This window comes from Coptis chinensis, chromosome 6, assembly GCF_015680905.1.
Source record: "Coptis chinensis isolate HL-2020 chromosome 6, ASM1568090v1, whole genome shotgun sequence".
In the NCBI taxonomy this organism is placed as follows: Eukaryota; Viridiplantae; Streptophyta; class Magnoliopsida; order Ranunculales; family Ranunculaceae; genus Coptis; species Coptis chinensis.
In genome coordinates, this window is record NC_141461.1 from 67,288,579 (window position 1) to 67,360,667 (window position 72,089).

At 37.9% G+C, this 72,089-nt stretch overlaps 1 protein-coding gene, 3 long non-coding RNA genes and 2 pseudogenes across 8 annotated transcripts; 1 reads left to right on the forward strand and 5 right to left on the reverse strand.

The window, feature by feature from the left end:
• Positions 1–17,250: 17,250 nt before the first annotated feature.
• Positions 17,251–33,071, reverse strand: LOC147494055 (uncharacterized). Of its 2 annotated transcripts, none has more exons than XR_015198984.1 (4): positions 32,965–33,071; positions 20,985–21,092; positions 19,169–19,282; positions 17,251–17,539 (listed from the first exon to the last, which is right to left on the reverse strand). It is a non-coding gene; the product is annotated as an uncharacterized LOC147494055 (long non-coding RNA). The 2 variants fall into 2 exon arrangements; XR_015198985.1 differs by lacking the exon at positions 32,965–33,071 and adding an exon at positions 21,485–21,736.
• Positions 33,072–34,171: 1,100 nt separating this feature from the next.
• On the reverse strand, positions 34,172–36,184 carry LOC147494056 (glycosyl hydrolase 5 family protein-like; annotated as a pseudogene).
• A 3,208-nt stretch (positions 36,185–39,392) lies between these two features.
• LOC147494057 (uncharacterized) lies at positions 39,393–40,016 on the reverse strand. The gene is made up of 3 exons (XR_015197522.1): positions 39,926–40,016; positions 39,564–39,800; positions 39,393–39,494 (listed from the first exon to the last, which is right to left on the reverse strand). It is a non-coding gene; the product is annotated as an uncharacterized LOC147494057 (long non-coding RNA).
• A 249-nt stretch (positions 40,017–40,265) lies between these two features.
• On the reverse strand, positions 40,266–41,246 carry LOC147494058 (indole-3-pyruvate monooxygenase YUCCA2 pseudogene; annotated as a pseudogene).
• A 15,388-nt stretch (positions 41,247–56,634) lies between these two features.
• LOC147494059 (nuclear-pore anchor-like) lies at positions 56,635–61,895 on the forward strand. Of its 4 annotated transcripts, none has more exons than XM_086568564.1 (12): positions 56,635–56,946; positions 57,437–57,636; positions 57,713–57,850; positions 58,148–58,252; positions 58,524–58,652; positions 58,735–58,835; positions 58,994–59,084; positions 59,172–59,361; positions 59,435–59,476; positions 59,570–59,740; positions 61,118–61,245; positions 61,590–61,895. In XM_086568564.1, the coding sequence occupies exons 2-8, from the start codon at positions 57,583–57,585 to the stop codon at positions 59,247–59,249; spliced, it is 696 nt and encodes a 231-aa protein (XP_086424690.1). In that variant the 5' UTR covers positions 56,635–56,946; positions 57,437–57,582; the 3' UTR covers positions 59,250–59,361; positions 59,435–59,476; positions 59,570–59,740; positions 61,118–61,245; positions 61,590–61,895. The 4 variants fall into 4 exon arrangements, with proteins under 4 accessions (XP_086424690.1, XP_086424693.1, XP_086424694.1 ...); XM_086568567.1 differs by having other exon boundaries at positions 56,637–56,946; positions 57,437–57,606; XM_086568568.1 differs by lacking the exon at positions 57,437–57,636 and having other exon boundaries at positions 56,638–56,946.
• A 2,384-nt stretch (positions 61,896–64,279) lies between these two features.
• On the reverse strand, positions 64,280–65,562 carry LOC147494060 (uncharacterized). Its single transcript, XR_015199261.1, has 3 exons — positions 65,429–65,562; positions 65,103–65,182; positions 64,280–64,477 (listed from the first exon to the last, which is right to left on the reverse strand). It is a non-coding gene; the product is annotated as an uncharacterized LOC147494060 (long non-coding RNA).
• Between the last annotated feature and the right edge of the window lie 6,527 nt (positions 65,563–72,089).

Genomic DNA, 72,089 nt, shown 5'->3' on the forward strand with positions numbered 1-72,089 from the left:
AGCGCACTTTGTGAAAGGGATAATTAAATTGAGATTGACATTAAAAAGCACACAATAATCTACTTGAATTGAAACAACTATAACAAAGGAAAGAAAAGTTTTTTTTTTCATTCAGCTTCAAAGTTGAGAGAGCGAAAGGATATTGTGGTCTTTTCCAATCTTTTGACTACTTATAGTATCCTAAATTAATTGGTTTCCTAAAAATTAGGTATATATATATAGCTATTTTGTGTTTATGCAACAATGAAGAAAGAGTCATTCAAGCCCACTAACAACACATATTAATCTAGACTTCTAAGCTCAGCCATTTGTTTGCATTGAAGATGTTGAATCTTTAAACTAAAGAATAATAAATAATAATTTACAGGATGAGAAGGTCGGAATGCAATGATCTTGCTTCGAAGAACTTCAATGCAAACTGGCATTATATTAATACCATTTTCCTTCAGTGTAATACTATTTCCTAACTATTGTAATTCGTTTACAACCTGCAATCAACAATATATAGCACCCCTGTGATTTACAACAATTAATCAAGGAAATTATGCTTGAATGGTTTCTAAAAACTTGCAATCAATAATTTCTACAAATTATTTGTTACGTTAGCATAGGATGATGATGAGTTTTCCCCTCAACTCATTCAATTCCTTACCTTCCTGAGATTCATGCTTAGTATGTGGTTCCCCTATAGGCCACCACTTTGGTGTTTAGGTTCAAGGCTTAGGTAGTGATGTGGTCCAACATAGCGCATTGGTCTCCAGCCAGAAATTATAACCAAATATTGTTTAAAATAGAAACCTAAGTCTTTTAGATATCTCAACTTCTGGGCAAAGGAAGACGGCTATATGGACAGAGTACAACATGCATGGTCTACTCCGGTGGTAGGTGAAGTTGTGATATTGAGGAGTATCCTCAAAAGATTAGAAGTGAGGTTCACCATAAATTGTTTAGAGTTAGATGATTGGGAGTTTTAGAAGAAAGGAAGATAGTTTCTTTTTAGGACTTGTTTAGTTTCTAGTTGAATGAAGAACAATAAAAGTTAAGTTGTTTTGAAGATTAAAATGAAACAAACATTGAAAGGAATGATTGAAATGAGAGATTGAAATGAAGAACAACAAAAAGAAGATTGATTGATTGAAAGATAAAAGAAAATAACAAGATTGAAAATGAAGAACAATAAAGTCAATGACTTTAATTGAAAAACAAGAAAATAAATCCTACATGACACTAGAACAAGTCTAGGTGCATTCTCTCTCCCTAACTTTTAGTTTATATACCCCTACTTTATGCCTTTTACTGATTTACCCTTCTTCATTATATTTGAGAAACCTCACACTTCACTTTATGTTTTTGCTTTTGCTTTTGCTTTTTGATTTCTTCTTGAGGAAGATAGGTTTTGGAGAATGCCATATTTTGAGATAAGGACCTCCATCTATGGTATTCCGAGTTGAGGGCTTTGACCTTTGACTTTGACTTTTTCAACACTTTTTCATAGCAGCTTCTGGTCTTCATAATAAGCGTAATTAAGGCTCCTTTTGGTGCTAAGATGCAGCTTTTATGATAAGTGGTCTGAAATTCTCTGTAACCTGAAAAATACAATAAAAACTATGAGTTGTCTTTTCATTAAATGTAAGAAGGGCTATAATGCAGTAATATAAGGGTAATAAAACTCACATTTGGGAGCTGATCACCACCCCCAAATAGTATCTTGCTTGTCCTCAAGCAAGGATGAGAGAAAAAACTAATATCACAAATGAGTGATTTATTACAAGTTATACTAATCTTATTTCGCAAAGTGCGATTGTATTGACCATATGCAATAAGGCCTTAAACTATTAGAAATTCCCTAATGGACGAGTTTTAAGCCTCATGAGAGTTTTTCAGTGAAAGTACTCACAAACTTCTTCTATTTAGTACAAAGGGTCTTGTTTCCTTATTTATTCTCAGAAGTCCATACATCTCATTAGCGGGGAATAAGGACAAACTCCTTTGAATTTAGAATAAGATATGTACAGTAACTTAATAATTTAAAGATAAATGTGCAAAACATGAGCAATGAAATGCAAAAGCAGAGTTAATTCCGTGACTTTTGGATAGCGTCCTTAAGGTGGGTTCTCACAGGGGTGTGTTGCAATCACAACTCTCTGATAGATTCACTCAAGGTTCATTCTCTCAAGTGCAGTGGGCACTTATATTCCTCGCATACTCAAATGACGTCCAAAGAAATAAGGGTCGATTGATCATGCTTACCACTTACTATCACACCATCCTATTCCTAATTGAGCTAGAGGTTTTTTATTAGGAGTTACGGGGCTAGGATAATGGTTTAGAAAGAAAAAGGAAGGGAAAAACAAAATTTGATAAGTTGAGAAACTGGGTTTTCAAGATACTTGTAACCAGAGAAGAACCCCATTTTGTTCTTTGCTTTTGAATTTTGATACATTTGTTTAGCCCTTTAGATTTGTGACTCCATATAATTTTGAATTTTTGGGAGTTCTAACTTTACTTTTGTTTCTTTTTTATTTTGTTTTTAATATCGTCTTTTTTTTATTTTGAACTTTTGGGAGATTCGATTTTTGACTCCTTCGATTTTTTTAGAGTTTTGGTTTTTGATGGGTCTTTCTTTTCTTTTCTTTTCAAAGCAATGAATTGATCTGTTTTTGTACAAGGTCTTCTCTTCTCTTTTTCTGATATCCATCCAGTTCTCAACTTATCAGCTAGGTAAGCTTTTTATTGTGTGTTGTAACAGGTTATGAATTTTTAGTGAAGAATAAAAAGGCTTTTAGAAAAGGTTGAAGGCTCAAGAGGGGTAACTAGAGGAAAACTATATTTTTGGGTTTTTAACGTTTATTTGGCTATATCGATTCAAAAAAAGCCTAAATTCTCTTTTAGAATATGGCGTGGTGATTAAGCAAGTGGACATGTAGCCTTTCTATCCAGACATCCTTTGTGTCATCACTCAATAATCATTCAGATGAGGCTTTTGGCTAGATTCTCACAGGATATGGAACTTAATTGTTCTAACCTTGGTCTCGGAAACTCACTGCTATATACAAACAAATGTTGATGCATGCCATTCATGAAAATATGCAGAAACTATTGTACATATATTAGTCTAAGTACGAAGAACAAGTCCTTACTCTATTGCTATAATGAGACTTCTATACATTTTAAAAATCCTAGAAAAAGGAAACAAGACTTTTTAATACTAAACAGAAAAATATTTTTGGTCTTTTTCGAAAAAAAATTTAGAAAGGAAGAAATATACTATTATATCTACTATATAGAAAATGCATAGTTTTTGCAAAATGTTATTATACCACCCCCAAATAGAAATATGTTTTGTCCTCAAACTATGAAGAGATAAGGAAAGAGATTACCATAGAAACATGAGCAAAACAGTGCGCATACACCTGTATTATGTTCTTCATGATGAAAATACATCATCCCCAAATAAGTTTGGGGCGTGGGTTGTTTGATATAGAACGATAAATACATGGTTTATTATAATAGGGATTATTATTCTACGATGAAATCTTTTTGGGTTTTTGTATTTTTGAAAATATATAAAATGCAGAAAAGAAAAATGGAAAATTTTGGCATGATGTATCTGTATTACCTTATACTCATATACCAAATTTCACAAGAAAAATAAAACAAACATATATAATATTAAACATATAATTAAACGTCATAATAAAGAAAAATAAACAAAAGATAAAACATAGACTATAAACTATCCATACGGACACTAGGGAGCTGCCTAGTCAGAATCCGTGCATGACTCGACTCGACGTCTAAAAGATCCTTCTCCTTGATGACGTAAGGTCTTAGCGTATCTATCACTACACGGGAGTGCGTCTTTAATGCTCTGCAATGTTCTAGTGACACTGTGCTGAAAACGTCGTTGCTCCTGCTGGAAGGTCTGCTGCTCCTCTCTGAAGGTCTGCTGTTCTGCGATGATGGTTCCTTGTGTTTGCCTAAGATGGTGGAGGTACGAATGCAGAATCCTCTAGACTCCATATAGGAAGTAAATTCCGTCCATGGGCTGAGTGAACTATCGAGTGGCATCTTTAGTGAAGTGATCCACTTTCTCAGTCGAGCGTGCTTGCTCGGCGGCTTTGGCAGCAGGTGGAAGCCAAAATTTCGGACGCAATGGGCATAGATAGGACCTATGGTAGCGTCCTTGACCTCCACTAGGGCGTCTGTGGCCTCGAACCCCCAGTTTCTGCATGATCCTGGTGACCAACACTGGTAGAGGGACAATTGACTTCTTTGATTTACAGAGTTGCTCCCAAACGAAGGTGACAATGCAAAAGTTGTTCTTCTGCTATTAAAGAATCCATAGAATGTGGAGCATCACCTTACTAATATCAGAAGGCTTGGCTGAGCCTAGCAGGTTGTAGGCTATCCACTGAGATACTGCCAATTGATTCCTTCGCAGCGAACTCTGAAATGCGCAGTGAGACTTGGGGATTTTCATCCCCTTGAGAAGAGTCTCTACCATCATCACATCGATGGTCTTGTTGTCTGGGGACTGTTCCGTTTGAACATAAGCCTTTAAAGGAATCTCTAGAACTCCACTCACCTCCTCCTTGGTGAGCTCAAGTGAGCAACCATCCTTGACAACCGTGATGCGGTCATCCTCCCCTTTAAGCATACAGTTATAAAATGAAAGAGTGAGAGAAGGAGAATAAGTCGCACCTTCCAACAAAACTAAAGCATCTCATCCTCTTTTTCTAATCTCAGCCTAGAAGTGCACTTCAAATAGATCGAAATTGAAGATGGGTTCAAAATTTTGCTCCAGCATGATTTTAAGAACTCGAGCCATTTGGAGTTTGAATTGATAAAATTAGGGTTTTTAGTTAGAATGAGAGTTGAAAATGGAGCAGGCTGTGAAAACATTAGGTGGTGGTGTGTAGGGTTGAGCGGGAGGTCACGAGCTAGAAGGGGGCGGTTGCGAGCTGGTTTAGGTGGCTAGGGTTGGGGATTTTTGTGAGGAAGAAGATGGGATGTGGGCGGTCGCATTGGCTAAATAGATTTATGGCACGTGGCTCACACGTGCCTTTTTAATGAAAATGAAATTTTGGCCCAAGCCCAAATGAAATTAGTAAATTCCAATCTTGTCCTTAGTGTCTTGCCAACTTCAAGAGCAAATTCATGTTTGTTACTCGTCTAATCTTGACCCGTGAGTTACCAAAACGATTAGCATAGAAAATGCCACACAAAAATATAGGGTACACTCACATCCAACGGTGGATGAAAAGCAGATGAAGGAAAGAAACTAAAAGGAACTGTACAGAAATATGTACAAACAACAGAAAGAAAATTTTAATTAATTTTTTTGGGTTTTGAATAAGTTTGACTAAAATTTAAAAAGGTGGGTCATTTTAACTTAGATTCCTAAGACTTAGAAGTTTTTGAAAACTTGTGTCAATCACAACCAGATGGTTGGATTACTCTCTTAGACCGAGCGTAATGCACTGGAGGATAACACGTGTAGACTTTATAAACAGAACTATTATGAGGTTGAAGACCGGGGCAAGTTGGCGTTTGACAATTCAAGTACTAGCCTTCTCTCATAGCTCGTCTTATACGTGCGTATGAACTCTTACCTAAACCAGGAATGATTTTTGGTATATGTGTCCATATCTTAAGCTGCAGTTCTCTAGGAAGTGCTTGCATACGATCATTGACACTGGTCCATCTAGTCTTGCTAGGTGGAGGGTATTTGTTTGCTACATGATAAGTACTCAAAACTGTGTTTTAAACCCCCGTAGAGACATTACATTTGGGTCAATTATGTGTTTAATAAATGTAAATTAATTATATTTTCATGTTTTCCCAGGTTTCGACAGTCAACGATAAAATACACACAAAACCTGCATTTTAGCACATAATACGGTTGAATAAAGCTTGGTCTTGAAATCTTTCATCTCAGCCTTGTAAAGCTCACAGATGCCAAAATAAAGCTCATGGACTCAATCGGCAAGATTTTGCAGAAATTGACGTCCGGGCCCACCAATGGACACAACACATGAACCTATATTGCGGGCCCACGAGAAAAGATGAGTTGTCAATCATGTAGCAAGTCAAGACAAAAGTGCCAAATTATTAGCACCAATTGACACCTTGCATGTGGTTAAATGCATCTTTATCCAAAATAGTGTCAAATAGTATTGAATAGTGTTAAATAGTAATTACTATTCATTAAAGTCAAAAAGTTGAATAGTGATCAAATCTCAGTCGTTAGATCAGATTTCTGAGGTTCGATCACAGCCGTCCATTCAACTATAAATAGAAAGGTCTAGTTTTAGTTTTTCTCATGGAATGGTTAGCATTCCATCAGTAGGAGTAGAGTAGTTTACTGCTTTCCTAGTGTAATAAAGAATTTAATTTTCAGTTTTTAATTAAAATGTTTTTAATTCAGTTTTATTTTATGTTAATTAGAATACCAATTTAGTTTCTGTGATCTTAGAGCAGAAACTCTACCCGAGTGAAGATTATCTCCATTAGGAAGGGTGTTTCGATAATTATAACAATTAGGAACCGAGTAAGTTCACCCAGAGATGGGGTTTTGAAGCGATTCCAGTCGCTAATAACGCTCGTTCAGAGATGAAGAGTCGTTATTAGGGATAAAAAATCGGGACTAACTCTTTTAACGAAGATATGATTCGCTCAAACGGATTTTTCTATCTTCGAAATCAAAGTCTATTTTATTTTATTTCCATAATTTTCTCACCTAAATTCACTTTCACAAATTCACGTGATCATATTAGTTTTGTTTATAAATAACGTTTTGCAATTTTATTGAAATGTGAACGAAATGACAAACCCGACTGCTATTTTACAGAAAGATCACTACAGAAGACATTTTTGAAAGTTTTGAACGTTTTTAGAAAGAGAGAGATTTGATAGGGGGATTTTTTTTTTTAAGAAATGAAGAAAATTTTGTACAAGTTTGAGTCTTTTAACGTTAGATTCTCGAGACAAATAGAGAGGTGGAGGCAAAAAATAGAATTAAACAGATAAAAATATCACTTTGGGTTACTCTATTTGTTTAATTCTCATTTGGAGACGCCTCATTTTTTTAGTTGGTTTTCTAAAGCAAAATATATCTGTAACCATATAGAGGTTTTGACAAGAAGATAAAGTTATACGTGAATCCGGTATCATTTTGGTTACTCCGGGGCGTATTAACTTTCATTTTAAGAAACTGGTACTCAAAAGTTGTGATGAAAAACAAACCATAACAGAAAATCTTACGCAACTTTCGTGTCGGCTCTATGGCGAACCTAATCCGGACAGACAAAGCTTCAGTTGCGCGAGTTAGGGGATTTACTACGCAAGACATGGAATGTCCTGATCCGGGCGAATAGCTCGGTGATATAGGTGACCCTTAGTAAGCAAAGCTGATCTCAAACCGCCCCTAGGTTGCATTATTCTAGGGGTTGGTCTGTGTAAAATCCATTGCCCGTTTTGTTTTTTGGAAAAATCACATAACTATTGATGTATCGAGAATCATCTATTATAAGCACAATGAAAACAAACAATTTTATTAAAGAAAGAAAGAAACATTTGTTTTTGGCTTTTTGGTTTTTATGTTCCTAAATTTCTATGACTAGAAAAATATAAACTATAAAACTACTAAGAAAAATCACTATGACGAAAGTGATCCTCCCAATAGAAGGTGCTTGAAATTAAGTGATTCTAATTGAGAACCTGCATGGGGTTTGGCTTCCCTAGATTGTGCACTTCCTTGTTTTGCAAGAAAGCGAATCTAGTGAAGAGGACTAGCTCTATTGCTAGATAATCTAGTCTCTCCTCTCCTAATCTCTAGTTAGCCCTATTTGGTAGTTATTCCAATGATAGAGAAAGATGTAGCTTGAAACAATTAGAAATCACCCATAGAAGGAAAAAGTTTTCAAAATCAAGGGCTCCATCTGCTAACCATCCCACGATATGACATGCCTATGGAAGACGAGATATGCTAAACAACCATGAAAGACAACTGTAAGACACCTTCACTCAATCCCCATCGCCCTCTGCTTTGTTTCACATCTCTTCTTTATAGAGAAAAGACAACTAAGCGTCAAAGGTGAAGATTGAAAGAAAAATGCTTATGTAAAAACAGAAAACAGGGAAATGAAAATAAAGACAGGAATTGTAAATGACACAAATAGAAAAGCTATTCTAAAAAGAAGTGTAAAATAAAGAAAAGAAAATTTGTATACTTGCTCTATATGGGTACACTACTCAAACGACGAGTAAAAGTGCTAATGTGGAATGTGCAAGATATACTATGGACTCAAGGCTCCGGCACTTACAACCACACCCTCCAAGTGGAGAGGTCCGGTTACCTTATTGATGTATTCCCTTTAAAGCAACAGATGGAATGGGATGGGAGAGGAATACATCAGAAAAGAGGAATTAATCCTCGTAGATAGGATGATTAAAAAAGAGTTTTTAGCGCTCCAGCTTCGATCACATCACTTGTTGCTTCAAAGGCTGTGTTTGTTGGTTTAGGGTTTGGAATAGCTTGACCTGGGAACACACATTTCTGGGTTTTGTTTTGGGCTAACAAATTTAGAGATTGTTGCATAGATGCTCGGATTTGGATTTGTTGTTGCATGACAAATAACATGATTTCGGTGGGTTTATATGTTTTGACATTAATTAATGGTGTAATGAGAACTAGGTCTCTTTGTCTGTTAACAGGTGGGTTTTCGTAGTTCTGATTGATATGGGATGGAACCAATGCTATATTCTGATTATTATAGGTACATTCTCCTTGTCATTGTCTGAATGTATTTGGTGGTTTGTTAAAACTTGGAGGTGGTTGGTTTTGTGGAATGTTAGTTCATACGAAGTTTGGATGTTGTCTCCATGGTACATTTGGTACGTTGAAAGCACATACTTCTTCTGGCTAAAGTGATGATAGGTTTGTGATCAAGGGACATGTGGCATCTATATAATTTAAACTCAGTGATAAACACCCAAAATTGTATGATAAACCCTGTAGAGACACTATGAATTGGTTGATTATGTGTTTAATAAATGTAAATTAATTATATTTTCGTATTTTCACAGGTTCCGACAATTGACGATAAATTTGTAGCCAAACCTATGTTTTAGCATGAATAAGTGTTTGAACATGAAGTCTTCTCTCTTTGCCCATTTAAAGCTAAAAAAGGCCAGACTAAAGCCCGTAGACTCAACACCAACCATTTCCGGTCCAAATGAAGACAGCGGTGTAGAAAAGCCATGAAACTTCCGAAGATCCTAATTCTGGACTCCGAATTCGGCATGGGATTTGTCAAAACGATCAGTGCCGCGAGCTCTACATGAAGATGTGAAGTTGTAAAAGTTAATGTGGGCCATATGAACCCACCACAGGTCAAAGCACGTAGCCCCCATCACTGATGTGGAATCTTCATTATCTTGTTCATAATTAGAGACAAGATGAGTGGAGATAAGAATGATGGAGAAAAAGGCAAGTGGAAGACAAAGTGGAGCACTTATCCATTTGTTTAAGGGAATTGGAGTGGGCACTCCTGTTTGGTAATCATTCCATTCCATGAGATAAATGTAAGAAGCAAAGAAGAATAATCCATTCCATGTTTTAGTTTTAGTTTTTAGAGAGAAAGCATGTAAGTCTTTAATGGAGTCCTCTCCATAGTTATAGAAATAAAAACTTCTTCTTCTTCTTCTCAACCTGATTTTCTTCTTCCTTATTCTTCTTGTTTTTAGTTCATACCTCCAAGGATCATGAGCTAAAACCCTCCCTTGTGGAGGGTTAATGATGCTCATGTGAGGAGAAGCCACATCTATGTTTGAAGTCAAACTTGATCCAGAATTAAAAACTCTAATAGAGTCCCTGACCAAGAAAGTAGATGCTCTTTCCGTACAGGTGAATGATAAAAAACCGTAATAAGTTATGAACATTAACAGTTCCCCATGTTATCTTTGTCAAAGCCTTGACCATGCTGAACTATCTTGCCCATTGCTCTATGAATCCAATCCTTATCAACTGGAAGAAGTTTGTGCCTTCAACATTCCTAACACACTGTGGCGACAACATCCAAATTTTTCCTGGCGTAACAACCAACAACAGCAAGGACCTCTAGGTTTCACCAATCAACCCGTTAGGCCACCTCCAAACTTTAATTCATATCAGCAAGGATATAATCAATAATTCCAACAAGGACAAGCCCAATTTCCGAGTAATTCTACTTCCAATTTCAACTGTGGTCTTGTTCCCGTCAATCAAAATTTCTCACATCAACAACCCATCAACACCTACCGCGATCTCGTTCCTACAGCACCACCTACGCAATCTCCAGTTGATAAACTCAACGACAATTTTCTGACTTACATGAGTCAACAATCTCAAATCCTGACATCAATTCAACAATCACTTCAGATGTTAACCCAAAACAAAACTCATAAAGGAGTGTGTCACACCCCGAATTTCGACAGAATTCGGAAAAACAACCATTTGTTCCCGACTCTTTGATCTTCGAGGTGTGAGGCACTCTCAACTCTCAAAAACCCATAAACAGTTTAAATATGCGGATAATTAAAAACCAATAAAAATTTTAACTTAAACAAAAGTCCTCTTCATTACAAAAATTCACAAAAACTGATTAAGTTATAAATCTCTTTTCAATAATTCTTTATTTAAAATTACAAATGAAAAATACAAATAACATTGTCTCAACTGAAAATCTATATCACCTCAAAGGAAAACAAGCCTATCTTGAAATGCGACGCTAATGCAAACCATAAGCCGCAACCAACCTTCTTCAACACTAAACCTGTCAAGACTTATCAACTATGTTCATTTAATGAACACACCCGATAAGCAAACATGCAAATCGGGTCAACATTATAAAAATGCTGGTGTGAGTAGCTCTAAAATACAACATATATTTATACATATACATACATAATCCATAAGCCAGTTAGTTCCTCCACCGAGGCGCCTTAACTTCCAACAACTAATACAACATTCTTAACTACAATAAGTAAGGCAGGTAGTTCCTCCAATGAGGCGCCTTAACTTCCCACTAACCACACAACAAACCATACGCATAATAAAAAGGCATTTAGTTCCTCCACGAGGCGCCTTAAGTTCTAACTAAACTAATAACCAGCCAAGCATATTCTATACTCACAGCATTTCATGCTCAATTACAGAGTGGGTCGTCTCTGCCCAAGTAATTAGTTTGACCCACACTTCTGCAAAACCATATACAATCATCTATCTAAAGATACATCATTAACCAACACATTACCATAATTATATTAATTAAGGCTTTCTTTCGCGGCCCTAAAATCACGTATCTATGTCTTACCTAGTTTCCGACTACCACAATCGCTTCCCAACGCCAAACATGTACATCCACATGCCTCCCCTTACATAATGAACCACTCCGTGCGTAACTACCCGGCGGGATGCGCGCACCAGGTAACCCTCACACGAAAGCCATTATGTAAGTCTTGTCACTATTCAAAGATAAAATATCATTTCGTCTCGTTCTAGTTTTGCTTAACGGAATAATCAAGCCACCATTCGGCTACACCAGAAGGGCCATTCAGCTTCACTGAAATGCCAGAAGGGCCAATCACATTACTTATGCCAGAAGGGCCATTTAGATTAACTGAAATGCCAGAAGGGCCAATCATATCAAATATGCCCATCACAAGGGCCAAATCACATAAGTTGTGGTAGCTAGGTTCTAGGATTTTCGTTACGAAATTTATTCCAGTGTTATACATTTATATCTCAAAATAATTCCACTAAGCCACAATATTTAGAAATATCTCAATTATATCTCATAACCACTTTCATTCTTTCACGTGTCAATATATTATTGCACTTCGTTACACTCCTGTGGGAAATATCCACAAATACTCTACTACCTCCTAGTAGCATCTCACAGATAAAATAATGGAGCGTTTATACATTTATTTCTCCAAAACTATTGCATTTAATATATATATCCCAACATATTATATAATGTCACAATTGCTTCAAACGTATAGCATACATTTTTATAGCGTTTTAGGAATATTATGTCTCCTAAAGTTTCTATCTCGTCACGTGTCAAAATATACACAATATCAATGTCAAATCTTTCCTAGATAATGACAACCAAATTTATACAAGCTTCGACAATATTTTATTACTACATTTGTCCATAAAAACAAATAGGTGAAAATCTGGAAAAAGTCAACGGTCAACTGTCAATGGTCAACAATCAACGGTCAAAGTCAAAATCAACACGTCATTGTCAAAGTCAAACGGTCGTTTCCATGTTCAACAGTTCAAGGTCATAGCCATGGTTCATGGCTAAGGGCAAAGGTGCATGGTTCATGGGCTCATTGCTAAGGTCATGGTTAAGGTCATGGTTCGGACCCATTAGCCAAGCCCAAACCCAAACATTAGAACCCAAAAGTCTAAATGTTGAAAGACCCATTTGGATCTCTATTAAGTCCTATGGACTGGCCCCAAACAATATTAGAAAATGGCCCAAAAATTTTAAACTGAATTGGCCCAAAACTAAAACAAAACTGGGCCCAAACAAAACAAATGAAACTAGCCCATAGAACTTAAAACTAAAACTGGTCCAAAACTTAATTAAACTGGTCCGGCCCAACAACTAATATCAAAACCGGCCCAAAACTAAAATGAAAATGGCCCAAACCAACTAAAATAGAATTCAGCCCAGCAACCATCTAAGGCCCAAGCCCCAGGCCCAAACCGGTCATCTCCTTCCTCCAGCAGCCTCCACCACCAGCTCGCGAGCCGGCCACCACTCCTCACCTCCTCATCACATCGGTTTGACTCCCCATCAAAAACCAACCAACTTTAACAAAAGCCCAACTCGATTTCCTATATTGCTAACCCTCCCCCTTTGAATGGGATCTAGTTGTCCGCCATTAACAAAACACCCAAGCTTCAACAGCCCTACTGCCAAGCCCCCACTCAACCATCAACAACCCACAACCACCCCATAACCAACATCACAACAATACCTTAAACAATTCAATAGGATTTCGTTCATGGATGGGTAATTCTCTGGCCGCCATTAACTCCCTTACAAGCTCCAACAGCCTACCCAATCATCAAATCAACAATCCACATTCAATACACTATACCCAACACTTCATAACAATAGGAATTTAAAAAACCACAACAAAACAAATAGTTAAAAACTATACAGGACGATTTCTGTCTCCTGGGCTTTATCTGCCATTAACGACCTCTACCAAGCTCCAACAGTTCTATTACGGATTTCAATGATTAAATGAATAACTATACTAACATCTAACCAGTCCCCAGAATTCTGCAGAATGAGAACAAAAACCCGACATAGGAAAAACAGAAACTGAGGGAGAACAAAACTCTGACAGTAAATGTTTTATTCTAAAACTTTAGTTTTTATGAAAAAGAAAACATAACTACTCACCTGTATTAAAACTCAACTCAACGAAACCCTCATCGTCCGAATCGTCGCGCTCCAACGCTCTATAGAAATCCCACTTCTATCTCTGCCTCCATTTTTATTATATTATTTTTTTCTCAGAACCCTATTCTCTAGAAAAATACGAATATATACTTGGGTTTGAAACCCAAGCCCAACACAGACTCGGGTCCAGAAATCAGGCCCACATATTCCAAATCCAATCCAGTGAATTTTAAATAAATAATTAAATTAATTAATTAATTAATTAATACATATTTTAAATACGGGCATTACAGAGTGTTTCCTGGCCAAGTGGTCCCAAACCCTAAACCCAAAAACACAGCCCTCGTAGCTAGCAATCCTCCAAGCCATAGTAATCCAAATCAGGGTGAGGTGAACGCAGTCACCACTCTTCGTTTTGGCAGAACTATTGATAATCAAATCCGTATGCCAGAAGTTCAACCTTTTGAAGCTGAGACAGAACATGTACCTACATCTGCCGAGGAGCCGACAACTGAAGTGACAGACCTCACTAAGTCCCAATCTAAGAAAAAAGACAAAGTACAAGTTGATCCGTTTGAAAAATACAGACCAAAAGCACCATTTCCAGCAAGGTTGGCCAAGAACAAACCATATGAAAATTTTGATGAAATTCGAGAAACCTTCAAGAATTTGACAATCAATCTTCCATTTCTAGATGCTCTCAAACATTTGCCACGACATGCTAAGTTTCTTAAAGATATGTGCACTACCAAAAGACAAACGCATGGTCCTCAACAAGCGTTCCTCACAGAACAATTTCCTTCTATCACCGAATTCAATAGAATAATAAAGTATAAGGACCCTGGCCGACCCACCATTCCATGAACTTTGGGAGATAAGTACACCACTACTGCACTCTTAGACCTAGGAGCAAGTGTTAATTTACTTCCCTACTATTTGTTTAAATAGTTAGGTCACCATGAGCTAAAGCCCACAAACATGACATTGGAGTTAGCTGATCGATCTATCAAGCATCCCAAAGGAATTGTCAAAAACATCATTGTCAAGGTCCAAGACTTTTACTATCCCATTGATTTTGTCATTCTTGACATTGAAGTTGCCTGTGACTCGATTCCTATCATTTTAGGGCATCCCTTCCTTGCCACCGCAAATGGCCTCATCAACTGTTGCGATGGTTCTATGACAATGTCCTTCAGCAATCTCTCTATCGAGGTTAATGTTTTTAAGTTGATGCAACAAATCCCAGATGCTGACGTCGATGCTAAGATCAGCATGGTTGAAGGTCTAGCACACGAGTATTTCACCAACACATTTCCAGATGATGATGTTCACCAATTTCTTTCTTTTGGTGAATCCGATTTTGATGTTGACTCTTACATTCAAGAGGTTAACACGTTACTAAAGTCAATACCACTTTTTGACCCTACTGCTGCGATATTCAATAATATGATACTCTGAGTTATATATAATTTAGTAATATGATACTTTAAGTCACATATTCAATAATATGATACTCTGAGTTATATATACTTTAGTAATATGATACACTATATCACATATTCAATAATATGATACTCTCAGTTACATACTAATCTTTTTTAACCTAGGAATATGAATGAATTTCTTATGCTACTTAGAGTAACATACTATAACAAATGGCATCACATTGCATGTGATATAAATACAATATATGATGTTTCCATTTAGTAGAAACTTCTCTTTTATGATGTTTCCATCAAATCTTAATTACCACTAAGAAAATATTACAAGTTTACAACTTGATATAATGAAGCTCACCTATACAAATTAAAGACAGGAAAGGTGATTTGTGAGAAATTGAAAAACACTTGGAGAGAAACTAAATGGAACTTGTGCCAAAGTACTGGCTACTTAAATGGAAGTTGGACTTTTTCACTAATGTAGTGCATGCTCAATAAACTTCTTCCAATAGTTACTTGCTGAAAGAAGCACCAACTTCGACAATCCGAGATAGCTCAATTTTTTTCATACACACCGACACACTGTGGGTGAAATTTCAATTTCCAACCCATGAAATCCCAACCCATTCGACGGTTTGAAAAAATCTCAGTAATCCGACCCTCATCATCTCGTAGTCTCGTGCTTGTTATGGGAAAATTGTTTTTCAAGTGTCCATCCATAATTCCATTATGGCTTCGGTTATCTAGCATGTATGTAAACCTAGATGTTGATCACGTTTTGATTACCATTAAACATTATATATGCAAATAAAAACCCGTAAATGAATATGGCATTATTTTGTATTGCCTAGCCTGTTTTAAATGAGATCAGTAACTCTTTGATGCTGCCAGGGTTCAATCCCCAGCCCTTTGGTATCATCACCCAAAGGTTTTACCCACTTTGCTAGTTGGCACCTGCAAGTATGTTATGATTTCATTGGTTGGATATGTAACCGCTCATTTTGGAATTCATAAGAATAAAAATAACTTTGGGTGGAATATGTGTTTGTGATCACCTTCTGCAGACATGTAATTGTCTTCCTTTACCGAAATTTCCAAATAGATAATAACATTCTCAAATCGCAGTAACTGACAATCTCATCAATCATTTATAAGTAGGAGACCCGTCCCATAACTATGTCGGCTTGAGCACAACACAATAACATATTGCTAAGAATGAAGAATACGATCAATCGGTTTATACCAATAACATGTTATAATCTTCACAAGTAAAAGTTAACATTTGATCACTTTGTGGTGAGAAATTAAACTTGGATTGGACACTGTGGTTGCCAAAAAGGGGTTGGCTACTTTTTCAGTCAATTATTTAACTACACTCTACATACTCGTGACGAATTATTACATGGCGTTTTACATCTTACTCCATCTCCTAACTCGTCACTCTATCTCATTCAAACCATCTACAACGGACACTTCTCATCAAATAAATGAAGATAATCATTATAGGATCCAGCGCCAAACATTCCACATTTGACACAACGGTCTTCTAGATCTCATGCAACTGTTATAGATATAGTCATCATTGAATTTAAATACATTTCATATATGATACAACACATTATTGTCTTATATTTATGGCAGCACGATCTTAGCTCATAGCTCACTTATAAAAGGAGACCCATAACTACATTAGCTTGATTCCACTCTCCCATAAAGACTGGATATTGTTTTGGCAACAATCTACTTCAACGAGAGCAATATGATGAAGAAAGCACTAAGGAACATAAGAAGATTGAAGATTAGGAAAGATGAGACTGAACCAAGAAGATGGTTGCCTACGTACCCAAGAATCTTTGGAGGATGAATTTGTAATCTTTGTAAATATATGTACTTACATTTTTCATCCCCGAGTGTTTAAGGGATTACTCGGTGAATCTTCAATTAGGCACCTTAATTATAAGAACAGAGGATAATGCTAGTTCATTGATTTCTCGACCTATTCACTTGTTAACTCAGTTTCATGCTGGTTATAATTGGACGAGATTTTTACAAGGAAGGAAGAATCAATGGAAAGTAGAGAGTTCTCATTGAACGAGATAAACCCTAATTAAAAAGTATCTTGACACAAATCATATTAAAACGAATACTACAACATCTCAACACAAATCATTTCTTTCGAAATTTCAACATATCTTTCTTTGTATTTTTAACGTTTTTAAGAATGTGAAACCTGTCATAATGCACTTTCAACCAAATCTAATCATTTTCCAATCAATCCAACAAAAGCAAGGAAACCAAGAGTCTTCCATACATTATGTAAAAGAAGATAACAATGTTCACCTAGAAGACATTATTACATAAAAAAAACTACACTAAAGGCTATACATAAAGTGCAATATGTTCCAATCTTAATGTACACGATACCAAAAATATGGAATATCGAATCACATACCAAAATCTATTCATAAATCATGATTCAAATAGGTACATTTGATTTCTTCTTCATTTAAAGCATATACAAACGCATTCCCCCACACATTTAACTAATTATTATGTGAAATGTGAAGGTAAAAGATCTGCATTAGGTAATTTCATCGTTTCTGTATCATCTTACTCAAGGTAGTCCTGGAATTAACAGATTAAAAAAGAGAGATTAGTGCAATAAAAAGTATAGAAAAACTTCATGCTCCAAAAAATCCAAGTCATTAAACATTCATACTAATATTACACGAATATATGCAAATACCAATTTTAAATGCAAAAGTGTAGCAAATATATGAAAGCTTAAAATTCTTGACGAGCCTAGCTAGCACATTCTTAAAACAATAATAAAATTCAAGTTAATGCAAACACAAGATGAGAAATAAAAGACCAAGCCAGTTATTTCAATAGCGACAAACTCAACCATACTAACATAGTTTTGATTTCAGCAAGCATCATGATCTTGTCGCGGCTTAAATAGTGAAGCACCACAAATGGTCGAGGATGGTAACAAAGAAATACTTGGGAACTAAAATTCAAAATCCATAGCCACCCCCAAACTTCACCACAAATAGTTTTGAACCTCCCATTATATCGAATTCTCAATCAACACAAACAACGACATTATAAGATATGTTTAAATCTTAAAATACCTATCAGAGCATACCTTAATTGGATATAATTTGAAAATAAGGCTTTGGCAACTACAAACACTCTAAGAGACTATACCTAGCTACTAGTCAACAGTAAGGATCTCAAAGAGACTATACCTAGCCTATGATAGCATACCTTAATTGATACAATTTGAAAATAAGGCTTTGGCAAGTACAAACACTCCAAGAGACTATACCTAGCTACCAGTCAACCGTAAGGACTATACCTAGTTTGAATTTCAGCTTATGTCTATAGATATCCATGTACTATTCAAAAGAACTACAAGAGCTTTCCCAAGGATTTGCAAGACAAAAGAAGAAGCATCACCGTCGATACAGTCAACAAGAAATAGTTAGAAGTAAAACTACTATTACTAGTGTACATACAATGACTAAATTCAAAGTAAAGCTACTATTACTAGTTTATATGCAATGACTAAATTCGGTATTGTTAGTTTTGCCAAGGTCTTAGCCAACTCGAAACATGGTTTAACACCTTCAACTATCATTACTCAAAATCTTGTAAAATTTTACACGAAGTAAAACAAGACTTGCATGGTCAAATTTCTAGGAATCACTCAAGTCAGTGAAACTCATAACTACTACAACAATAGCTTATACTTGGAAGTGATTTAGCCTAGTGATATGGGCCTTGACTAAATCCAGATGATCGAGTGGTAAGGTTCTAGATGGGAAGGAAAGAAGTTACAAGACATGGACCCAAATCCACTAAAATATCACACAACCAATGTTTTGCATACCAATTTTACACAACCGATATTGATATACATCTAAATCAATAAATCCATTTATATGTAAGATTAGTGTCTAAAATGAGCAGATAATTAGGAGAAGTGGGCCAACTAGTGTATAAATTATACAACAATCGCCATTCTCCATTACCAATAATTATGGGGTGCTTATATTTTTTTGCTACATTTAACATGCAAGCATACGTGCTTTTGGTATACAACATAACATGCAAGCAGAAGAACAAGTTATGGCCTAAATGATTCCATCTAAAGAGGCTGGGTTTGGGTTCTACCTAAACAAGGTGAAAAATAAATAAATGAATTCAATGTGGACAAACTTGAACTTATAGTAAAACTGTAAAGCATACCTGAGGCGTAAGATCTTTGTATTCACTGTGCAACACAACCAATTGAGAGAGAATGGATCTACGAAGTACATCTTATGAGTTTCCAAGACCAGGAAATCATTATGCATTTACCACCTAATAAAAAAAAACAATGAATCAAAGATTATATTTAGCCACAATACTAATTATAAGTAGTAACACGTGATCACATGCACTCATCTTGAAGATATATGTATGAATGTCAAACCACTTAACATGCACCTGCCTCATCCAATAATGGGGAGCCCAAACTAGTTCACCTAGAGATACATGCTCAAACAATCAAAAACTCATAGTAGCCTACACAAACTTCACAAATACAAACCTACCAATCAAATGTCTAACCTTTGCATTTAGAAACTATTATTGTTGGCTACAATGAGGTTACAAGACTTAAGTATTATACAAGATGTACCTCTAATGAGAGTATTTATCAGGTGCAATAGAAACGGCCAAGTTTACTTTCTACACTCCAACCCCAACAACACCAAGGACATTAATAGAAATAATAACACTCCATATGTGCTAGATTTTTTGTTTTTAACTAATAAAAATCATCCGACGCCAAACAATCCACCACCAAGTAATCAAATTAATACCTAACCCCACTAGTTTACTAAATACCCAATACCACCAATGACTTTCACATTCATTCAAAATTGTGTAGTGTTGTCATATACTATGCCAATTTCCTGACAATAAATCCTAATCCTACCTTTTATAACTGGGGTGTCATTTCTATACGTGTAAGAGAAACAAAAAATAGGGTTTGGTGGTGTTCAACCTTTGGATTCCTTAATAAATCAATATACAATGGAGTTGTTTCTCTACCAATGTACAAAAGAAAAAGGATAAGACAAAAGATTCTTTTTATAAATAGCTAACCAAGACAGAATATCTTGGGTAACATTTCTAGCGCAGGTCTATCCTTTTCAGAGGCATCCAATTAATTAACAATGACAATCAATATACCGTACCTTTTAAACCTTCGATAATGGCTTCCATGTCTTTTGTTGCCAAGGATTTCAATTGTATAAACACACGAAGAAAGTACTTGTGAGTGGTGATACTTCAGGTCCATTGCAATACAACAAATCATGATCGAAATATTTCTTTTTGTAAGCTTTTGAAATAGTGAGAAATATTGAAAAAGTACCACACAACTATCAAAGGCATTATAGACACAACTTAGACCTGGCTATAAGTAAGCCTATAACAATACCACTTATGAAGGAAGGAAATGATTAGCAATAATCTCATGCTCTTGTTATAAGAATCATACAATATTTTAGCCATCCCTTTTGCATTATGTGACAGTATGGGTGCACAATGACTTCCTCACAAGTATGGGATGTGGTTTTGGACGATTCATGATATCCATGGGGATTCTAAAATGAGTCATGTTTGGATTGACAACACAAGTTCCACTATCAACTACTTCCTTTGTGTCATGACCCATGAGATAACCTACATATATTTGCAATGTAGGCAGTGCATAAATTCAGTTATTCAAAAATAAGAATAAAATCTTCAATTGAGTTTTGCCTAGTCAAGGAACATCCCTATAACTCGCTTAAACACCGAGTTATGTGTCCCAGCTTGAGTAATATTATTTGGAGAGCTACTAGAGCACCTAGGCTCAAAAAATTGCTACTGATATCACCAGTTAACAAAGCACACACGAACTTAAGAGGTCTTACAGAAATGGTAGATTCACAAAACAAAACAGTGATCATGCTTAAAATACAATCAACAATAGATTATTGCATTTGATTTGAAAACAATAATTACTTCATACCTTATTAGGCGTAGAGTGTTGGAGTATAACATTAGTGACTCCCGATTGAATCCTCGTATAGTAAGAAATGGCATTCACTTGTGGTTGAATCTCCATGTGTACAAAGACCTATTCCATCAATGCCAAAGACCAGGTACAAATATAAAATGTAGTCAAAACAGGTAACTACAAGTCTAGTACATTACATGAGTTGACAAAGTCACAACAAACAAGTACACAACAACTTAAAAAATGGAAAAAAGAACATCAAAATAGCCAATGAGTAGTCTCAGGAACATACTCAAGTACCAAATTAAGATATATATAGCTCATCATTTTCAGTTGTTGAAAAGAAACAATGTTTCAGGGACACAACATTTGGGTGATCTAGAAGACGCATGGTCTGAAGCTCTCAATTTTTGTATCTCTTGTCTTGTAAAACCTTTTTTATGGCCATTGTGCATGTACAATGTATAGTAAAACAGTTAAAAACATGGAAATATTATGCTGAAGGAACTTACCTGAAAATCTGAAATACGATTCCAACTGATCTGTATCTACCAAATTCATGACCATGGGGATGACATGTCCCATAGACCGAGGTAACTTAAGGCACCAGAGAGTGAGAGCATAGGATACAGGCCGCAACACGTGAGGCAGTAGTGGACGGTTAGCGATCTTGGGGAGGGAGAGGTGAAGATCGTGGAATCGAGAAACGGTTAGCGGTTATGAAGTATAAGAGAAAGGAAAGAGAGAAGATGAAGAGGAAGAAAGAAAGAAAGGAAAGGAAAAGAGAGAGAAGAGAGAGAGAGAGAGTTAGGATTTCAGAGGGGAGAAAATCTGATCATACATTTGGCGCCGTCTGTGGGGATCGCCAGAGTGACCTACGGTTTAGGGACAAGAAGAGAGGGTTATAGGATGGCAACGATAGCTAAAAAAGGGAGAGGGAGACCAAAAAAAGTGAGAGAGGAAATCGATAAGGAAGACGCTCTGAGTGTGGAGTTGGAAGAAACACAAGAGGAAGGTCAAGACGCGACGACGGAGGCAACCAGACTCCTGCAGGAAGAAGTAGTGAGATTGAGGGAGGAGAATGAAGATCTTAGAAGAGAAAGGGAAACTACACCGAGAGGGGAAGGGACTAGAGAGCCAGAGAGTAGCGAGGTGGGGGGACAGAGCGAGGAAGCGCCTCAAGGGCCAAGAGGTGATCTTGAGGGAGGGGTCACGCTGGAGGTGATCCAGGCAATGATTGAAAAAGATAGAGAAATAAGTCGGGCGGCGGAAAGGGAAAGCCAAGGGGCGGTGAAGAAGGTGGTGGCCGGACTTAATCAAAACCCGCTAGCAAATTCTGTTTGGAATTCCGAGGTACCGAAGAGGCTTTCGCAACCGAGGTTCGAGCGATATGACGGGAAGGGTGAACCTGCGGACCACTTACACCACTTTAGGCAGCAGATGCCGCTGTGGCAAGAGAGTAAATATGACGGACTCCGCTGCATGATGTTTCCCGCTAGTCTGAAAGGGGGAGCTTCGGATTGGTATTACCGATTGACGTCACGAAGTATAAATAAGTTCGAGGAGTTGGAACAAGCATTTGTGGACCATTTCATTCATCAGAAACGGAGAGTAGTGGATATCGCAAACCTCTTCAATGTCAAACAGAAATCCGCCGAGACACTGAGGGAATTTTTGTGTATGTTCAAGGAGGAGACTTTGAGGGTGGAGAATTTGGATGAGCACACCGCGGTAATAGCATTCCAGCATGGGTTGAAGCAGGGTACTAGAGTCCACAAGTCTGTGTCCAAAATCGAAGTCACGACGTTACATGCGTTGTATCCAAAGGTCGAGAAGTACATATGCTATGAGGATATATTACAGAGAACCGCTAAGGAGCCTAGGAAGACGGAGAAATCAGTGCAGAGTGTAGGATAGGACGACCGGAAAGACAGAGGAAAAGCTGTGGCCCGGGAGGGGATCTTACAGGGAAGAAACACACAAAGCTGAGAGAGGTCGAGACATAGCTAGGAGAGACATTCGTGAGAGAAAACCATACCGCGATATAGCGCCAACTCCTTTGAACAAAACTCTAGAGGAGATATTGCCGCTAATCAAAGGGATCCAGTATTTTGAAGGTCCGAGAAGCACGCCTAGAGAGTTGGAAGAGAAGCCGTTTTGCGCATACCACCATATCCGAAACCACAAAACCAATGAGTGTTTCGCGTTACAGTGGTTGGTAGAGAGAATGATAGAAAGGGGGTTGCTGAGAGAGTTCATCAGGGAGGCACATCCGGTCAAAGAAGCGCCAGCCATGGCGAGGATCCTAGGAACCATCAATGTCATCTTTAGTGGGGAAACAATAGGAAGGAATGCTCACAGGGACAAAGTAAGAAGGACGTCCAGCTTATAGCAGATAAATGAGGTCTCAAGTATTCAGCGCCGGTTCAGGGGGAACCGGAAGGGATGGGAGGATAGAATTCACACCAAAGGATCTGGAAGCGGTAATCTCGCCCCACGAGGATGCACTAGTGATAACAATAGCAGTGGGTAACTACATGGTGAAGAGGATATTAATAGATTGCGGAAGCTCAGTTGATTTGCTGTTTAGCGGTGCGATGGAGGAAATGAACATTGAGAAGAGGCAGTTAAAGCCTCCCCGGACCAATCTGTTTGGATTCAACGGTAGCATGACCGAACCCATAGGGGAACTGGAGCTACCAGTGACAGCGGGTCCTGTAACGGTGTTCACCCATTTCATGGTCGTGGACTCCACTTCGCAATTTAATGCAATCCTGGGAAGAAGATGGATTCACGAGATGAAGGCAATTCCATCCACCTACTATCAAGTGATCCGTTTCCCAACTAAGGGAGGAATGTATGAGATAAGAGGGGACCAAGTTGCGGCTCAAAGAATACACCAGGTGGTGGTTTGAGAATTGATCCCGCGACCGGATAAAGGGGCAGAGAGAGATGGGCTGACCGAGGCATAGCAATCACAGATCGCGGTAACAGACCAAGAATTGCCGGTGGGGGCAAAGACAATGGATGAGGTTGAGACAGTGAATGTAGGTACTGGGGAAGAAGAGAAATTGGTGTCTATTAGGGCCGATTTACCGGAGAGTTGGAAAGCAAAGTTGACCGCCTTGTTGATTGAGAACAACGATGTTTTCGCATGGTCCGTAGAGGATCTGGTGGGACTGGATCCGGAATTTGCTTGTCACAGGTTGCATATGAGAGAAGGGGCCAAGCCCATCCGGCAAAAGATGAGAGGCTTAAAGCCGCAGTATGCGCAGGGGATACGAGAGGAGATACATAGGTTGAAAGCGGCGGGGATTATTCGCGAATGCAAGTTCACGGAATGGCTCTCCAACATTGTCGCAGTTCCGAAAAAGAATGGGAAAGTGAGAATGTGTGTCGATTTCACGGATGTCAATTTACAATGTCCAAAAGATTGTTACCCGATGGCGCGGATAGATGAGTTGGTGGATCGGACTGCGGAGTTTAAGTTTTTCTCTTTCATGGACGCGTCCATGGGGTACAATCAGGTGTTCATGTATGAGCCGGACCAGGACAAAACCGCGTTTATAGTAGAAGGGGGAGTTTACTGTTATACCCGAATGCCTTTCTGATTGAAAAACGCCGGGGCTACCTTTCAGAGGATAGGAGAGAAGATGTTTGAGAGCAAAATCAGAAGGGGAATGGAAATCTACATAGACGACATGGTAGAAAAGAGTATGACCGAGGAGGAACATCTGGAGGGATTGAAGGAGACGTTCGCGATACTACGGAAATACAAGCTAATGTTGAACCCTGACAAATGCACCTTTGGGGTGACGTCGGGAAAGTTTTTGGGTTATATTGTCACATACCGCGGAATAGAAGCAAATCCGGACCAGATCAGGGCTTTGGTAGAAATGCAATCGCCCCAAGATGTGAAAGAGGTCCAGAGGTTGGCAGGAAGAATCGCGGCTCTCAACAGGTTCATTTCAAAATCCTCGGACAAGTGTAGACCTCTGTACCTACTCTTGCGGAAAACAACTGACTTCCAATGGACCAAGGCGTGTGAAAAAGCTTTCCAGGAGTTAAAGGTTTATTTAGGAAGAGCCCTATCCCGCCGCCGGGGCAAGGTGAAAAAAGTTGTATCTATACTTGGGGGTGTCAGAGTACGCAATCAGCTCCGTGTTGATAAGGGTGGTGGACAAAACAGAGAGGCCGGTGTATTTTCAGAGCAAAACCATGTTAGATGCAGAAACCAGATACAACAGGATCGAGAAATTTGCTTTGGCTTTGGTTTTCTCAGCTTTGAAATTAAAACCGTACTTCGATGCTCACTCAGTAGTGGTGGTGACAAACTTGCCACTCAAACAGGCCTTGAAGGCGGACAAGTCAGGAAGAATGTTGAAGTGGGCAGTAGTGCTGAGTTCTCACAACATAGAGTACCAGATCAGGATAGCGGAGAAGGCACAGGCTATGGCAGAATTCCTGGCAGAATTCCCAGCCGATGACCCTACATGGGGAGAGGAAATGGTTATGGAACGAGAGGGCGATCCCATTCATGACCCATTCGACCCTTGGGATATGAGGAACGGGTGGAGGGTCTTCGCAGATGGTTCCGCGACCGACACCGGAAGTGGAATCAGGGTGGTATTGGTTACACCAGAGAATAACCGGTTAGAGTTGTCGATGAAGTTGGGGTTCGCAGCTTCGAATAATGAGTCAGAGTACGAAGCGGTGATAGCAGGGTTGGAAATGGCCCCTGATCTGGGAGTGAGTGAATTGACGGTGTATTCAGATTCCAACTTGGTCATATGTCAAATGAACGGAGAGTTTGCGGCCCGATGCCCCAGGATGGCAAAATATTTAGAAGTATTACAGAGAAAGGCTAGCAAGTTTACTCAGATCAAGTTTGCTCATCTGGGCCGCGGTGAGAACAGACACGGCGACGCGTTAGCATATGTTGCGGCGGTGCTTCCGGGAACCGAGGGCAGAGCCGTTGAAATCAGGGTGCTGAGCAAACCAAGTACATCAGAGGGTGAAGCGGTTTTGGGAGTCACCGAGAAAGAGACAGGGTGGATGGAACCCATAAAGAGTTTCCTTTCGAGGTCAGAGATCGAGGACAAACGGGAGAGAAAGAGAATGGAGCAGGTGTCCCAAAGATACACTCTGATAGATGGTGACCTATACAGACGGGATGTCAGCAGACCGATATTGAAATGTATGGGGCTTCAACAGGCGGAAGAGGTCTTGAGTGAGGTTCATGAGGGGGATTGTGGAAGTCATTCTGCGGGTAGGACGACGGCGCATCGATTATTATCACAAGGGTATTTTTGGCCGCACATGAAGCGAGACGCAACGGAGTATGCCAAGAGATGTGAGAAATGTCAAAGATTCTCACCGCTAATACACGCTCCTGCTGAGTCTTTGCATAAGGTGTTTAGCCCTTGGCCTTTCGCCATGTGGGCGCTGGATATCGTTGGACCGCTTCCCTTAGCTAGTGACAAATGAAGGTTCGTGTTGGCCACGACGGATTATTTCACCAAATGGGTTGAGGGTGTGGCACTACAACAGGTTAAAGAGGAGCAAGTCAAGAAATTCCTGTGGGAAAACGTAATTTGCAGATTTGGGCTGCCGCATACCATAATCGCAGATAACGGTACTCAGTTCACTGGGGGCAAAGTACGTGATTTCCTCCAAGCATTCAAGGTGAAGCAATGATTCTCAGCTCCTTACAATCCAGAGGGGAATGGTCAGGCAGAATCCTCTAACAAGACTATAATGGATAATTTGAAGAAAAAATTAGAGGATCGAAAGGGGGCATGGGCGAGACGAAGTTGAATCGGTGCTATGCTATGCATCAACCAACCACACCCACGAACCTCCACTCAAGAGTTGCCATTTGCCATGGCCTATGGAGTGGAGGCAGTGATTCCCGTTGAGATGGTGGAGGCGACTACTAGAACCAGAGCCGTAGAAGGAGTCAATAAAGTTATATTAGCTGCTGAACTGAACCTTACAGAGGAAAGGAGGGATATGGCGCGCATCAAATTGGAGGAATACCACAGGAGATTGCAGAGGCAATATGACAAGAGAGTGAAGCCACGGCAGTTCCAGTGGGGGGGGGCTGCTCGAGACGAAGTCACCCTGACCACCGTAAAAGAGAAAGACGGAAAACTGGGGCCCAACTGGGAGGGGCCATACACTGTGGCCGAGAAGGGGGGTGTCGGGACCTATCGGTTGCAAACTCCGAAGGGGGAAGACATCGCAAGACCTTGGAACATAAGAATGTTGAAGAAATTCCATGAGTGATGCTTTGTACAGTGTTATTTTAATTAAAGACAAGCTCTTAAATCACTAGAGATTATTAGTTCAGTGTATGATGAAGTTTTGTGTCACACATGTTGTCATTGAATCAAGTGCAATTGAGACCAAAGAATTTGGTGGTATAATGGCCGCGAACTCACAATGTAACTTGATCGCGGAGGACGAGATCCAAGACCAAATTGTGACTAACTGGGCTGCCCCCAAGCAGCCTCACGGCCAATAAAGACAGCGGAGGGGACGAGCCCTTCGCGGACGATGAGGTCCAAACCAACTGGGGGCAAATTGAGTCGCCCCTAAACAGCCTTCACGGCTAGAGACAAACAAGGGACGTGCCTTCTTCATGGACGATGAGGTCCAAAACCAACTGGGGGCAAACTGAGCTGCCCCTAAGCAGCCTCAAGGCAGTAGAAACAACGAAGGGGACGAGCCCTTCGTGGACGATGAGGTCCAAAACCAACTGGGGGCAAACTGAGCTGCCCCCAAATAGCCTCACGGCTGTTAGAGACAACGGAGGGGACGAGCCCTTCACGGACGACGAGGTCCAAAACCAACTGGGGGCAAATTGAGCTGCCCCAGAATCGCCTCACGGCTACCAAAGACGATGAGATGGGAAGCCATCTGCGGATGCAGATGTCCATAACCAAATTTTGGGCAAACTGAGTTGCCCCAAAACTAAATCATCGCAGATAGCCAAGCATAATACAGATGAGTAAGTTGGGCGAATGCAGAGTTCAGGGCATAAGGTTGAGCAAGTTGGTAAAACATATTCCCACATGAAAATATATGAAGTACATCAAGATCGGCAAAGGTGCTAGCAATAGTAAGTAAGGCATTAGCCCACTGGGAACACCCAGAAATACGGGACACACATAGTATCCAAAACAACAAGAAAATAACAAGTGCGGAAACAAAATGTATTGAGATGTAAAACAAAGGGCGGAACTCCGAATACTGCTCCTCGGCCGGTGCTTGCGTAGTGGTGTCTTCGAGCATCTCTTTCTGGGGCGAGCCTTCAGATATGTTCACCACCTCATCATTTGCCACCGGGACAGTGCCAGGCTCTTTTTCAGGCAGCGGAGTGGAAGTAGCAGGGGGTTCGGCGGCCTGGTCGAGAGCAGGAGGTGGCGAGGGAAGAAGTCTCCCAGCAGCAGTGAGCTCGGCCGGTGACCGATTAATCGGAGTTCTCTAGCAATTTTTTTTTTAACGCTGAACGAAGCGTCAGGTGAGGCGTACCGGGGACCGGTCAAGGGTGGTCTGAGCGGCGGCCTCCATTTCTGCCTTCTCGCTAGTCATTTTAGCCTGAAGGTCCGTTATCTGCTGGCGGAGAGCTCCTTCCGTGGCTTTATGGTCGTTGTGTGCCTTGAGGGCCGCGATACGAGAATCATCGCGCTCTTTCTCCAGCCTAGCATATCGAGCTTTCCAGCCGTCCTGCCCATGGATCTCCTGCTTTACCATCTCCAGAGTGTCCAAAGTGTTGGTCAATCCACGGATGACATAGCCAACATCCAAGCTTAGCTGAACGCAAAGGAACGTTAGATGTGACACAAAGAAAAAACGTAAGGCAAGAGAATCAAGATGAGACTCACCTTCTCCCACCCAGTGTAGATAGCAGCGCAATGGGCGGCAAACGTTCCTGAGTCGCCGTAGGCTTGATCTCGTGGAAGATGGGGGGTGAAGAACAGGGAGGCAGCCACCGCAGCATTGTCTAAAGCGGAGTCTCTAGTGGTGACGGGGCGATCCCTGGCCTTGAACTCGGGATGCCACACTTCAAGCCCAACGGGCACGGGATCCTTGCCATGACGGCGTGATGGGACCAACGGTCATGGGGCCGTAGCGACTGGGGCGGATGGGGTAGCAGGAGTAGAGGTATTTCCCGCAGTTCTACATCTCTTGGCGGGGCCGATTTAGTCTGTTCATCTTCAGGATCGCTGTCCCACAATTTGAGCTTATTGACATCCATGTTCTGGGGGGGCGGAGGGGAGCTGGAGACTACAAAATCGTCCTCCCAATCAGCAAGGGAAGAATATGAGCCGGGGACACCTGCTAGGATGGATGAGTCAGGAGTAGCGGTAGAAGGTTTGTTGGACCGAGAGGCGGCGGCTCTTAGGGCCTCGGCTTGAGAATGGGAGATCTTCTTGGTGTAGCCCCTCTTCTTAGTCTTGGGGGGAGAAGGTTTGGGTAATCTCTCTTTAGGTGGAGGCAGACGGTAGAAAGGGCCTTGGTATGGGCCAAAGTCTTTGAGAGTTGGGTCGAGAAGGAGCGGAGTGACTTTTTCAGGATCAATGCCTAGAAGGCCGCACTGGTCGTTTCCCAGACCGCGGAGTTTCTGGAAGATTGCGGAGTAGACACCGTTGTAAAGTTGAGAGTGAGAGTCGGGCCTCCAACCTGTGACAAAGAAAGTTAGCGGCGATATCAAGAAAAGAAGAAAAATGAGTAAAAGGACACACCAACTGATCAGCTACACTTACCGCTCTTGAGGAAGTGTAAGTGCCTTAGAGAAACTTCAGGAGGTATGTCCGCTGACAGAAAGTTCCCGGACACATACAAAGGGTAATGGTGCCACACTTTATCAGAGGTGGTGATGTGAAGAATGAAAGATTTCTTCCGCGGACGACTACAAAAGGATTGATAGCCTACACTGCCAAACTTGGTACTCTTTTTGATGAAGTAATGGGCAATGATATCGCGGAGTTTGATTTGGGGAGAATTGGTTTTGTTGTAAAAGTTGGCAGCGTACATGACACGCCATAAATTGCCAATGCCTTGACATGGCGGAATGTTGAAATGATTGCATACTTCCACGTCAAGCAAGGACAAGGGGAACCTTAAGCCAGCCACTATTTGCCCAACCGTAATGACCAGGCTCCCTGGCCGCGGTTCCACAAGATGGGGAAAATGAGTTACGCCCGACACATGCTCTAACAGCATATCATCTGGGATGCCATAAGCGCCCTTGACCGCGTCTAGGTTGGGTCTGCGGTAGTATGAGGGAGGTGGGGGAAGCTTAAACGATCTCCCCGAGGTAGAGGGGATAGCGGCAGGGCTTGTCGACCCGGATGTGGGGGACTCTGACCCGTCCGCGATGGTGTTACTAGATCTAGAGGGTGGGGTCTCCGATCTGTTAGTTCGGACGACGGAGGAGTTCGATGACTCCGAAGCAGACATGAGGCTCAAAAATGGGCGATGCAGAAAAGAAATGATTTCCAAAAATGCAGTCAAGATAAAGATATCACAAAGCCTAATGGGCGGGGGGAAGAGTTAAACGGTGATCGGAAACTAGAAAACAAGAATGGAAAAGAGTGAAAGGAAAAAAAGAGCAAACCTGACTTTCAATGCAGCCGCAAGCCAAGGAAGAGAAGGCGTGGAAGACGGGGACAGTGACTGGTAAGAAGACCACCGGAAGAGGAAGCCAACAGGAAGAACGGGATAGAGGAGAGCAGAGGAAGAGAAGGGAGAGAGGTGCTGAGGTTAAGAGAATAAAGGATGGAGGAATAATGGGAAAGATGAAGGGTTTGAACGGGATTTGAAGCATCGGGGGCAGAAGGGTAATTTTTCGGGTGGTACGACCCAAAAGCCAAGAGAGATGAACCAGAGGATGGGCGCCACGTGGATATCGAGGAACGAGGAGTCAGGTTCTGCAGGTAATCATGATGCGTGAAGGCATGCTAAGCACGCATGTGAGAGGGCAGAGCAAGCACGTGCCAGTTGGGAGAAAGCACACGCTAACACCAAGAAGTAAGAGAAGGAGGGGCCGCGGATCAAGCAAATTGAGGATATCTCGGTCCCCCGAACGAAGTTCTTCATAGGGTTCTGGGGGCCGAGAGGGGGCATTTGTATCTACCAAATTCATGACCATGGGGATGACATGTCCCATAGACCGAGGTAACTTAAGGCACCAGAGAGTGAGAGCATAGGATACAAGCCGCGACACGAGAGGCAGTAGTGGACGGTTGGCGATCTTGGGGAGGGAGAGGTGGAAATCGTGGAATCGAGAAACGGTTAGCGGTTATGAAGTATAAGAGAAAGGAAAGAGAGAAGATGAAGAGGAAGAAAGAAAGAAAAGAAAGGAAAAGAGAGAGAGAGTTAGGATTTCAGAGGGGAGAAAATCTGATCATACATGATCCATGCCCAACAACATGCTCAGCCATGTAGCTAATGGTCTGCTATTAGAAAGAAGTAATCATTAGCATTAAAGAAGCTCCAAACAATACGCACAGACAGAAGAAATGAGAATGTTCAGAGGAATCCCCTTATTATTAGACAAAACCCAACCAAGAAAAATGTAACGCGTATTTCTTTTCACCAGTTTACACCAGCAGTATAACCTTACGTCCTTGCCATACCTTGTAAACAGCACGCCATGTATAATTAATGGTTGCACAATGTAGTGCTTTCTCAGTGTGTTATTAGGGCTTGAGACATGCGAGCAGAATGCGACCTTGTAACTGGAATGTGCATGGTGCTTAACCTTGCTGCCTGGATTCTACCTGATTCAACAGGTAACGATGGTGCACCGGCGCAAGACCGTTGGTGATTATTTTGGTCAGGCACATTTCTAACTGGGCGAGGTCCGACGTTAATTGCCTTCTCGCATATACAGCTCATTAATATGTGCCGGTTAAATGTACCCAAATCTTTGAAAAATCGGTCAGTATCATATCTGTTTGACTATCGAATACGTGTTAAAAGATCAATAGAAGGCGTCTAAGTTGCCAATAGAAAACAGTGAATTCGAAAATAGACATGGACCATTTAACTATTTAAGTATGGTTTGATACAGATATATGATGGGAACAATTTAAAAAAATTATGTACGAAGATTAAAAGAACTTATGAACTGGTATAACAGAGATATTAGATGGCAAATATTAGGAAAAAAAGAGAGGGTAATACAAGTGCAACAATGATATTGGATGGCAATATGGCACAAAAGGGGGAAGTATTGGTGCTCATCGATTTGCATATTGCCCCTACTGAAAGCATATCAATATCTCTGCTGACCACCAAATATATTGTAATACTATCTCAGCGCATGCAATATCATGCCTAATTAAAACTGCGTAGAAAAAAGTGAAAAACTGAAAAGAAGCTTTTCATTAAAAGATTAAAGGGTTAACTAGTATTACCCCCTACTAGATGAGCCAATTAGGATTTCCCCCCACTAGATGGGAAATGGTCAACCCACTTTTTTTTTGTTTTTTTTGTGTATGTGTGTATTTAGGGGAGAGACCCTAATTTTCCATCTAGTGGGGGTCAACCCACTTTTTTTTTGTTTTTTTTGTGTATGTGTGTATTTAGGGGAGAGACCCTAATTTTCCATCTAGTGGGGGGAAATTCTAATTGACTCATCTAGTGGGGGCTAATACTAGTTAACCCAAGATTAAATAAAGGTAGTTTACCAGTCACTGGTTTTGTTTCTTCGACACCAGCGGCATTTTCATCTTGCGACTCTCTCATTCTTAACTCCACTCAAGTACCAAATTAAGATATATATAGCTCATCATTTTCAGTTGTTGAAAAGAAACAATGTTTCAGGGACACAACATTTGGGTGATCTAGAAGACGCATGGTCTGAAGCTCTCAATTTTTGTATCTCTTGTCTTGTAAAACCTTTTTTATGGCCATTGTGCATGTACAATGTATAGTAAAACAGTTAAAAACATGGAAATTTTATGCCGAAGGAACTTACCTGAAAATCTGAAATACGATTCCAACTGATCCATGCCCAACAACACGCTCAGCCATGTAGCTAATGGTCTGCTATTAGAAAGAAGTAATCATTAGCATTAAGGGGGGCATCTTACTCAGAAAGAAATCAAAGAAAATGTCACTATTGTTTCAGCCAACTTCAAGCAGCAAGAATTTCTATCTACAACCACCTTAGCCAATGCCTAGCTAGAGGAATATAGATGTAACTCACATATTTAGACACTGGTATTACCTTTGGCTGGCCATTTCGACCACCAATAGTTGTACCAAGTTAAATCGCAATTATCAGTATGTAACCTTCTTGACGCTTGTAGGAGATGGAAATGACGGGAAATGGAGCAATGTAGCTAATAAGAGCACACAGCCTGGAAAGAATGGAGTTCTGTAGGAGGATATATATTTGCTTTCTTTGGAGTTGATAGTTTGAAAGACAGCAAACTGGGGAGGAGTTGGGATGAAGTGATTTTTTATAAGCTCATCCCCTACCAAACAAATTAAACGAACCAACCAGAAAAAAAATCAATTATGTCGTATAAGAGAAGCAACCTGAAAATCGAAGCTTGGGTGATGGTGTGAAAAGGGGTGGCGGGGTAACATAAAATAGAGATGAAGCTTGTAAATTAATTAATGGAGTAAGCCAGTAAGGTGGTTATAAGAGGAAAAAAAAAACAAGTGAATATTACAGCAGAAGAAAGTACTATCACAGGGAAGGTTGTTCGACTGACTTGTTTTTTGTTTGGCTCCTAAAATAAAAACAAGAACAGGTCAGCAATGCATATTTAAAAAGAAACATACATCGACAAATTGTTCTATCATGATATTGTAATTCGTTGATTAACCGGAACAGTTGAAATAGAAACTAAATTTCTCATTAAGAAAACAAATAACATAAGCAGATTATCAATGTCTAAGAAATTTACTCTTTGTTCACTGCTCCACAATCAGATTGGATCCCTCCAACTCCGTCACCATCTTCGAATAAATAATTTCCATCGGCAACTCCTACTTAAAGACCCCCTAATTGGACACAACATATTTAGTTACCATCAGAAAACAAGGGAAAGGTAGCATGCAGATTTAACTTGTTTCGCGAGCTCGACTTGTGCTGTTTGGAGAAACTGATATTTTTGTTAATTAAAATTATTCATATATTCAAGTTCGAAAATGTCCAATATATACATGAATTTCTACGTTGAAGGTTTTCTTGTAGTGTCAATGATTTTAAACCACTGACTAACAGGATCACACTTGGGATCTTTTGCAAGACATTTGCATTGATTAGTGATTATAGTTCCGTCCTTACTGACATCCAAGCACACCCTTTCTCCGCTGGCAAGCTCTGAAGAAAGGTGCATTCTAGAGTTTGATATCATTTCCCATTTTGAACTTGAATTGGTGCAGTCATTCCCAAGTCTAGGTGGTAGCCCCAATCCAACACCTTGCAAATCCAATTAATTCTTTTGTGGATTGTAATTGCCATCCAAGAAACAACTCTGGATGCAAGAACCACTCGCTGGATGGAAAAATATGTTATGTAGTTCTCCACTAGAAACACCTGGACCTGCATTTTACAAACAAAACATACACATTCAGAGCGTGATTCCTAGAGTATATGTGTATAAACATGTTCTGTATTTCATGGCGGATGATCAAATAACACCTAGGCTCCCCTTGAAAAATGTACATTTTTCTCAACCATTAAATCATTAAATTTACGGTGTATATATATATAGATTTAACTAAAACGTACCTTGAAATGGAGATTGAACGGCCTGAAGCCTTCGCAAATAACTTGAATTCCTTACACTCTCCCAATCATAACTCAACAATCCATACGTCTCATCCATTGCGTATACCCCTCCCCTCAAGTAGTAACTCCCTTGTAAAGCCCATAGAGACCAATCCATGTCCCAATCAGCTATAAAACCTAATATACAATTAAAGAACCTATTCCCGTTCTCATTGAGACCTGTCTGATCTGTCCCGAATTCGCCCAGAAAAACTGGATAGCCTTGTTTCAATAAAAATGTATAATTATTCTGAATGTTATTCATGAAAATCCCACAATAGTCGTTATGATTACTTTCCACCCAAGCAGTCGCATTTTCTGTGAATGCATACCAATGACCCTCGAATACTAGCTTTTTTGTAAAAGATACTTTCACCTGTTTTTTTCTTAAGAAACTCAGATCTGTATCAAAGTATAGTCCGGAAAGTACAACAAGGACTTCGGGATTTGCTGCATGTACTGCTTCTGCTCCTCGTTGCATGTACCTAATTAACATCATACGTAAATTAAACTTGGCAATACAGAAAACTTATACTATGACACATGAAAATTTGTCATTTCACAATACTACTTGTAGTGCGTTGAGATAGTACTATATATTTTTACCTGTACCAGGCCTTCACATTCTGGTTAGGTCCTCTTAATTCATTTCTAAGGCTCATTCCTATGACATTTTTAGTGCCTTTAAACATTGTGGCCATCCTACCGAGACCTTTTATCCAAAGTTTTGGATCAAAGTCTTTATCACCAAAAAAGGCACTGCTATCGTTGTTGCTGCAACACCAACCCGGTGTGGTGATGTGGTTGTCTAGTATCACCATGATGTTGTTATCACCAAGGCTCGAAACAACATTCTGGAAACACAAGAATATAATTTTCAGAAGAAAAAATAAATATAAAAACACATGAAACTGACTAAATTAATTATTCCGAACTCCACAATTTTCCTTAGTCCACAAGAATCGTATTGCCAAGTTTTGGCTATAAGGGAATTTACCTTAAAAACTTGGGAGAGGCTCATATTAAGGAACCTTTCGTTGTTGACTTTGATCCCACCAAGAGACTCATAGAGGCCTAGGCTTTTGAAGGAGTTTTCAACTGTCATAGACGCTAATGTGTGATTATTAATCAAAGCCAAAGGCCATGTAAGTCGAACGCAATTGAATCCCATAGATCTTATTTTCTCAGAAATCACATCTACTGGTTTTTTACTCAGCCCCTCAGCAACAGCAGGTTGAAGGTGATCAGGCCAATTTACACATGCTAGCTTAACTCTATTTCCATCCTCGTCAACTATCCATCTTGAATTGGTGAATAAAGGCGTTGCCAGTACATGTTTTTGTAATGCAACTGTGCTGAGACATATAACTAGTAACGAAGATAACAAGTTTAAGGAGAAGTTGTTCTTCATGGTGTGGTGTGGTATTGTTGTGACTCACTCAAGCACAAGAGGTTGGATTCACACAACTTCAGATGTTGCTTGATTTTATTTGAAAAGGATAGTTTATGGCTCCATTTTATAGGCAAGTTAGTTGCAAACCAATTTGGATAATAGATTTTTTTTCGATAAGAATAGATTGGCTGAAGCATATCTTGATCGCTAACATTAGCAGTTAGTAACAAAGCCAGATAGCGTAAGTACGACAATGCTGTGGCATACTGGCATATATCTAAACTTGGATGTTTCGACCTTGAGATGGAACTATCTGCATACACAATGCCTGAATTAGAAATCAAATTCACTACACACTAATCTCATTTTCTTTGTACTTGGGTTTCTCCACGTTTAACCAAAATACCTATTTTTTTCATTTTTTTTTTTTGGATATAAGTAGGACATTTGCTAATTTTGTCCAGTGCACCACTTCCATATCCATATGAAACTAGCAGCCCAAGCAGAAGTATTCAATATGTGCAAAACACACTGAAGGCCGGCGAAGTCGTGTTCTAGCCTCCTTGGGACCATGTTTTACCGATTGACTTATTGGGGTATAGATACTAGCTTAGCTAGCCTCCGGACTATTGACCGGTTTCAACACTAGGATCCAGTCGGGTACATAAACCCCCACTATTTTGGTACGCACACAAACACACACTATAATAATTCTATGATATTAGATTGATCACAGTGGTATATTGATACGTGGCTATCTCCTTATTATTATTGTTATCTACAATAAAGCCACCAGTGGCTATCTATATCACTTCTTTATTATTATTGTTATCTACAATAAGGGTAGCAGTTAAGTAGCTCCTAGAGTCCAAGTTGAAGTAAACTGAGTCCCAATTTAATGACCTCGAGAAATCATTTAATAAAACTCTTCATTTCATTTTTCTTTTTTAGCCGAAATTAGCAAAAAAAAATATTCCAATAAAAAGGTAATAAATATTTCATCCAAGATTGGGGTCAAGCAAGAAGATAGGAAACTACTCACACATGGATTTTTGTTTCTTGTGTTACTATTCTTTCAGTTAGAAGCATAGCTTTTGAGGATTCCAGTGTTCCCTGCTATAGTCTCTTTAGCTACTGGATTGCAAAATTTACACCAAACATCACAAGCTTAGACTGGTGTAGACTTTTCCGTTCTTGGGTCAAGAGGACATTACGTGCTGGTGGTAGAGCAGATGACGGGAAATGATCGAGGTCTCCCTGCATATATGTTAACCAACGTATATACCTGCATATTCAGCATAGCAGGAGAAAGTAGTGGTTCGGGGCTAGCATACAACAATGGCTATTTGATTTTGAAATAGAAAAGCTATAATTTGATCCTAAAGTAGCTTTAAGATATAAAACCAATACTTCCGAACGTTCTCTACGACGACAACTTTCAAATGAGATTACTCATTAACAACACTACACCAAACTCTGAAAAGTAAGAAATGCCTTTTAGCTTTGATAGGCGAGACAATTTATATTGGAGGGATGTAGAAGGCCGGTGGAGGGTGTTGTAAAAACAGGTGAATCCGTGAATGATGTGATGCAATGAATGGCTTAACCACGGGTGGGTGCGGGTGGCCTGGGTGCTGATGGCACACAAAGTGTCATGTATGGCTATACTACTACTAATCTATAAAGGGTGCTGTATTGGGCGCCACTAAAATTAGATCGGGCAGTCTCCAGCCCAAGCCCAAACAACAAAGTCCAAACAACAAAGCCCAGATTACCTCCAAATCGCAAACCGGAAAAACCTATTCCTTCGGTCATCTCTCTCGTGCAGAACCCTTCGCGAAACCCTAACCAAAAAAATCCAAAATCTGAATTGAAGCAATCCAATCGCGAAATTGAAACAATCCATAAACAATCCAATTGAAACAGTTCAGTTCCATAAACAATAGCAAAATTGAACACGAAAGGTTTGTAGAAAGGGTGCTTGCTTTACCTTGAGAAATAAGTAGAAAGAAGCGGAAAGGGCGCTCACGTTTTTTGGCTCCAGCTGCTCGCCTACACGCAGAAACCACGATCGTCGAACACCCCGACCAGCAAGTCTCTCCTTATGGGAATGTGATGTTTGTCTTGTTCAGCTTTATATAGTCTGAGAAAATGAGCGCTCGAATTTCCTATATATATTTTTTTCTTCGAGAGAAACTGAAAAAGAGAATCAATGCATTGAAAGTGAACAACAAAAGATTTTTTTTAAGGGTTATCACACATTCCTTGCTTTATTCCTTGGTCTTGTTTTAGTTCTAAAAGATTTCTTCCATAATGGCAGAAAATAATAATAGTAAAAAGAAAAGGAGTTTTGAAGACATGCAATCACAAACCAAGATGGTTGTTGTTAGTTAAGAACCAGTTTTTAAGAAACAAAATGGTTCTCATTCTGTTAAAAGTTTTGATCCCAGAAGGTTTGGTTTGTTTTTAGATTCTTTTTTTATCAGTCTATATTGTTAAAAAGATTATTAATTGATATATTTTTAATGGTTTTGTAGTTATCAGAAGAAGGTGTATGAGGTGGCGAGAAGGAGGTCTTGTTCAGCTTTAGGGAGGACGTAGTCGAGCTTTCTGAATATTTGGAGGTAGAAATTCTCAACCTTTTTTTTTCCTATCCTTCGTTTGAGCAATGAGCATTTGCTTGGAACTTTTAGGTTTTTACCTCTAAACAGAGTAGCAGACTATAAACGATAAACAATAAAACTATTGGTAGTGGTCTGGCATTTTTTTATTGGTAGAGAATATTGTTTCGTCTGGCATTTTTTATTTCTAGTGTGGATTTATACTTTTGTTTAGATTTCCATCCAATTTGTTGGTCTTCAGGTCTTGATCTTCGTACACTTTGAGTTGGTAGACAAGCACTTCATGTCTATCTCCTTTTGTCAAATTCTATTGACTTTATTGACAAGTTATAGCAACATTAGCTCGGTATATTTCTTTTTTTTAGGGGCTGCCCAATCCAATTTGATGAGTGCCCGATCATTTCTTTGAACCTTATAAACAGAAAAAACTTGGTTATGCCATCAATTAAAAAGAGGACAAAAAAAATGAATTGTCATACAATTCAACTAAAAATGATCCTGTACTTGTTCTCTAGTTTATGCAACATTTGTAGAGCACAGAGTTTCTTTTGCGTCCTTCAATAATGGCATATAAACTATCAGATTTCTTACAAACAAAATAATCATAAAGGAACTGAAAGGTATACCAATGTTGCATCATCAACAGCTTCTTCCTCTGTAGGACAAGTAGCCTCTTCTTTGCTAGAGCTTCCATTGTCAATCTCACCCTATAAGATGTAGTTGCAACAACAGAAAAGAGAAGAAGTAGAATTTTCAAAAAAGGAATTATAACTAACCTCAATAGATTTAGGACAACATAAACCCTCCAAAGATAAATAACCTTCCACTTGACGTGAAGCAGCCCCGAATGGCCTTGGACAAGGAACCCATGCCCATGGAGGAAACACAGGATAAATTACTTTCCATTTCTCACATAGTGCTCTTGCACTGATGTTAAAGTCATTTGGCGAGAGTGTACCATCCCAACTAGAAGAGAAACCCATGTTTATTTGATATGTAATAACTTGAGCTAACTTAAAACAAGAAAAAAAATATATCAGTATATAATAGTCATCATCACTTACAAATTATTGCTTGCTCAAAAGCTTATGAAAACGACAAATAAATGTTAAAAATCATTAATTTAGAGAAAACTTACTTGATGAAAGAAGTCGATCGTTTTTGTAATTTTGAAGGAAAAAAAATTTGGACCATTTCTCGATTTGTGCGTGTCATCCTTGCACATGGGCGAGGATGACATGCACATGTGTAAGTAATGAGAGTATTGAATGAGAGATCAAGTGTAGCATTTGAAAGTATTAAATGAGAGATCAAGAAACTTTCTTGGTGCAATACTAGGGCCAGGGTGCGTCATGGGTTCCCAACGACTTTAGGACAGGTCTTGGACATAGCTCAGTTGGAGCCTGGCTACTTGGATCTGTTGGGGTAGCGAGGTTTCCTAAGACAAAGTTCTAGCATTTCACGCTATGCATATTGGCTTGGTCTTTGTGCCATCAATATATTGCTTGTCTGAACTCCTTATATAGGTGGAAAACTATATTTCCACTATAAAGTTAAAGGGAACACTGGAAATTCTTCTCCAGAGACTGAGTATAGAAACTAGTCTTGGTCACATCCATGACACCGTAGCTCAAATGACTGAAAAATTCATTGCTTTGAGTTCAACAGACTCTAGACTGCCTAAAGTATTCAAATTGCCCCAGCTGACTCTTGAAGGCTTTTTTTTCTTACCTTATAATTTCTCGAGGAATCATCATAGAACCATGTGATTGAGGAGTAATCAATTGAGCTTCCCTTTATAGCTGGAGGTTCATATCTCCATACTAGAATTTCCACATCCCACAACCAAAACATTCTTTCCAGAAAACTCTTCACCGTTTTTATACGAACTCGTATGTAGAACTGGACCTTCAAAGTCATTCATTCCTTCAATCGCTGAAACCACGACCTCTCGAGTTCTCTCCGGTTGCTACAACTAACTAACCCGACTAAGGTAACTAATCTCCTCCAATCCCACAGTTTTCACTCTCCATGATCCAAGAGTGTGATCATAGGCAAGACTTTCTCTTTGTTTGGTTGAATTGTGGCTCTAAACCGAATTTACTCACATAATAAGCATCTAAATAGTCCACAAAGTGCTCTTTAGTTGGGTAAGTAGGGAACTTCACGGGAATGGCATGAGGGGTAGCTCACGAGAATTTTTAGGAAGGTGAAGATGTAGTCGATCATAAGCCTTGCTCTTCCACAATGAGGCTATACAATTAGCCCTCTCTACAATCACACTAGGAACTCCTCTTCTCTTTTAAGGCAGGTAACTACAAAGAAGACACGATGGGGCTGGCACCAACAATGATTGGACCTTGCACTAAAACACACCTTCCATTTTTCTTCATGATCTCATCAAAAGGATCATGAACTCTTTTGCTTTCCACTTCTCTCAAGCAGTCCACAAATAGCATGAGAAGAACAGTTGTCAACTGACTACTTAACTAACTGTCTAGTTAAAGTGGGTGCTATTATAAAAGGAGAGAATCCCTATGAGTAGAGCACGCTTAAGGCCGGACTCATTCCTTTCTACCGTTTCAAGGACAGAGCCAAAGTTCAAGAGAAACTTCAACCGTAAGCTAAGCGAGATGGTTTCGATTGAGATGGTTTTATCAACTTGGAAATAAATGTATAGATATTTGGATGAAGGAAGAGTTGCTTTGCGAATAGAAGGATCAAAGAATGAAGTTAAACTATAGAAAGGGAAGGGTAGTGTGATATGATATAATACCCAGCAAAAAAATGATGTGATAAATATAAATTCGTTGAGTATATATATATATATATATATATATATATATATATATATATATATATATATATATTAAATGGTATTAACCAATGATTACCTCCCATATATTAAACCAACCAATAAAATAACGTCACTATATCTGTTAGAAGAGCGTGGGCACATCAATGGCTAGAGGTAGGATTATTAATATGCTAAACAAATTGGCTAATATGGATAATGACCATATCCTACATATATATTTGTGATTTTATGACTTTTGTTGTAAGAACTACGCTAGGTTGCAGCACGACTCCGAGTATACTTTCAGTGCCATTACCGACATCTCTCACTCATTTAGTCAAGTCAATTAACAGAATAAATAGAAGACCTAGCATATTGCAGCAACTCTTTGATGTAGATGGTCTGATCCCTTGTTGTCATCTTGAACTATATTTGTGCGAACGGAATTTTCCTCAATTCATATTCCCCATGACATCTTGGAACAAGTAACTACCATGAAGAAGTGCTAGCTACTAGTAACATGACTTGGACTGCATTTAATTTGCATAAGCTGAAGACTTGAAGCTACTTTTGTTAGAGATTATTTTACATTCTATAAAGTTCTCCATTTTAGTAATAATACGCTTAGAGAAATACTAGCGATGCTACCCCTTAGAGGGTGATACCCCCAAACATGTGATTTAGGTCCCCGTTTGAAAATTAAAAAATGAGTTGCTTTACATCTTGTTGCTAAACTTTCATAGTGCTCATCTTTCATACCTAGTATTTTCCTTTAGGGCCTGATGTTATAAGAGAAGATACTTTTACCATTTTATGATTAGTGTTTTTGTACATTCTGTTACTCACCTTTCATACTGCTTATGTTCTTGAGTCTTGACTAATGAGTAATGACCTTGATCACATGCAGCTTTTACAAGTACTTGCTTAAGGTCCGGATCTGTGGGGAACAAACTGAAGCGGTAAAGCATTATAGGTGAGAAGCTCTTTCTTTGGTTATCAAATTTACTAAATGTACAATCAAGGTGGTTTTTTTGGGTGGTTTCCCCTATGCTTGACGAGGGACAGAGTCAAGTTCATTTTGTTGTAGAGAGAGTCCAGTTATTTTGTTGTAATACTTGTTGTACATAAATGACGGTTCATACAGAAACAGTCTTGTATATATATACATTTTCACTGTCGTGTAAAAATTAGGTTATATGTACATATGGTTGTTCGATCTCACATGTCAGTAAAGAATCAGTTGTTCGATCAATGTATTCCTAATATTTACTCTTTGACATCTGTTAATAGTTTCTTGTAACTTGTAGTGGTTGTCCTTTCTTAATACTGTTAATATTGTTAACAAGTTACAAGACATATAACCATGGCGTTTTGAAAGAACAAAAACTTTTCTTTTGGAAGTCTATCTTTTCCTTCTACTTGCATCCACATATTATGCGGCTAGAAATTGTATTGTGGGTTGAATATTTTATAGGGTGTTATGTACATATGGTTGTTGGAAGGATGCATGTCATTATTGATTTCCAGGTTATGACAGGTTTAAGTATACGAAATGTTGACTAAACAAAGGAAACTCTGCCCAAAACTCGATAGATTTTGGATAGTGTAACGCCTCATTCTATTTCTTCATATATACTTGGAGTTATCATAGCAAGCTTATAAGTATATTAGTTTTACGACTGGGATGATCTCTTTTTTCTAGTGATTTTCTTTGTACATTGTTTATTTAAATATGGTTTACTAATACTTGTTTTATTTTTCTTTGTAGCGATGGGTCCTTGATCAAAGAATGTGAAGAATGTAGCGAAAACTACATTCAAGGGTGTTTAGAAATTTTTTGGTGGCGGTTCTTCTAGTGGTGACGCAGTTGGAAGAAAAAGGCAAAGGGCAGACGACTTAACGGCATTAGCGCATAGAGGGGACCATTTGGAAAAAGAGGTTCCTGAGGTTCCTGAGGTTGATTCATCTAGTGAAGATAGTGTAGATAGTATAGATAGTGATACTAATGTAGGTTTAGATATAAATATGGACAAAGGGAAGAGTATAGTAGAAGAGGAGAGGAGGAGAGTGAGGAGGAGGGTGAGGAGAGGGATGAGCAGGATGATGATGTGGAAGAATATGTGGTAGAAGACTTACCACCAGTGGAAGAAGCACCTCTGGTATTGGATTTCGTAAGAAAATCCAATGATGATTTGGAGTTTCAAAGAGGTGTGTATGGGGGAGGCCCGTATGAGTCAGAGTTGTTGTATGACTATGCGGTGCATGTCACTCGCGATGTTTGGGAGAGAAGGGTAATATTTTATTTTTCTTGTGTACTTTGATTTTCTTTTACAAAATCTTTTGTTTTTGTTCATATATATCTAGTGCGTGCTCGGTTGTTTCAGGAGGATCGCGGAGCGTTGAAGTGTGTTTCACACTTAGCGAAGTTATCCCAATGGGATTTCAAAAATGAATGTGAAAGGTCTCCGAGATTTTCCGTGCAGTTGAGAAGGACTGGATTGTTTGATCTCGTGGAAGGTTATCACGAGCAGATGGATCCACCATTGATCTCTGCATTTGTGGAGAGATGGCATCCGGAGACCAACACCTTCCATATGCCAGTTGGGAAGATGATCGCGTGACTTTGGGACGATGTTGTCCAAATCTGTGGAGTCTGATTAGAGGGAAGAGCAAAGCAAAGGGGACGGTGGTGAACTTACAACAATCGATAAATCTCCTACATCTTAGTCTGGGGCTCCCTATTGATTTGATTAGGGCAGAGATAGAATCTAGCAGGTTCACTTCAAAAGTAAGGCTAGAATTCATCCAGAAGCATTTTGAAACAAGGTTCATGATAGCCCTATATGTGACGCTGCTGGGAAGGTGGTGGAGAAGGCCTCGAGTTTCCATGATGTTCAACGGACTGTTAGAGCTTTTATCCTGTTTTTCTTTGGATGTGCCGTTTTTACTGACAAGTCTGGGACTGGAGTGCCTATATGTTATCTGAGGCCGTTGTTGAAATTCAGTGAGATAGAAGAATATGCATGGGGTGCAGCAATTTTGGCATTTTTGTATAGAGGTCTCGGGGCTGCCACATGTGCAAAGGTGAAAGGGGTTATAAGCTATATGACTCTTCTACAGGTAAAACTTGAGTATTTTAAAGTTTATTTTTTTTTAATGTTAATTTTATTACTCTATCAATATGTTAACTATTTGTGTATATCTAGGTGTGGATCTATGAGTATTTTCCGATATTCATAACAGTCCCAAACTTCAACTATACTTCGTCTCAGCCGCGTGCTCATAGACACATCCCAGTCGCTCCACACTATTACGATACAACGTATGCATTGTAGTTTTATCGAGCGATAATTGATGATTTGAATGAGTTCAATGTAAGTATTTAAGTTTAAGTTTAAGTATTTAAGTTTGTTTATATTTTTGTTTAGTAATTAATCATTGGAGTTGTTAATGACACATTTGATTTTATTTCAGGTTGTTTGGCATCCCTACAAAAATGTCAGAGATACAAACCCGATCGATGACATTGCATTTTTTGAGGGATTGCTATGTTTTTTCAACATTGTCGAGCTTTACGCTATCGCAAGGGTGGTGCGTCAGTTGGGTCACGTGCAGCTTGTACCTAAAGATCCTCCAATACCAAATTGGAGAACAAAAACTATGGCAGGACGCGGGTATGAGGTGAACTGGACCAATATTGGGCCACTTTATTGGGAGTCGTGGCAGAATCACGTGATCCAACCCTACAACCGAGGACCTATCTCGTCTTATCCATGGGAGTGTCATCAAAACTACATGACTTGGTATGCGAGGAATTCTCATGTAGTTTTAGTGAACCTTGAGCTTCTTCCTATTCATTCCTCCCTGGAGACACTGCCTAACTGTTCACCGATTGTAATTATTATGATTTTTAATTAAGTTTCTCTAACTGTGATTTTTTGCATTCGATTGGTAACTTATCTTGATTTTCCTTTTTTTAAATTTAACGGCGTCATCGATGAAACCAGTCATTTTTAGAGAGAGGTCGCAATTGGTGGGAATGATATGCCGAGGAGGAAGCAAAGGTCCTCCTTGAACAAGCCGCACAACTTGACTAGGTGCAAGTATATTGGTGGGCGCTATAGTTCATGATTTGTTTCAGTTTAGGGTTTGTAACTTTGTAATTTGTTTGATGGATGGATTATTTGAAACTTTGTTAACTTTGTTTCAGTTTTAGTTTGATGGATGTAATTTATTTCAGTTTAGGGTTTGTAATTTTGTTAACTTCGAATGAATGGATGGATATGATGTTTGAATGAATGTTGGATGTTTGAATGGATGAATGATGTTTAATGTTTGAATGGAATTTGATGAATATGAATGGATGAATTTGATGAATGGGTGTTTGATATTTGATGTTTGAATGGAATTAAGTAGAATTTGATGAATATGAAAGTGTTGTAAAAACAAAATGAATTTTGAATTTTTTTTTTCCAAACGACCCAGCCGTATCGTTTAGCATAAAGGCCAAACGACCTCATCAGATCGTTTTCCCTTTATACCAAATGACTTCAGCAGATCGTTCTCTTTTAATCCCAAATGACCCATCCACATCGTTTGGGATTAAAGTCAAACGACATGGTCAAGTCGTTTGGCCGTTATACCAAACGACATGGCCACATCGTTTGGTCTAAAGGCCAAACGACTTTGCTAGATCGTTTGACTTTTATACCAAACGACATGGTCACATCGTTTGGTATAAAATACAAACGACTTGTTCATGTCGTTTTTCTTTAATCCCAAACGATGTGGCTGGGTCGTTTGGGATTAAAGCCAAATGACTTGACCGTGTAGTTTCGGTCATTATTGACAACATACGAACATTATTTCAAATCACTCGATTGCAGTCCGAATCAACTAGTCAATCACTCGATTGCCATCTAAATCAACTTAGTCGATCATTCGATTTCCAAATCACTCGATTGTCGTCCGAATCAACTTAGTCGATCACTCGATTTCCAAATCAAATCAAATAAAAGCCCTAACATTTTTTCCAAATAACATAAAAATCAAATCAAATTACACTTGTTCCAAATTACATCAATATATCACTTAGTCGATCGCTCGATTTCCAAATCACTTGATTGTCGTCCGAATCAACTTAGTCGATTACTCGATTTCTAAATCAAATCAAATAAAAGCCCTAACATTGATAATATAAAAATCAAATCAAATTACACTTGTTCCAAATTACATCAAAATACAAATTACATCAAAATATCATATCGACAACATACAAACAACTTAGTCGATAACATGTACTGTTGGGTCTTCAACGAGCTCGTTTTCCCATATTAAATTGGCAATGTTCAATGCCATAAATTGCAATTGCCTTGCTATCAAGGCCAAATTCCAACTTTCAGCAATATCATATCGAGCTCTAAGCCATTGGCGCATTACTGGAGGAACCGGACAATCTTTAGCAAGTTCAACATTGACAAAATGATTTCCACCAACATGTGAGCTACCCAACACTTGGGTCACTCTCTTAGGATTTGCTTGGGTTCTCAGCGGCATGAGAAGAAAGCACTGACGAGCTCCTAAATGTAGAAGGACAACATTAAATCTTAAAGCAAATAAGTATCCAGCAAAGGGCATGCTCATCCACTTATTTAAGGGTGCGTAACCTTCTTTATGTAGGATTTCCTTCATCGAATAAAAAACCTCACTTTGATTGTACAAAGTACAATAAAGAGGGAGGTTGTCAGTAAGCTCTTCGTACAACTCCCTTATCATCTGTGGCCATTCCTCTTGACTTCTTCCTAATGCAATGCAGAAAGCTCTATAACCGCAGTTGCCATCGCCAACAGGGTCATGGACTCTAACAATGTATTTATGCATTTCTTCAGGAATATCCAACCCGTAATCCTTAGGACCCCTCGTCTTTCCAAAGTCTAAGCCACCTCTCACATTTCATGGTGTGACTGTTTTTGGAGAAGGCTTATTTCTTGGTGTGGTTGTTTTTGGTGTTTTTGGAGAAGGTTTATTTCTTGGTGTGGTTGTTTTTGGTGTTTTTAGAAAAGGCTTATTTGTTGGTGTGGTGTGGATGTTTTGGGTTGGTATTTTTGGAGAAGACTTCTTTCTTGGTGTGGTGTGGGTGTTTTGGGTGGGCGTAGTGTTTGGTTGTGACGAGACCCACTCTTCATGGTCACGTTTAGAATGTTCAAAATGAGATGGATCTCGCTTTGAAGAGTTATCATCTCCAGTTGGAAGCTTTCTGCTGCAGCTACTTTTCGGCCAACCTTTGGTTTTTGCTTCCTCACGAGGCGGTACTAACCATGTACTTTCTGGTACGGCAATCTCCATAAGCTTCCTAATCATAACCCTCGCTTCTTCTTAAAACCATTGCAAACCTATTCATGAACAAGTCCATCGAAGGTGTAACATCGGGACGAACACCCACTGACACATTGGGAGAAGCAGACAATGTTTTCCAAAAAGGGTCGATAGCAATCAAAGGGATGGACCGCTCTTGCTCTTCAAACTCAATTAATTCATGAACACATGGCAATCCATGGCTCATGCGCAAATAACACCAACACCTTATCTCTCTATCTTTAACACGCTTTACGCGGGTATCTATTTCTTCAAATAACAAGTCCAAACACTTGCGTGAGACAAGGCCTCTCTGAGTTCACGAAACAAAGGAATCTGGTGGTGGTCTTTGAAGTTACAATCATACTTCTCTCGAAGGTAGCTCTAATCTCGGACATCTGGATCTCTAGAATCGGGTGGATTAAGCTAAACATACTCAAAAAATCATGACAGTTTGTATTTCCTAGTACACGCTTCACCTGAGCATGAGACCCTTCAACTCTATTGGGCGTTGTACTCCCAAAGTGAATGTGTTGGTCAGTCCAACAACATACGAATCGATCCCTGTGAGAAAACCAAGTCTCTCGCAAATAACTAACAAAATTGGAGTACTCAACCCTGTAATATTTTTCCAAAGCATCCCATCTATGCTAGAAAATAATCTCTGTCTTCGATTTGACTACAGTGTTCCACGAGAACTGGGCCTTCTCTACAAGTTCTGTAGTTAGAAAAATATCGTAACATTTTGAAAGAACGCACGTAGCGATATGCCATCTACATAGATGCTTGTGTGCGTTAGGGAAAACTCTATCAGCGGCACTCATCAGGGCCAAGTCCCTGTCAAACACGATCACAGATGGGCTTATGTCACCAAGCAAGCCACTAAAATAATGTAGGGCCCACTCATAGTCGACTGTTGTTTCAGACTAAAGAAGCACCTGACACACGGTGAAAGATTTCCACGTTGAAGTCACCCCAACAAACTGTACGAAAGGCCACCGATACCTGTTAGTTTTGTAGGTAGCGTCTAACATGAAAATTGTTGGAAAAGTCCGAGCCAACTTAACACCTTCTGGATGGGCCCATAACAATCCCGTTATCTCCTCGGTATTCTCATCCTGTCTCAACTCCTCAAAATAATGTTCTTTTGCTAACAACTCACGCAATCTCGCGAATTGTGTGAGACCGTTCATATCCGATTTTCACCTCACGCCTTGCAGTGTAGACTTGGTATATACTAGAGATGTTATCATGATACCTATTCCTGATGGAATCCAAAATTTGTTTAGGTTTTATTCCACACTTACTCATCTTTGACAAATACTCGAACTCTAGAACGGTTAGTCGAGTAGCAAATGCATGTCCTTCAAGGGTCTTCGCCAATGGATGGTTGTGAACACCATTAAGAATGACAATTTTCAAACTATTGACAGTGCTGCGTTGGAAAACACCTTTTAACTTAAATGGACATCCCGATTTCTTGGTTCCCGACCTTCTCTTATTAGCCCTCTCTTCGCCTTCCTTCTTGTGTGACCGATACACACCCGAGCACTCGCAAGCCAAATTCAATCTTGCTACTCGGTTTCCTTTGGCACACTCCGACTTTTCAATGACCACAACAACATTAACTTGTCTTCCTCTAGCAGTTGCCCAACCGATTGCCTCGCTACGTGTATGAAAGACCTAAACACATAAAAAACAACAACTATTATTAATACACTAATAAAATTACATTTAGAAAATTTAAAAAAAAAAAATGAAATCAATGTCTACTCAATCATACCTCTTCCGTAGTAAAAATTTATGTTGTATCACTTAAAATCGGTTAACAATCCACATCATTCGAGTTTGTAGAGGATCGGTTCCCGGATAGCGGCAAAGAATTCTACATATAGAAGAATAAAACAAGAGTCTCAAACAATTTGCATTTAGTTTCAAAGTCACAAAAAAAAAAAAAACTTTTAATTAAATTTAATCCAAACGACCCAGCCATGTAGTTTCATAGAGGGTCCAAACGACCCGGCCATGTAGTTTTATAGTGTCCCCAAACGACCCGGATATGTCGTTCTATAGTGTTACCAAACGACCCAGCCATGTAGTCCTATAGTGTAACCAAACGACCCGGACATGTCGTTTTATAGTGTTCTCAAACTACACCGCCATGTCGTTCTATAGTGTTCTCAAACTACACCGCCATGTAGTTCTATAGTGTTCCTAAACGACCCAGCCATGTCGTTTGGGCTCGGATTTTGCATTCATTCAAGTGTTTTGCATCCATCCATTCATTCAATCAATCAAGTGTTTTGTATTCATTTTAATCAAGTGTTACCTCATTACTTAGGTTTGCACTTTGTCGTCGACGATTTCTCGGCATCTCATTTGCTCGACTTGTCGCATCTTCAAATTCTTCACCTTGACCTTCAACATTTTGTTCCACTTCTTCACTTTCAAGTTTCAACATATCTTCTATTTTCTCCTTCTTTAATTTGTTGTTCTTCTCTAATTTGTTGTTGTACCTCAAACATTACCTCAAATGCTTCTTCTTCATCTTCATGTTCCATTTAGAGAAACTTAAGTATTCTAATATGTAGAGAAACTTGAGTATGTAGAGAAACTTGAGTATTCTATGTAAACCCTAAACTCTAAACTGAGTGAATGAGTATTCTATATATATTTGAAATTTTGATATATTTCGAATAATTGAATGAAATATATTTGTAAACCCTAAACTCTAAACCCCCCAAACTAGTTTATTATTTACAATTGAATAAAAAAAAATGGAAAATAACAAGTTTAGATATAAAACAAATTATAATTTTAGATTTGGATAATTGAGTGAAATATGTTTGAAATTAAATTTTTTTTTATGTCGGTATGAAATTTGTAAACCCTAAACCCTAAACCCAAACCCCAAACCCCCAAACTAGTTTATGATTCAAAATTTGAAAAAGAAAATAAAAAATAATAAGTTTATAAATAAAACAAATTATTATTTTGAATAATTAAGTAAAATATGTTAGCACAAAATTTGTAAACAACTCTAAACCCTAAACCCTAAACCCTAAACCCCCAACCTAGTTTATGATTCACAATTTTAAAAATAAAATAAAAAATAACAAGTTTAGATATAAAACAAATTATTATTTCAAATAATTAAGTGAAATATATTGGTACGAAATTTCTAAACCATGAACCCCTAACTCCAAACCCTAAACTAGTTTATGATTCATAATTGAAAAAATAATAATAATAATAATAATAAGTTTAGATATAAAACAAATTATTATTTTAGATTTTAGCATGTTTGATTACATGTTTTAACTTAGTTATAAAGATATTATGTCATAACAGATAAAGAGTGCAGAGTGCATGTAGTTTTATTGGTGTAATTGTGTTGTTTCTAACCCAATTTTTTTAAATCGGATTTCAATTTTTCTAATTCAATTGAAATCGTTTGAGTGCGTTTGGGTACGTTTGGGTGCGTTTGAGTGCGTTTGGAATCGTTTGAGTGCATGTCCACGTCGTTTGAGTGTATACTCAAAATATATGCATGTCCACATCATTTGAGTGTATACTCAAACTACATGGACAAGTCGTTTGAGTGTTACTCACACTAACACTCAAACTACGCGGCCATATCGTTTGAGTGTATACTCAAACGACCCCATATCGTTTGAGTGTATACATACTCAAACGACTTGGTCATGTAGTTTGAGTATACACTCAAACGATATGGTCACGTAGTTTGAGTGTACACTCAAACGACATGTACACGTCGTTTGAGTGTACACTCAAACGATATGGTCTCGTAGTTTAAGTGTTAGTGTGAGTAACACTCAAACGACTTGTCCATATCATTTGAGTATACACTCAAACTCAAACTAACACTCAAACGACGTGACCTTGTAGTTTGAGTGTACGATGTGACCACGTAGTTTGAGTATACACTCAAACAATGTAGTCACGTAGTTTAAGTGTACACTTAAACGATATGGTCACGTAGTTTGAGTTTACACTCAAACGATGTGGTCGCGTAGTTTGAGTATGCACTCAAACAACATGGCGATATCGTTTGTGTGTATACTTAAACAACTTGGCCAAGCCGTTTGAGCGTACACTCAAACTACGTGACCACGTTGTTTGAGTGTCAACAGAAACGACCCGGAGGGTTCGTTTTGGCGATACCGGTTGAATTGGTTGCTGGGCTTGGGCTTTGATGGCAAACTTGTAAAATTTCTTTTTTTTTAGGGTTGCCCAATCCAATTTGATGAGTGCCCGATGGAATCACCTCTATAAAACGTTACAGAGTTGCACCTCCAAGGTGCTATTGTTTTTATCTCAACCTACTAGAACAAATTCTTTCTTGTCTCCAAATAAGAAGCCGGGAAGGATATTCCCATTTGGCCACTAGAAAAACCTTCAGGTGCTTTTTTTCTGCTGTAGATTCACATCAACACTTTTTGACCATGGGTTTAGGACTTGTATAATTGGGCGAGTAGACCACTCACCACTGTTGTTTCCCCATCAATTGTTTAACTTAACAAAACAAAAACACATATACTCATAGGTTAGGCTATTTTCGCCTTCCCCAACCCCCACCACCACTTAGCTTCGCCCCCCACAATTAGCTACTTACCTTTTTATCTGTTTTCTTTTTCCTTTTTCTACTTTTCACATCTCAAAATGGTAATGAAATCAAAAAATTTATTTCAAGCACCGATTTTTTTTTCTAGGGTTTTATTTGACAACATTTTTCAATTTTAATTTTCTTAGTATTTACAAGCTTTGTTTCTCTTCATTACTCAAAGACATGTTCTTTTTCCTTCAATGTCTTAACTTGGAATTGTTGCTGACTAAAACCCAGGTCAATTTAGTTTCTTCATCAAGGGTTTTCATATTCATTTATTTTACTCTTCTACTTAAAGATTGTAGCTTTGCCTTTCCAATTTTTCTAGGGTTTATTGTGTTAATTACTGTGTTTCCTTGTGTATATCAGATAATTGGTAAAGTAAACTTGGAATTTCGGTGTTTGAATAGCTAATTGGATTTGTCACTGTTGGGGTTTTGAGCTGGTGTATAATATTTGTAGATTTGGGTAAGTTAGGGACAGTGGGTTTTAGGTACTGAAAATTTATTTGTTTGTATAAGGTCTAATTGTTGATGAATACGGTCTATGAAAATTCATTTGTGTGTAGAGACATGGATTTAGTTCAAAGAATTGGAGCTGCTACTGCTCGTGAAGTACGTGCAACTAGTGTACATTATACTTTTGCACCTTGTGTTGCTGTAAGTTTGTTATGAACCACTCTCTTAGTTTGATGTTTATTAATACTTTAGTATTACTAGCAAAAATAGACGTGCTCTGCACATGCTTGACAAACAAATTTTATTGAAGAGAGTGAACATTGTATGTCTTTATGAATTTATTTTATTTTTAGAGGCGGAACTGTGAAACCCAATTTTGTATATTCCTGATATCCAAGTTCATAAAAATAAAAATGATTACTTGAGCTTTTTTTTAACAGCATGGTATAATGAAGTACCTTCATGACTACATGTCTGCCTAGTGAAAACAACTAAAAATCAAAATCCAATTCAAGGTACGATATTTGAATAACTCAAGGAGATGGGTTAAGTATTGTGGCTGGTACATTGGTCTTGGGCAACAAGAATAGACAGGATCCATTGTGGTAAAAAAAATCAAGTTTGAATGGCTTCTTCCTTTAAGAAAATTGTATTTGGGATGTGGTTATTTGGTTATTGTTGAATGTTGTGCTTTTGCACTGATTTCGTGTTCCATGAATGGCAAGGTCTTGAATTTGAGATATTAGATGGCGAGTTTATTTCAGGTGTTTGTGTTGCGTGAAGTTAGAAAAAAATAATAATAGGGGGGTGCTATTTTTAGGTGCTTTTGCTATCTCTATGTGATGCGCGAGGTTCGAAAGGGGGTCTGTTTCAGGTTGCTGTGTTCAGTAACTTAGAATTAAGGGGTGGTTTTAGGTGGATAGGCTTTGTGTATTGTGATGTGTGAGTTAGAAAGGGGGACCTTGTACCATTTGTAGCTTAATCTAATGGTGCGAATGCATGGTGTATTGGTGTTTTGTGGGAATAAGCTACATGTGCATATTTACATTTTTCTTTTTAATATGCCTAGTGTATGTTGACATAGTTTGGCGTAGAAATTACATATTTATGCACTCTATATGCACTATACCATTGTGGAAATTACTACCTTCTTTATATGGACCAAGGTGCACCCGACACTAGACATCATGATCTAGCTCAATTTGTATATGGCATTCACTGAAGTTGGCAATGTTTGGGTGGTTGGCAAACCAAATTTTGTCACATTCATAGACTGATTATTTGTTGTATACAAAAGCTTTCTCTTAAACGGACATGATGTTACATAGTGTCTTGAGCAACTTATATAGTGTTGTGCACAATTTATATAGTATCGTATATAAGCTGCCCACAAACAAGTTAATAAGCGTAAATTAAAAATCTATTCAAGACATTATATAAATTGTTCATGACATTATATAAGCTGCCCCACCAATATGTTTGTTAACGGACATGTCTGTTTAAGAGAAAGCCTGGTTGTATATATACATGTATCTTATTTTTTTTATTTGATTAGACATTGGCATGGGGATAGACTGATATATATATATATATATACGGATAAAAAAACTTCCGGACCAAACAAATTCACGTGATTTTTTTTTCTCTCTCCTTTCTCTCCATTTTTTTCTCCTATATATATTTTTTTTTATTATGGTCTAATGACATACCCCCAAGTTGTTCCAATTAGGATAACCCCCCATTCCCCCCCTCCAAATTGATGATCAAACACAGTCAACTAATTTTTCTGTCCTTTGACTAGTCAAGGCACATGAAATTACATTTATACCATTTTACTCTCCTATATTTATTTATTTTTTATTATTTTGTGGGCCCCAAAAAAATAATATTTTTGATTTTTTTAATAAGTTAATAAAAACAAAAAAAATTAAAAAACAAGAAAATTAAAAATAAGTGGGGCTCATAGTAGAAAAAAAAAATGTTTTTTAGTTTTGTGGGGCCACATGAAAATAAAAAAAAAATGATTTTTTTTCTTTAAAATTAATTTTTTTGCCTGTGGGCCCCATCATAATAAAAAAAAAACTCTGAAAAATGTGAGTCCCACAAACACTAAGTCCTCACTTTATTTTTTATTATTTTTTTAAAATAAGTGGGGCTCACAGTAGAAAAAAAATATTTCTTTAGTTTTGTGGGGCCATAAGAAAATTAAAAAAAAATATTGGTTTTTCTTTAAAATTGATTTTTTCCCTTGTAGACCCCATCATAATAAAAAAATAATATATCTTTAAAAATGTGGGTCCCACAAACACTAATCCCCACTTTATTTTTTTGTTTGTTTTTTTAATTTTGTAGGGACCATTGAATAATAAAAAGAAAAAAAAATATATGGGGGAGTAAATGGGTATAAATGTAATTTAATGTGCCTTGACTGGTCAAATGACGGAAAAATTAATTGACTGTGTTTGACCGTCAATTTGGAAAGAAATCATTAATTTAAGTTATATGGGGGGGGATTCTAATTGCAACTACTGGTAGGGGATATGTCAGTATAACCCATAATTAATTAACTATAGTACCAACTTTAGGCCCAACTAAACTCAAATCTTGAACAAAGTGACAAAATACAATATGCCCCCAACAAATCTAGAAAAGTGAAAATCAACAACGACGTGTTCGAGGTAGGGGTGATAAAAGGGCTAGGCCGGGTCAGTCTGTCCCTATTTTGTATTGAGGACCGGGTCAAATATGAAAACTCAAACCCTTAACCCGCCCCTCGACCTTCATTTTTGAGGGCCGGGTCGGGCCTGGTCTAGTTATACTTTACTAGTTTACTTTTTTTTTGGTGATTTTTTATTTATTTTTATCATACTTTGATTATGTATATCAATTTTAACTAAGTATACAAAACTAATTTTTATGCCTTTAGAAAAAAAAGAAAAAAAAAAATAGTGGAAGAGATGATACTTTTAAAACATCTACATTTTTCATACTTAACTATATTGTGAGGTTGGATTTGCTTTTGAGTTCGGTTCCTCTATAACCGGGTACAGAGATTAATCTCTGTAACCGTGTTATTTCACCGTTGGATCGTCTCGGAATACACTAAGTTGCCTCGAAATACAGACCTTGACCTCGACATTCGTGTGTTGTGTGTATCTTGGCACAGTTTTAACAGTGAAATAACACAGTTACAGAGATTAATCTCTGTACCTGGTTATAGAGGAACCAGACTCTTTGCTTTTATGTATGACTTATATACCTATCCTTCAATCAATTACAAAAAACGCATATGTTATGTTCTAATTTATCCCCTATTGAAAACTAATTTAGTGATTTTTTTTTTATACAACTTAGATAAGTAGAGCACAATACATAAATATAATGTAAAATAACAAGAAAACGTATGAGGGCCATGTGAGGGTCGGGCCCATGCTTCATAATCCAGCCCCTAGCCTTCTTTATAAGCATGAGGGAATTTTGGGCCACCCCTAAAATTTGTGAGGGCCAACTTTTGAGGGCCGGGTTGAGCAACCTCTGAGGGCCAAATTACACTACACCATTTTTCGCAATAAGGAACGATGATAAATTGGGTTTGGAACGGATGAAGTGTGTTCCTGGATGGGAACACTTAAAAGGTGTTCCAATACTTTAAAATCGTTCCTTTTTAATAAAATAAACTGATTTTGGTTTTTGAGACTCGGACACTAGACCAATCTCCCTTAAAGAACCAACAGTTAACCAACTCAGCAAATTATTTTATGCCGCTAAAATGAACGATTAAAAACTAACACTTACAATTAGCGGGAACACTTCAAACAACCGTTCAGCTCCAACTCTTCATTTTATTTTCTATTTTTTTACTAAAACTAGGGTTCCAGATCGCTCCAACTTTTCTCGATCTCACTTTTAACTTGGTCAATCAGGTAATATTTCTATCAATCTCACTCTTAATATTTCAAGCGATCTCACTCTTTATTAATTTGATTAATTTCGAAATCAAACTAACTCAAATCACGAATTAATTGTTTCTTCAATTTATAAATCAAAATTGTTTGATTCATTCAAGTTCGCTTCATTGATAACTTCGATGTTTTGATGAAATATTTTTTAGTAATTTTTCTATAAGATTGCTCTATATTTTGAATCTGAATTAACTGAGGTGTTTTAATGTTCTTTGAATTGGTTACTTAAAAATGTGTTTGTTGTTAATTAATGTGATGTTAATTGAACTATTTAGTTACTTCAAACATTTTTTGCTTGACTTGATATTTGAATACTTTGTGCTTCATTATATAGAAAGAGAGAGAAAAAAATGCAACAATGCTTGTATTTAGGTGGTACAAAAATAGGTTATGGTTACAAATTAGTCTTTTCGATTATTTCGTGCTTTCTAATATCAAGTTCCATTTTCAGAATGTCAGCCTTGCTTGACAAATCATGGATGTCCAAACCTAGGGGCAGTGATGAGTATATAAAAGGAGTAGAATTGTTTATTAGGTTTACAAACTATAAGAGTGAACCACAAAGCTTGTTCTCGTGTCCATGTTTGAAGTGTAGAAATGGGCATGGGAAGATCCCTCTTGGTATGGTTCATTATCACCTGTTGCATCATGGTATAATATAGAACACCTTTTTTTTCCCCCTATTTGGTTTGAAAGCCTACTCATGTTTTTTATGTTCAATTTGAAGGAGCTTTTGATGGATGTGAGGGATAAGCTTCTTTTTGAGCCAGAATATGCTGATAATGTGAGGGAAAAGGTCCCACCTAAATCTTCTCTTTGTATTCCGTGGTCTTGGGTGCCTGCTGCTCTCTGCCTTCTTCAAGAGGTATTTCTATATAGTACATAAATTTGTGAATGAATTATGACAGAAAAAAATTCACTTTTGTTTTCTATACTTTCTCTATCTAATATAGAGACTTAATTTGTGTCACACTCCTCGTGTTATTAAATCATTAACATACTTTGACGACACCAGCACATGCAACCCTGTCTTTGTCATCTAGCTCCAGACAACAATATCTTCTGTCACATTGATGTCATCTCTCTTTTGATTTAGATCCTTCAGTCAGAGGTAGTCATTCATGCTGAGTTGTGTAATATAATATTTCAATTGCATTTACAGGCTGGAGAAGAGAATTTGGTTTTGGAAATTGGCCGTGCAGCTCTGCAACATCCTGATGCTAACCCATTTACTCGCGATTGTCTTCTCTCCATGGCGCTAGCCGAGGTTAGACACGTTAATAAGAGATTAGTTCTTACAAGCTCTGTTGATGGTATGTAAGTTAATAGAAAATTTCGATTGTTTTTTGTTTTATTTCTCTCCACTAGAAATGTGGCAGCCAGGGAGATGGAAGGTTTATTCTATTTTCTGATGTGAAATAAAATTTTCTAGTTTAACACTTCACAGATTTATGGGAAGTATAATGATCAATGGATAATTTGGTTCCATGTTTATTCGTGTTTTATTTGTAATATGTCTGGACTTTTTATTTGAGCAGGAGAAGGAACTTATCCAGAGGCACAACGTATGGCTCAATGAAGAGTTGACGGTTAAAGTAAGTGAGACAATCAAACTGCGTAGAAGACATGCTGAAGTTGAGGAAGACTTGTCGAATAAACTTGCAGATGTAAGACTTCCTTTACTTTGCCAAACATTTTATTCTGGGCAGAAGTTCTGTTTGGTGATTTGTCATTTCTAATGGTCTTTAGGTTGAGAGACAATTTAATGAATGTTCAAGATCTTTGAGGTGGAACAAAGAGAGAGTGAAGGAGCTTGAAGAGAAGCACGCTTCTCTGCTGAAATTTCAACTGTGAGTTCTGGTGTATTTTTCATTTTTATTTGAATGTAGGTTCCTAAGACCATCAATATATATACTAACCCCTTGATTTTCAATATTTTTTCTAAATAAACCTTGAACCGCAATTTCTCGAAGTTTTTTTTTTTTTTCCTATTTTTTCTTTTTCAAAGGTTACCAAGCTTGTTGAGCTGTACAAAGAGAGTTTCGAGGAATGGTCAAGGAAAGCGAGGAGAGCTTGAGGGTGTGATCAAGGCTTTAGAAGTAAGATTGTTTATACATGTACTTTCTATCAACATCCTATTTGGTCGGGTTGTTTGTGTTTTATTATTTCCTTCTCGTTTATTTCGGATGCATTTGAGCCAACTCGAGAGTGATTACAAAGAGAAACTTCAGAAGGAAGAATCTGCTAGAAAGATGCATGAATAAAATTCGAGCTTCAATCTCAAAACATGACTTCAAAATGGCAGACAGCGGCAAGGCAGTTACGATCCGAACAAGGAAGTTCATGACCAGCCGCCTTCTTTCCAGGAAGCAGTTCGTAAGTAGTCCCCCCACTAACTATATAATCAAACCCTAACTAATTAATTATTATTGATGTTTTTTTTTGTTAGGTTATTGATGTTCTTCACCCTGGAAGACCAAATGTTTCCAAGGTAATAATATTATTTTATTAACTCATTTGCATTCGTTAATTAGATCTATTGTTATTTTTTTTTTAGTCTGGGTTGGTTTTGTGTGGTGTAAAGGCGGAGCTGAAGGAGAAGCTGTCTAAGATATATGAAGTGAAGGATCCAAATTCGATCTTTGTTTTCAAGTTTAGGACTCATTTTGGTGGTGGAAAGTCAACTGGCTTTGATTTGATTTATGACTCTGTTGACAGTGCTAAGAAGTTTGAGCCCAAGTATAGGCTCATCAGGGTAAGTTAAAGTTTGTTTTCTTTTTGTTTTTTTTTATTTGCATTGTTTAATTTCTGTTGCTTTTGAGTTATGTGTCATTTGATATATACTGTGTTGCCATACTTGCTTATAGTGATTTGCTTTAGCTACCTATTATATTATATTAGAAATTGTAATGCTATGTACTGCTTATGCATGTATACCCATTTTCCATTGAGTAATTTCAATGAAGTTGTTATGAGGGTTAAAATGTTACATTTTAGTGTTTATAATATTTTTTTTTGTGAAAAAAATAGTTTTTAAGGTGTTTATGAGTTATGACACTGCATCTAACTCATACTGTCGAAATGGATTGTGGTGACTAGAACAACTTATTTTCTGGCAAGTTTTCACATAATGAATGTGCTTTTTGTCTCCTTTGCTCATGCAATCTTCTTTTTTACATGCTTATGGTTTTAAAATTGTGGAAGTAAGTTCTGTTGAAAAATGATTTCTATTTTTGTTGTGTGTTTGTTGACTATTGTTTTATTGCTTGTTTTCTTTCATGTTTGTCCCCTGACGCGCTCTGTGTTTACATGCTATGCTATTGCATATAATCTAATTGTATTTTTTTACATTATGCTGACAATTATAATTGCATTCAATGCCACCTGACATAGTAAATGTCTTTGTACAAACGCAACTTTGTCATTGTTCTTGGTCATTTTTTTTTCAAAGCACAACTGCTGGGAGCCTCAATGTTTGTGTAGAATTGTGCCAATATGTTATCTATGTCTATTTCGGGTTCTAATTCCATGCCAAGGGGCTTTTATTCTGTGTTAGGTGACACAGAATAAAATTCTAATTGTATAGTACTCATCAGGAGAAAGAAAATCATCATTAGTTTCTGGTCCGTGTGTGTCCGATCATGAGTCAGGTCTACCGCTCTCAGTCACAGTAGTGTCTCTTGGTAGGTTTAGACCCATTTTATTCTCCTGTCTGGGTGTGATTTGGGTAGCTCACAAGTAGGTAACATATCTAGTAACATACCTTTTTTGGCGTTTCTCCAAGAGTTGCCAAGCCGTGGAACGATATTCCTTATGCGATCATGTACTATCAGAGTAAGATTTCAGACTGAAATGCTAAATACTTTTGTATAAACTCTGAGCGTTTCAGCATAGAGGTTCTAACTACTGCTTTAGCTTATTAGTTTCAATTAGGTTCGATGCTCTGCCTTGCAGCCTCGTAAAGTTACAGGGTCAGAACTGAGGCTACCACCCTAGTGTCATGTTCTCGTTCAACAAGTTTCTAATGATTCTCAATGGGGCTCCTATTTAAACTACATGTCGCATTTGTCTGATAGCTGAATTATTAAGTTTTCACGAAGCTCTGGTATTTATTTCCAACTCATGTATTCAGGTACATACATACAAATGGACCGGCGATGGTGGAAGAAAAAATCTTCTGATAAAACAGCTGAGAAAGCAGCGTCAGCAGCAGATTCAGCTGGGACTTCTTTGGCTTCAGTTGGATCTTGAGGGGATCAGGTCTGTCAATCTAATTTTAACTAATCTGGTAGTTTAAAACGCCTGGTAGTTTATACTGATGAAATAAATGAGATCCAAAATATTTCTCACATTGGAATGAAGTCCAAAAGTACCACTCTTCCTCTTTTTTGACGTTCTGAAATTCAGGAAAGTAATCGGAGTTTACATCCAATGTAAATGAATCAAACATACATCAGATTTTCTTACGCTAAAAATGTTATATAAAAGTCCAAAAAGATGCGTTACTTATTTGAGTTCTTTCTTATTATCAAACTCATATCTTGACCTCGTGTTATAATCAATTAACGTTTTTTCCTCTGCATCTGCTTCATTTCAATGGTCAGGAGAAACCCTAGAAGCCCAGTTATGTTCAAGTTTCTGTGGAGACATGCACATCTGATTGGATTGGAGGATGAAATCAAGACACTTAATGATCATGTAAAGACATTGAATGAAGAAGTTGATATTTTGAATGAAAAACTATCGTCTGCTCATTCTGAGATAGATGCTATTAAGGAAACTGTTGTAAAGCAGCACACAAAAGTTGCTGAAGAAGCTGTTTCAGGAATATGCTTTTTTAGCATGTGTTTTGTTTGTAATTACTTTGGATAAATAACTCAATATAGTTAGGATTTATGTGTTTTCTTTCATTTTATCTGTTTGGGTAAGGTTATGCTTTGTGTTAATGTTGGGCTTTTTTGTAACATTTGTCCGAGTAACACAGGTATCATAGTTTGGCATTGAGTGCAATTTGGAACGTTTCTAAAACCCACCCAGGCACTCAGCAGCACTTTTTTTTTTAGTTCGAATGCTCCATCTGGAACGCATAAAACGTGTTTCAAAATTTTCATTTGGAACGCTTAAAAAGTGTTCCACCCTTTAAATTTGAAACAGCTGTGGTATGTCCGTTCCAAGACTTTAAACAGGAACGCCCCAAATGTGTTCAATCATTCTAGGAACGCAATAAACAGGAACGCGTAGCATCTGTTCCAAATCTGTTCAGGAACAGATTACATCCGTTCCATATCAGAAAAAATGGTGTAGTGATTATCACCCCACTTCGAGGCAAATCAGGCAACAGACCCTTTAAAAGCAGTGGTGGGAATTGGGATCCATCAAATCTAAATTAGGCAGTAATTTTTTTACTTAAGAAAAAACCAATAAATTATTACAGAACTAAGAAATCCTACTTGCAGCTTATGAAACTAATTCCAGATTAAGAAATCATAGAGCATGAAAACCCGCCTCGTCCGTTTCGCTCTAAATATCTCTTCCCGTAAAAACAATGGAGGAGCAAAATGAGACAATGGCGGTGCAAAATGAGACAATGGAAGGTTTCATTCAACGAGCTATGACACTGATAAAAGAAGCATGCAACTTTGCACCCTTAACTGTTTCTGTTTGTGGACCTTCTATATGTTCGGAATAACATTACAAGTGTTGTTAGTTGGGATTGAGCTAATATAAGTCATCCTCCTAAGTCCTAACTGACAATTCAAATCTGAAATTACTTCTACTGTGTACCTCTCACTAAAGGCCTACGTAGAGCCTTATTCATCACAAAGGCCTCATTTGTGTTGGGGAATAACGATATCAATCGATTCCCACTACACAGATAACTTGTAATATGAATACACTACTACTCCAGACAAAATCTAAATTTTCACTACAACCAACCTAGCATGTCCAACTCTCTAAACAACTATTACAAACAAATAATAATGCAAAGAAGATAAAAGCATACCACAAGACAAAGATGTAACGTGGTTCGGCCAATGATGCCTACTTCCACAAGAGCTAATTCTTTTATAACGTGGGAATGAAGATTACAATCACTCCTCTCAAGTCTCTTTACCTTACTAGATCACTCCTTTCTCTTTATAGGTTTTTCTCTCTACAAATGTTCTCTCTCTCTCAATCTTGATCTCTTTCAAAATTGGGTTTCTTTTTCGTGCCTTGTTAGCTTCTTGTCTCTCTTAGGTTTTGCCAAAAACCCAAACCTTATATTGCAAACTCGCGGTTCTGCAGAAATAGAATTCTGCCAAAATTAGACTTGAACGCGGGTGCACCTTCCAAAAGGCCATTTATAGCATGCGCACCCTTTTCGAAAATCATAGAAAAATTCCAGTACCAATGTTTTTGAAAAAGTAAGAAAAAAAACTATTTTCTTTTTCTCTCCGAGGCTCCCTTGGGCAAGACCATTTCTGAGCTTTTGCCCGCTCAAACATCACCGGATTCTCTTCCTCTTCCTCATGTGAGGGATAAACCCCAACAATCTCCCCTCCGAACAGTGAAGGGGATACCTTCATGCAATTTCCAAATCAACAGGAGGAGTTTGCTACCATTCCAACGGTAGCACAACAAACATCAAACTTACCTTTTGGTAAGACTTTGGTAATCATATCCGACCCGTTCTTGTCGGTATGGATCTTCTCAATACACAAATGCTTGTCTTCGAGAACTTCTCTAATCCAGTGATAACGTACATGTATGTGCTTGGATTTAGAATGAAAACTCGGATTCTTGCTCAAATGGATGGGCTCTGATTGTCACATAAAACTACAAACTATTTCTGCTTTAGCCCTAGTTCATCGAAGAACCCCTTCATCCATAACATCTCTTTGCAACACTCAGTGGCTGCAATATACTCGGCTTCTGTAGTGGAAAGGGCAAGTCTTTTTCCATGTCCCGTTGCACTGTATACCTATTTGCAATTGTCAATAACAATCGAAAGACAGAGTGAAGTACTCCAATTTTCCAACGGTTATTAACCGTTGTAGAGTGACAATTACTAACGGTTAAAAAGCGTTGCGTAGTTTGATTTGTAACGATTATTGATGGATGTTTTTTTAATATTTATTTTTTGCTTTGCAACGGTTTACAACCGTTACTAATGTGTTGATATGGTAAAAAAAAGTTATTTTAATTTTTTTTCCTTCCCTAAACCTGCACCTCCTGGTTTCATACAGAAGCAAATAAAAATACCAATGCTTTTTCATACCATTTGACAAGTAAAATAAACACAAGCAAACGCTTGGAAAAAAAATATTATATTCATTAAACCATATATATAACTTCAAAAGAGTTTTGAGGGTTACAAATTCAGATTTACTAAGGGTTACAAATTTCTATACGATTTTCCAAGCAATCCGAATCTTCAAAATGCAATAACAAACATTAGTGAGGATGACTTCACTCAATATAAATCCTAGTGCCGCTCCACAAAGCCCATCTAATTCCAAAAAAATCACAAAACAAATAATGAACTCAAAAAACAATCAAACTAATTAAATTCATGCAATTAATTAAATACTTATGCAAATCTCATCAGATGTACAAATGATCCTGATTCAATAGCATTCACATACATGACCTTTATCGATCGAAAAAGAAAAACTAACGAGTAAATAGGAGATTACCAATCAAAGGATCATTTCCCTTAGAAAAGTCTTTCATGCCCTCCTAATGTAAGAATTCCCATACAACTTCTCCGCAGACGTCCTTGAGGATGTCAAAAGTTTCCCATACCTACCTATATATGATTCCTATCTCTTGAGAATTGCACTAAAATGTGTGATTCATTGGTGCAAATTCCCTCATGCAATCAAACACACACTAGTTCTCAAGCCACTTTATAAACAAATCAGGAAAGAAGGACACAAAAGCAAATAGATTCCTATATCAACAACTCATTGTATATTTAGAACATACCACTTTTTACTTTCAAACATAACTTCTCACAAGTCATATCTAGCCAAAAAAAAGACTTAACCATTGAATATCACCAAATAACCAACGGTGATTAGTATTTCAGTAAAGCAATAAAGTATTCTCCTATTCTTATACGTGTTTAGTACCTGATGCATGACAGATTGAGAGAGTGATAATTTGTTGCTGCTCCTTGGAACATGGCCGAGCTCACTTGCTCCTCTTCTTTCTAGAGAACAATAGAGCAGGGACATATATAGAAAAAAGAGGTTAGAATCATATCATAAATAGTCTGGCCTGCACATTTGAAAATGTCAACAAAACCGTGAAACTAAAAGCAACTTGGGTTTTTAGCACCGATAAGGACATGCTCATTGGTTGACTACTTCAAGCCCTTAAGATTTTCTTCACTTAGCAGATTCTCCCCAATATAAAATTGAATATGCTAGAAGAGTAGAAGATGTGTATGCAAGACCTGGATGGGATACAAGTTGGAACATAGGTAGCTAGCGCATGGTCGGACTCTTCAGTTTCTCCATCGTTCCTTGTACTAACTAAACTACAAAAAGGAAAAATAAAATAAAACAATAAAAAAAGAGGGCTTCTTCAGTGCACGAGATGTATTGCTACGCACATTTTTGGGCCACTCATTTTACCACTTGCAACCGGTTGTTTAGGTGTCCATTGAAGGGGTAAAAACGGTATATTACTCCGGATTATTATTAGGGATGACTTCAAAAAATTATACAAGGAGAATAACAAAGTTATAGTGGGAATTTTCTCTTCGATTCGTGTCTGGTAAAATAATGCAGAAATTTCTTCCTCTTCTTCTTTAGATGGTAGAACTATTGGATGGTTGGAAGAACTATAGAGTATTTAGTGATTTAGTGTTTCTTCAGGTTAGTTGATTTCATCTTTTTGTTTTGAATTGGTGTGGCTAGTTAGTATTAATTTGATTAATTATTCGAAACTTTGACTATTTAGAATGCGGCTATTTGATGCATAATTAAATAAAAATAATGAATATTTGGAAAAGCTTTAACAAATGAGTGTATACACACCGAAAAAAATGAATATAGTAGAATAGAGGATATGTTGAGTGAGTTGATTTGTAATTATTATTGATCAAGCTTATTTAATGTGCTTTGCACTGATGTAGAGAAACTGCATTCGAAATGCCTGTTGGTGGTTTCTGTTGTTTTAAGTATGGATTTGTAATAGGTTATATTACAAGGATCATCCTCTTTGAATGTTTAAGATGCTTGAACGAGTTTACTATCTCTTTAATTTTTGTTTGGATAACCAATATGAAATTATATTATAATCTTAAACTGATATATACCTTAACCAATAATTCAATAATTTTTCTCAATACGCCGTCAAAGTTTAAACTTAACTTATCATTGGATTGGAGGTCACCGATAGTATTTGTGAGCATAGGTGCTCTACTAGTTGTCCTAATATCACTCAAGCTTTGACTTATAACTCGGTGTATAAGCAAGTTGTAGGAATGCCCCTTAACTAGGAAAACTCTACTCATTAGCAGAGATTAAATCATTCTCTGGCAAAACTCAATTGAACATTTAATTTCTTACTGAAAAAATAATTGAATTCTTACGTTTCCATAGCACCACCATTGAATGGAAGACAACTGCTTTTCATAGTTGTTAAGTGAATAGACCCATTTGTTTAGTTCAGGATGCCTCGTTGAAATTGGTGAAGTATTGCCAGATTCTTGAACCATTTCAATAGCCATCCCATATTTGATAAAAAATGGTTTGGGTTGGAGTAATTTGATTTATTTTCTACCGACCCGAAACCGAACCGAACCGATAAGATATTGGTTTGGTTTCGGGTTTGCCCTCCACCGAACCGATATGAACCCGAACCGATAAGATGACATTTTAGTAATATTTATGATTAATTTTGTATATGTTTATCAATTATGTGATTGAAATTAATTGATTTAATTTAAGATTTAATTGATTTTATAGTTTTCGGTTCGGTTTGCAATATTTCTTATCGGTTCGGTTCGGTATCAGATTATCAATTTTCTTATCGGTTTCGGGTTCCTAACTTTCTTATTGGTTTGGATTTTCCATAACCCAACCCAAACCGATCCATTGACAGCCCTAGTCACAAAACTATTTAACCGGACCGAACCGAACCGCATGAGTTGGGTTGGTTCGGATTGGTTTAAAAAAATAGAATACCAATAAGGTTGGTTCGGTCAACGGTTTTTAGAATTATAAATCGAAAATAACCGAACTAAACCATATTACTATCAAAATTACAAGTTGATATATATATATCTACTTAAAAGCTATTTGATTATTCTTCCATAATGTTGGTTTGGTTACGGTTAAAGAGGTTAAAGACAGTTAACCATACAATTATTAGTTCGGGTCAATTTTTGGTTTTGTAAAATACATTGGTTTAGTTGCAGATCGGTTAACCATAAGGTGTTGGTCTGGTTACGGGTTGGTTAACCATAAGGTGTAGGGTTGGTTCGGTTCTTGTAATACCTAAACCAATTAGGGTGGTTCGGATAACAGTTTCAACCCAAAACCGAACCGAACCGACCCATGCCACACCACTCTTGGAAACAATGTATGAGGGCACAACACTCAACACTCCTACTAAGGGGCTACTATTCCTACACACTCACACTTTGTTCGAAGTCTTGAGTTTTACGTTGAAATTATGGTTTGGCAAAAGATAGCTTCAAGATTGTCAAAGGTTTGCTGAGTTGAGAGACTTGATGGCCATATTATAATTGATACGGATCTCAACATTTTTGCCAACTTGGTCTATATGAAAATGATATTACGTGTCTTCTAGCTTAGTTGGTAAAATCTTTGGGTGATGATACTAGAGGTTTGGGGTTCGAACCCCACTACACACTATCGAGTTACTGATGATTTCTTTAAAAACATACTTGCCAAAATATTTTGTTAGTGCCTTCTAGCTTAGTTGGTAAAACCTTTGGGTGATGATACTAGAGGTATGGGGTTCGAACCCCGCTACACACTATTGAGTTACTGATCTCTTTAAAAATAGGCTTGCCCACACATTTTTTCGTAAGTGTCTTCTAGCTTAGTTGGTAAAAACCTTTGGGTGATGATACCAAAGGTCTAGGTTCGAATCCCACTACATACTATTGAGTTACTGATCTCTTTAAAAACAGGCTTGCCTACACAAGTGCCGACCAGCAAAGTCGGGAAAACCTTTAGGTGATGATACTAGAGTCTGGGGCTCGAACCCCGCCAGCATCAAAGAGTTACTGATCTAATTTAAAACAGGCTTACCAATAAATAAATAAATAAATAAATAAATAAATATATATATATATATATATATATATATTACGTGGGTTTTAGATGATTAAACATGACAAAAACATTAGGTTTGCATTGAAATACATTACGCCATCTCAAAAGTGTAATAAATATAACCTCACATTGACTTTTGCGTGAATGCTTTCTTTGAATTTTGATTCCCTAGTCATAAAGTATGTAAAACGTGGAGGGTTAGCTAAGCAATATTTATCTAGAAATGGCCACAAACGTTAAGTCAAATGCAATAAACCACATTACATACACCGAACTGATGTTGCTATCTTCACCATTACCATATTCAGATTATTCATCCATTTTCAAGCTATATATAAGCATCAACAAAACCTTGATTACATAAACAATCCATCAATTTTATTCTCCCTCTATATACACATGCATGACAACACACGGACAATCCATTATTCTATTTCCTTAGATCATATGACAATTTTCAACATGCTTAAATTTGATCAAATTGTATTGCTAATATGATTCATTTGATAGGTTAAAATATAAGCAATAATAAAACCAATAAATGGATAAATCATAATATAATCATATATTTGAACGAAAAACCACTAGTTGTAATGATAAACCTATGTATCTCGCACAACTACATAATAATAATTATTAGGCTAAGGAGATCCTCAATTCCCCTTGGTTGGGGATGATTATGAATATTGAAGTTGCATGCAATGAGAAGCCAAGATCCGCCTTCATGAGCTTCCAAACTTTTATTGATTATTGATTGAGGGATTAATAGGTGAATCTTTATGACACCTTATTTATGAACAAAGGATAATGCCAATTCATTGATGACTCAGCCTATTCCCTCGTTAACTCAATTTCAAATTTTTACGAGAGGATAATCAGTGGAAAGTAAAGAGTTCATTGAATGAGATAAACTCTAAACGAAAAGTATCTCGAAACAAATCATATTAGACGAATACTACATCTCAAAACAAATCATTCCTTTCAAAATTTCGACATAACCTCTTTTGTATTTTTAGCGTTTTCAAGAATGGGAAACCTGTCATAATGCACTTTCATCCAAATCCAACCATTTTCCAATCAATCCAACAAAGAAACTATAATAGTTTACAAAGAAGATAACAATATTTACCAAGAAGACGTTATTACATATAGAAACTACACGAAAGGTTATACATCTATTCCAATCTGTTCCAATCTTAATATACACCATGCAAAGAACACAGTATATGTCAAATCACGTACCAAAATCCATTTGTAAAGCACAATCCAAATAGATACATTTTATTTCTTCTCCATTTAAATTATATACAAACGCATTCCCCGCACATTTAACTAATTAATATTAACATGTGAGGTAAAAGTTATGTATTAAGCGACTTCAGCGTTTCAGTATCATCTCACTAAAGGTAGTAGTCCTGGAATTCACAATTTAATAAAGAGAGATTAGTACGTTAAAGATGTAGAAAATGTCCATGCTCTAGAAAATCCAAGTTATTAAAAGAATTTTAAAGACATTCATACTAATATTACACGAATATATGCAAATGCTAATTTAAATGTAAAAGTGTTGTGTAGCAAATATATGGAGGCACATTCTTAAAACTAACACTAATAAAATTCAAGTTCATGCAAACACTATAACAGAAATAAAAGACCAAACTAGTTATTTCACTAGCAACAAACTCAACCATACCAATAACTAACATATAATTTTGATCTCAGTAGGCAGTGTAATCTTGCCGCGGCTTAAATAGTGAAACACCACAAATGGTCAGGGATGGTAATAAAGAAAAACTTAAGAACTAAAATTCAAAACTCACGGCCAACGTATATTTTAGGTTGTACAAGTATATAAGATGTGTCGCTGCTTTAATGCTAAGCATTGTCCATGTTCATGCAAATTGTCACCCCCTCCCCCCCTGCAACCCAACCCAAACTTCACCACAAATAGTTTCAAACCTCCCATCATATCAAATTCTCAACCAACACAAATAACACAACCAACGACATCATAACATATGGTTTAATCTCAAAATACCTATAAGGGCATACCTTAATTGGTTCAAATTTGTAAATAAGGCTTTCGTCTTCCCCAGTTCAACTACACTCTCTTTTGCCTGTATTTATATGGTATTTGGCTCTAACTATAAATTAGATATTGTTTTCAGAAATAAAATAGCTCATACAACATTTAGGTGAAAATTATTGAGATTAATATGGTGAAATGGACAGATTGACAATTTCGAGAAACACACTCATAAGTCATAATTCTCAAATATTGATGATACAATAATAACCCACAATCATCAATACATAACTTTAATTGGTTTTCCAATATGAACAACTCAATTATATATTTTCAGATCCATGAACATAGAATAAACTACATTATAAGTGAATTCTCTTATGTAACTAGAATCCTCAAAATAAAAAAGAACCAAAACTAATTAATAAGCACTCCAAACCAACTCCGAGTATAGTAATAGAAATAAGAACACTACATATGTGCTAGGTTTTATGTTTTTAACCAATAAAATTCTTAAATCAAACAATTCACCACCAAAGTAATCCAATTAATACCCCCACCCCACTAGTATACCAAATATCCAGTACCACCAATGGCTTTCAAAATTTTGTAGTGTTGTATTGTCATTGCCATGTGTAATAGAGGCGGAACGGATCGGGATTTCGCCCATTGTCCAAGATTGGGCACCAAAAGCCAGCTCCCCACTGCTTGGACACTCCTCAGCCCAAGTACAATCTCTCAACATTCAGATCCCTTTTTATTTTCTTTGCTTTCTCTCTTTAGCACTCTGTCCCCTGTACTTTGCTCACTTAAGAAGCTACACATTGTTTCACTCAATAACTGTTTTCTTTAGACAAGAACACGTTTTTTTTACCTAAAATGACCAATCTCAAGTTAGACTCCTAAAACGTAATCAAAGTCTAAGGAGAAATGGCTAATAGAAATCAACTCTCAATTACGGAGACCAGAACACCCTTTCTTCTCTCGCTCCCATGTGCACCGCCCTGAAGAAGTGGAATGAGTTACCAGCCTTTCTCAAGTCAGAAACGAAACTACAGATTAGAAAAGAATTCTCCAAAGCGAGGCTCCTATTTACTCCCTGAGGCTTAGCGCAGGCGAGTCCCAAGCAAGTACTGTATAGAGGGAAAGGGGAATATTTAATTAGAGGAAAGGAATAGCAGACCGTGGAAAGCGGCTTTCCTAAACCAAGGGCTTACCTTATAAGCTTTTTTTAAGTTTCCTTTTCACTAAAAAGAAAATGCCTTCTAGCGATAGAGACTAACAAGGGAACTTACCAATACTAAAGGCGGATCGATCAGGCTGAAGCTATTGTAGCATCTCAAGCTTATCTTTCTTTTGCACCCACCTACCCTGTACTGTCGAACATTTGCTTCAGTTATAATCCTCTATAATAACTAATAAACCGATTCAAGTGATTGAAACACAGGACCCGTTTCCACAGTTACAGGACCATTGCGACAGTTGTTGATACCTATACAGTTTCCCTTAGACATCTCGACCGGGAAGACCTCTTATGAGAGTTGCTTGCCTTCTACCGATTGACTGCTTCTATTTCCGTTATGCCCCTATTTCACTGCTTTCCCTATTTGGTTATGGATTTGCTTAACGAATGCTTCCCTAAGGCTGGTTATTCCTTGCTTGACAATAGAGAAGAAAAAGGAAAGTGCTTTCAGAGAAGAGTTTACTAGAAAGCACTGGAAGGGAGGGGCATACAGATGCAAAAGTTGGTGTCACACATACTCATTGATTGGTCTGTC

Bases quoted from the DNA above. Each gene is read 5' to 3' on its own strand.
- LOC147494059 (XM_086568564.1), top strand. From the start codon at position 57,583: ATGGGCATGGGAAGATCCCTCTTGGTATGGTTCATTATCACCTGTTGC. The intron at 58,653-58,734 runs GTAAGACTTCCT...AATGGTCTTTAG, and splicing joins TGTCGAATAAACTTGCAGAT to GTTGAGAGACAATTTAATGA. The intron at 58,836-58,993 runs GTGAGTTCTGGT...TCTTTTTCAAAG, and splicing joins TCTCTGCTGAAATTTCAACT to GTTACCAAGCTTGTTGAGCT.